Source organism: Danio rerio, chromosome 22 (genome assembly GCF_049306965.1).
Source record: "Danio rerio strain Tuebingen ecotype United States chromosome 22, GRCz12tu, whole genome shotgun sequence".
In the NCBI taxonomy this organism is placed as follows: domain Eukaryota; kingdom Metazoa; phylum Chordata; class Actinopteri; order Cypriniformes; family Danionidae; genus Danio; species Danio rerio.
Window position 1 is genome coordinate 8,155,001 of NC_133197.1, and position 70,000 is coordinate 8,225,000.

A 70,000-nucleotide genomic window follows, 5' to 3' on the forward strand; every position below is an offset into this window, starting at 1 on the left:
CGAGTGTGAAATGAGAAGCGGAGAAGAAAACAGCTGAAATAAGTGTGAACATGAGTCCTTCCTCCAGCTCCAGTTCACAGAACTCTGCTCTCAGTCTGATCTTTATCTCTGATCGTGACTATTTTTATTTTATCCTAACATGTTTTTGCTTTCGTGTTGAACCCCATAACCTACAGATGTCTGGCCTGGTCAAGAATATAGCATGTATTGTCTATTAAAATCATTCATTGCTTCAGTCAGTGTTTCCCTGTAGCCCATAAACTCAGTGTGGGGACCATACATTAACTTTTGTTTTATTTAGTTAAATTATAATATATATGCATACTTAAGGGAGGATGATGTTCATATACAGAAGTTAAGTAAATTACTTCTCATTTAATATTGAAGTTTTCAGTGTTTTGAGTGATTGTGAGTGAATTATGACCTACAGTAATCCCTGATGAGGTATACCTTTTAGTTTATTTTACATAAAATAAATTTAGTTTTACTTTACTTTTAGGTTAAATGTAGATACAAGCACCTATTTTACAAGAAAAGTGCATTTTGAAAAGTAAGCTCACTTTTTTACTTCCTTTTATTATACTTTATATTTCCTGCATAACCTGCTGTGTTCAATTGTGCAATAATATGAAATATTTAATAGATGGTTATAAATATATTAACATACTATTTATTATTATCATTAATTGCTAAGAAAGATATCAGTGCAAACTATTTTACACTATTTAAATAACTCAACAATTCTTTTTTAGATGACTATTAGAGATTGTCTGTAGGCATTTCACTGATAAGCTCAGAATATCTGCACTGTCTTCCTTAAGAGTTTTTTTTTTTTTTTTTTTTTTAACCGTTTTAGGGCTTTTCTATTCCAATGTGCTACTTTTTCATTGTAATCACATGGTTGACAGAGTGGCATGACTGTTATGCTTATATCTTTTGGAGCACTTGACATAAGAACACCATTTTAAGATGACGCTCCAAAATAAAAGAGTTTCATCTTTTACATGATGCACCGCTCATCAACTTCAGTTCTAAAGCAGTTGTCCAATCACCAAAAATTGGAAGTGGGACAAGCCTTATGAACTTCTGCTTACAGTAGTAGCAGGTTGGCATGATAACTGTTTTATTTGACTTTAACATAGCTGTTTTTATTTAAAACCATGAGCTCTCCAATAAAGATGCGTTCTGTGTAATTGGCTCCTTAGAACTTTACACTGTATTCCATTTAGTTTCCATGCCGACTCATCAGCATTCTATTAAGAACAAAGGCCGATTCTAATTTTTTTTAGTGTCTGAAAATTCGGAAATTCTGAACATTCTAAAGGGCCAGTGTTTTTCAGCCAAATAATGATCTTCCAGTGAAAGGTTTATGCCACTATTTTTAATTTCATAAGGTTTCTTTTACAGCATCGATGTAACTTAATTCAAATATAATCAGTTAAGTAACGTAGATAAGTTTAAATGCAGGCGCCGTCATTAGCAGCCGGCTAGCACAGAAACTCCATTGATACTTGGGTAACATTTATTTTTATTGTTTAAAGACATGAAAAATATAATTTAGTCCAGTGCTTCTTGTATGGTCTGATGCTCACTTTATATCGTATCTCAGCCAGGCAGTCAAAATCGCTGTTTTTTTTTTAAAGAAATCAGATCTTAAATGCAGCGATTTTGTATGGGATGACAATTCACCAGAAGCCCTGAGTTCTGGCTGACTGAAATTAAAAGTCTGTGTGCATATACCTCATTCTACATGTGAAACGAAACAGCAATAAAACTTTACAACGCAACAGTTTGTATTCTCTAGTTTATTATTATAATTTTTCATTTTCCATATCTGCAATTCCTGTATTTTGGCATTTTTTTGCAGTCCACTTAGAATCCAACATGGAAATCAATCACGGTGCATTGACAATGCTTTCCATACACAGTGTTATATTTTGGGGGGAGGCTATAACAAGCTGACTGTATAAACACACAGACACACAGCACTACACTGTCTCTCATTCACAAACATACACAAACATAGACAGCACTAAACAAACAAACACACACAAACACACACACTTAAGCCCTCTCAATATGCGTTTAGCCGGGAGAGCTCGCGCTGAGCGAAGCAAAAAAAAAAAAAAAACACAAAACGAAAAAATATGAAAAAAATAAGCACTTTTACGACGGTACCTTACTGAGAGCTTCTCTCCGTGTGAGCTCTCCCGGCTAAACGCATATTGCGAGGGCTAAAAGGGAGTAGTGGCTGTAATATCAAGCGACAAAAAAGAAAAAGACAGCTGTGAAACATAACCAGCTTTGTCTTTTTGTAGGAAACACACTTTAGATCTTTTTAGGGTAAAAGGTTTTTGAGTTATTGCCGCTATAACTGAATGTGTGTCAGGAATATTGAAAACAAAACCAACTTAACCGCGCTCATTTCTGGCGCCCCCTGGATGTACAGCGCCCTTAGCATTTGCCTATAATGCCTGTGCCACGGGCCGGCCCTGAGTTGGCTCCTGAGTGTTGTAAATACCGCCGCTCACCTCCCTCACGACAGAGCGCATAGGAGATAAATGACGTAAGTACATAATAACTGGTTATGATTATTACTGAACCGATACCTTATTGTCCACGTCTGCATCGCGGTGCACAGAAAAAACAATTTTGACACCCCTAATATATATATATATATATATATATATATATATATATATATATATATATATATATATATATATATATATATATATATATAAATATATATAGTATATAATATATATACGATATATTGCACAGAATCATCAGAAATGTTCTTGCAAAAATTTGATGTTTTACATTCTTTGAACAATATTATCTTGGTGATGGCTGAAAACCTTTTAAATAAAAGTTTTTGTACATTTTGTACTATTTTGAGTTAAATTCAATTAAATTAAGTTCATTTTGAGATCGGTGTTTGTTGTGAATATAATTGTGTTAGTAAGACTAAAGGTCAAAGGTCATTACACAAAAAGACGATCATCATAAGACATACATTCATGTATTTGTATAATCAGTTTTTTAACCAATATGCCTGTCAAAATCAGTCATTTAGAGATGTTTAATGGTGTACTGACAGTATCTTATAGCGCCAACTAGTGGCTGAACACGGAAAACCATATTACATTTATAGTCTAAAAACGAACATGAAATGATTTTGCAGCAAGTTTTTCACTATTAAATTTAATATTGTTGTCTAAAATAATAATTATGTAATCACTGCTTATTCTGTTTTTGATTGTAATTCCTGTTTACACATAAATTCATTTGTAAATCTCTGTCAGGTCAGTATATTGTAAAGCGGTCTTTAATCTTTTGTGTTTGATAAGCACACTTTATAGTTTAGAAATTCAATTTCATCACTAAACTCTTATTAAGATATTGTTTAGATATTAACTGTTTATTAGCACTTATGAAGTATGATTTTATTTACATCCATAATTCTGCCCAATACCTAATCCCAACTTCTACCATACTCACTATGAATATGCAGCTAAATGGTAGATTATTGAGCTAAAAGTCTTTATTTAAAAGACTTTAAAAGTCTATAAAAGTTTATTATCAGCATCAATTTTACATTAAGGGTGACACAATGGCTCAGTGGTTAGCACTGTCACATTATGGCAAGAAGGTTTATGGTCCCTCCTGGGTCAGTTGGCGTTTCTGTGTGTAGTTTGCATGTTTTCCCCATGTTGGTGTGGGTTTTCTCCAGGTGCTCCAGTTTCCTGCACAGTCCAAACAAATGTGCTTTACGTGGATTGAATAAACAAAATTGGCCGTAGTGTATGAGTGCGCTCAAATATATATTTTGTGCTTGTTCAAACTACTTATTTAAAATGAGCTGAAACGACACAATTCTAGAGATTTCATTGGGACTTAATTATTTTTTCATTTCTAAAAATTTGTGAAAAGTCTTAAGTTAACTTAATTTGTGTTGGGACAACATGGGTGAATTGTGTGGAACCCTGCATTTTTTTACAGTGTGCAGGGCCACACTGCTTTAATGCTAACTGCAGATGTATTTGGCTAAAAGGGAGCTGATTAAAGTGACGATCTAATTAGAAACGCTGGACTCTGCAGTTCTCATGTTATATCAGGTAAGTTCACACTATGCTAAATCATACACTTGTTTATACTTCTGGTTTATACTTCTGACGGCCACGGCGAAGGGCTATGCGTCAGCGCCGTAGCATACGCCGGCGTTTGAAGCAGAAGTACAAATCTGCCTTCCCACCTCAGTTCACGACTGACTATATTAAAATAAGGTCATTTCCAATTCAGTTTCTAATTACACTATCACGTCTTTTTTTGAGAAAACAACTGTTTTAGAACTTCAAATGTTCAACACCTTTACAGTATTATGTCTTAACAATAAATATGAAAAAGATAAGTTAGTCAAATGAGGATCAAACCCAGGTCGATGGCGTCATAACCAAACGTGCTAACCACTAGACCACAACAGCTGTACATTGACAGGTGACTCATCTGAGTTATATCATCATTAAAAAGAGCAGAGCTGCGGTAAAATAATGAATAAGAAGACTGTGGTCAAGTAAATAAATTAATTAATTTAAAAAGTGTGACTGCTGAGAGCAACAGATTCTGGAGCTAGGGACACCGGCCCTCGTGGCCAAAAAAACGGACCGGCCCACCGGGAATTCTCCCGGTCCTCCCGATTAGCCAATCCGGGCCTGACAGTGTGTGTGTGAATGAATGTGTATGGATGTTTCCCAGTACTGGATTACAACTAAAAGGCCATCCGCTGAGTAAAACATATGCTGGAATAGTTGGCGGTTTATTCCACTGTGGCAACCCTGGATGAATGAAGGGAGTAAGCTGAAGGAAAATAAATGAATGAATGAATAAAAAAATACATTAAATTAAAGTGTGACCCATTTGAATTAACATTTCTTATTCTAATGTGTGATTGTAATATTAAATAGACATATTTGATGGCTCTGTGAGAACATTTAAAACTGTTGATCAACTGTAAGTATTGGAAAAAAATTCATGCTGTGGTTTAACATGCTTTGATACAAGTAAAAAATAAAACACTGATAACAGTCGTTCACACACACTACTGAAGCTCAGAGAAGCTAAAAGTGTTAAAGAGCTGCAGCTACTTCTGCTTTTCTGCATCCAAATGTGTGGGAGGGAGATAAAGTGTGAAAACCAGAGCAGAAACTGTCCAGCCCAGTGGAAAGTTTGCTTTTAATATATGTGTTCAAATATGTACCACATTTAAAATGTCAAATAAAGAGAAGTGCATGTGATGAATCAATTTTACTCACTTCTGCATGATTTTTTATGAATTATAGTTCATTTCTATGGGTTTGTTGTGATTTTGAATGCCATTGTGTTATTAAACTTAGGGTCAAAGGTCAACTGAGATGATCATTATTAGACTATAGTAACTGTAAATAACATCTCAGACCCTTTTTATCAGTAAACAGCACATTTGAAGATATAATTCTGAGAATTGATTTCTTGGTATCTTTCTCAATATAGTTATATTACTGTAATGCTAGTTATTGCTTAATTATTATTTAGGTTTAGTTTGTGTTATGTTCACTTTATTACCTTATTTTTAAGTTTGTCATCATGGGATATAAAATAATTTTTTCCATTCATTTTTATTAATTCATTTATTCATTCATTCTTGTCGGTTTAGTCCCTTTATTAATCTGGGGTCACCACAGCGGAATGAACCGCCAACTTATCCAGCATGTTTTCCAGCCGCAACCCATCTCTGGGAAACATTCACACACTCATACACTACGGACAATTTAGCCTACCCAATTCACCTGTTCTGCATGTCTTTGGACTGTGGGGGAAACCGGAGCACCCGGAGGAAACCCACGCGAACGCAGGGAGAACATGCAAACTCCACACAGAAACACCAACTGAGCCGAGGCTCGAACCAGCGACCCAGCGACCTTCTTGCTGTGAGGCAAACGTGCTACCCACTGCACATTATTTCTTTAATTTGAAATAATTAACGTGTTAAAAAAGTTAACGCAATTAACACAGTTTATTTTTATTTTTTTTCCTGTTTTTTCCTTCCAGGGGCAGACGCCGGGCAGTTTCCCGCTGTTTCGATGTACTTTTTGGGCCGCGCTGATCATCTTCTTATGATTTGATCAGCCCATAAAACACTCAGCAGACGGTCATGTTTTTCTCCGCTGTAAGCTGTCACGCTCTGAAAGTGAGATGTTTCTTTTCCGGACAGAGCGGCCGTGCGACATAATCTGCAGCCCATTGGTTATTTTCTTTGTTGACATTGGGCTGACCCAATCACAAACTTCCATGTTGGGCTCTGTGTAATGTAGGTGTGTATTTGTCAAAATAGCCAAGAGTCCCGCCTGTTTCTTAAGCCTGATTTATACTTCTGCGTCAAGTGACCGGTGTAACCCACGCCGCATGCAACGCGCGTAGCTGTGCATTTAAGGCTGATTTAAACTTATGCTACGGCGCTGACGCATAGCCCTTCGCCGTGGCCGTCGGCGTCGCTGACGTGCACCTCTCAAAAAATGTAACTACACGTCGAAACGACGCGTAGCGCAAGCTCTGTGATTGGTCGGCTTGGTAGCGCTGACAAGTCTGGGCAGGACCGAGAGCCGCGTGAATGGTGCGAGCCTGATGGAGCGATTGTTTACAAGTGTGGAGTCCCATGAAGGAGCTCCGGATGGAAAGTTTTGTTTTGTGTTTACCACTGTCACCGACTCGGTCCCAGTCATTCCCCTCGCTGGCCAGCAGAGGCCGCCATCCCCGGACTTCTAAGCATTACATCATCCACCTAGACTGATTGAGCACACACCTGATCTGAATCCCGTTAACGACCCACGCTCCCTATATAAGCCACACTCAAACACCAGTTCATTGCGAAGTCTTGTTCAGCCACGGCCAACATTTCTGAGCGTTATTCCCTGCCTGATCTTCTGTGCATTACCCCGGACTGTTTCTGACTCTGAGTTGCCTTCTGCCTGCCTTTGACCCACGCTTGTTATACAGACTCTGAACCACACTGCCTGCCCACGACCCACACTTGTTATACGGACTCTGAACCACACTGCCTGCCTACGACCCACGCTTGTTATACGGACTCTGAACCACGCCGCCTGCCACTGATCCATGCCTGGTAAATCACTCTGTGTCTGTCAGCCGCCAGCCCCACGATCTATATTGAATGCTGTTGATGTGAGTTCGCACTTTAGTGCGTCTTGTAGGTTTGTGATTGAACTGTGTCTATTAAATACTGCAAAATGGATCCCTCCATGTCAGTCTCCTCGTTACAACCACATAGTTGAAGCTGTTGCACGTCCGCTGGTTCCTGCCTCAAAATGAGCGAGTTTGGCCACTTGTACATTCCGGAAGTGTTCTGGAAAAGCAAAACAGCAGTGAAGAAACTCGACATAGAGGAACATTTACACCTCACTGCCAACTATGTAATTCATCTAATTCAAAGGTAAATTAAGGCTATAAATAGAACATGTCACGAAATTACACCTTAACACTTGTAGATAATATGTATGTGATGAACACGTGGCACGGCCAAATACTATAGTGAATCAGTTTAGGCTATCAGTGGGCTATAAATAGCCAGCCGGATGACGAGCTAATTCAAGGCTACGCTTAGACTATGAAAATAACATATATTTTTAAAAGCCCAAACACCTTGTTAATGCGATTTACTTTACTCACTTAAAGGAATATCATACATATCTCAAAGTATTTTGCCAAAAAAGACAGGTAAGCAAATTTAAGGTTTTTTTGGGGCTAGAGATGGGTTACACATAGCCGGACTAGATTGCGTCTATACTCACCGAGAAACTGAAACTACATTTATTACTTGCAGGAACCTCATAAACCTTATTGACTTTGCTAACATGATGGAGTATCATACATATCATAAGCTTTATTAGCAAAAAAAAAAAAAAACATACAACCAAATTTAAGGTTATTCGGGCTAAAATGGGGTACATGTAGCCGGGCTAGATCTGGTCTATGCTTCACCTAGCCGGTGAAATGACGGCTATAGCTTGCTGGGCAATCAGGTGATGTGCTCCACTGGCACGATCATCTTAATATTATTTTGCTGTTTTTCATATGCGCATGTTTAAGATTTGAGGTAATAACATTGCCATGATGATCAAAAAAAAAATCAAAACAACAACGCAATTTAATAGGGCACTGAAGATGTAATTCTTATATTTGCTTTTTGAAGCCTATGGCTATACTTCTCACCATGTATCTTTTCTAAAACATACAGTATAGTGTAAGATCATGTTTATTACTAAGAAAACTAAATCAAAATTATATTTTGATTGAACACATCACATCATATAAGGTACGCATACAGAACCGTCTGTTTAGTATTGTGAAAAGGCAAAGCTGAATATCTGTGGTTAAAGTGCCACGCAGCGGTCAAAAGCTGCTGGCGCACCAATTACCGCCGTCGCCGCAGTATGAATGGCGGCAAAAGGAACACATTGAAGTAGTAACATCTGTACATGTTATGATCTGGAGGAAGAAGAAACTGGTCGATATGAACTGTAAAAGTTACTAACAAAGTCCCTGTCAAAGTCTGACAAAGTCCCATATATATATATATATATATATATATATATATATATATATATATATATATATATATATATATATATATATATATATATATATATATATATATATATATTCTTATAATCTTATAAATTATTATACAGCGCTTTTTTGGGCACTCAAAGCGCTTTACACAATGGGGGGGAATCTCCTCATCAACCACCAGTTTGCAGCATCCACCTGGATGACACGACGGCAGCCATTTTGCGCCAGACCGCACAGCACATACCAGCTGATTGGTGGAGAGGAGACAGAGTGATGAAGCCAATTATGATATGGGGAGGGTTAGGAGGCCATGATGGACAGAGGCCAGTGGGCAGATTTGGCCAGGATGCCGGGGTTAAACCGATACTCTTTTTCGAAGGATCCTGGGATTTTTAACGACCACAGAAAGTTAGGACCTTGGTTTAACGTCTCATCCGAAAGACTCACTGAGCAGTATAGCGTCCCAGTCACTATACTTGCAACTGTAAGGGCATCCACTGCACAGAACATGTGCGGTTCATTCCGCTGTGGCGACCTCGGATTAATAAATAAACTAAACTGAAAAGAAAATGAACTAATACATTTTTTAAATTAGCGGAAATTATTTTTAGTCCATTTATGCCCTCTTCCACACATTTAACTTTTTAAAAATGTATTTCAACATGAATTTATTTCCCCTTTTTTTATTTATATTTTCTTTACATTTTTTTTTATTAAACATATGTGTTCTAATATTCTACATTTATCCAGACCAACCATGTTACACAAATTTGATCAGGGTTAAAGCTGAACACAAGATTGAGCACTGTGTTCTACACCATAAGGATTCACTGTGGACTCGACTCATACCTCCGACTTCATAACACACTTATGTGAAAATAAATAAATGTCCAAATACACAGATAAGTAAATAAATATATATAATGTATAAAAGTGGATAGATGTATTTTTTAATTAATAAATGTAAAAAAAATTAAGGAATAATTTTAACAAATTATTAATTTTCATGTTTGTTTTAAATTTTTGTCATTAATTTTTTTCATTAATTTGTCTATTTAGTTATTTATTAAGCCATTTATTTATTCATAATTTAGTCAATGATTTGTCAACTAAAGACCTGCTGAGGTGACAACTAGTGAATGAACACGAGGAAAACATGTTATTTTAGGCTGTAAAAGGCTTATTAAAAACGGATGTGGAAATATCTTGAAGTATGTAACCATTTCATATTTTAGAGAAATGATAGTGTTTTTGTAACTGCTCATCATCACTAAAAGCTCCTGTGATGTCTCTTGTAATGCAGATGAAACTGTTTTATCTCCCTCTAGTGGCTGAATGTGGAATCACATCGTTTTAACAGCTTTTAACATCCACCGATGAGCCAAAACATTATGACCAACCCTATGTGAAGCAAATTTCACTGATCATCTTCTCATCATGTCAATGAGTAAACATTTTAGAGAAGCAACAGCGTTTGTCAACAACGTAAATACAAAAAAATAAAATAAAATAAAAAACAATTATAGGCGAGGCAGTGGTACAGTAGGTAGTGCTGTCGCCTCACAGCAAGGAGGTCGCTGGTTTGAACCTCGGCTCAGTTGGCGTTTCTGTGTGGAGTTTGCATGTTCTCCCTGCTTTCGCGTGGGTTTCCCCCACAGTCCAAACACATGCGGTACAGGTGAATTGGGTAGGCTAAATTGTCCGGGATGGCTCCCAGAGATGGGTTGCCGCTGGAAGGGCATCCGCTGCATGAAAACTTGCTGGATAAGTTGGCGGTTCATTCCACTGTGGCGACCCCAGATTAATAAAGGGACTAAGCCGACAAGAAAATTAATGAATGAATAACAATTATATATACACTGAATGTGCAAGTGTGTAAAAGTGTTGTTTCTTTCGCATTCAGTGCTTGTGTGAAACTCATAATCATTGGTTCAGTTTCTTGTGATATCTTTCCACCTGAAGGTAACATTTATTGTTGAGTAAATACAAAATATGCCACTTTATTTTTTTATTATTCTTTTTATTAATTTTAAACCTATTTGTTGAGTCTGAATTTAGTCGTTTTCTTGTTTTGCAGATACACACAGGAGAGTTTACATTAGTATTTTTTTTGTTCCCTGAAATAATCACATTAAATTCACCAAACTAAATGGTTAAAAACCATTTTAAAGCACAGTGTTTTATCCATAAATTATACAGAAGCACTAGACCAGGGGTGGCCAACCCTGTTCCTGGAGAGCCACGTTCCTGCAGATTTTAGTTGCTACCCATATCAAACACACCTGAACCAATTAATTAGGACCTGAACATCACGTGATAATTACAGGCAGGTGTGTTTGATATGGGTTGCAACTGAAATCTGCAGGAAGGTGGCTCTCCAGGAACAGGGTTGGCCACCCCTGCACTAGACCTTTATTTAAAAGAAAAAAAAAAATGAATGTTTTCTACACTTCTGCTGCCATCTGGTGTTCATAAAGTTGAAGTTCATCAAAATCTGTTCTTGGCAGGAAATAATTGCAGCTCTAGATTAAATATTTTTTTTTTACTAAAAATGCATCAACTGACCATTAAAATATTATAATTTACTTAAATTTCACAACAAAATTCAGTGAATAATTTAACTACTTCTAAAGTAATAGTCTCATTTCATCTTCAGATTAGTTTTGATTAAATTCAACAGAACTGGAGAATATTTTTTTTATTTTTATGCATTTTTTTTTCTTCAGTCGTTTCTGCTCAGATTGAATCTACTCTAAAACATGTTTTGTAGAAAAATTAAGTCGATTCAACACAAATTTCACACAATTCTCCTTTATTATTTTTAAGGAAGCATAACAATCAAACACACTTTCAAGCATTGTTAGAAAAAGCAAAAACTAGTAACAATATTTATCCACTAAACTTTCAGTTAGTAAGTATTTGACATGTATTCATTATGAACATGCAGTCGTCAAAATGACCAACAGATTCATCAATAAAGCAAATTCACAACAGTGTGACTTCACTTCAGTAAGTGCTCGAGTTAAACAACAGCTTTTTTGTTAAAGGTTAATTTAAGTGCTTCAGCATAAATACAAAGCCCTTTATATACTAAATTTGACATGCAGATCATATTTAGATGAAGAAGCAGATTCACTTCAGGACAACATTTTAAAGCATAATAAAATGAGAGTAAAATAATAGACCCAATAATAGTAAATAATGAAAGTATACTAAAAGCACAAACTTAAAAAAAAAACAAATTGCTGTAAATAAATGTTTAGCTGATTGACTTGTATAATAAAAGTGCCAGATAGACTGAATTCAAGTGTGACCCTGATAGTCAAAGATGTTTCTGAAATGTGAGTATCATACCTGAGACCCCAAAACAGGTCCATTATCCTGATATTGGTGTTAATTATAAAAAACAATAGTACATCACACAAAACGATTAGAGAAAGGCTGCTGTGATAAAATGTATGATAGTAGCTGCTCGCTGTCTACATTCATACAAAATTAAAGCTATGAGAGTCAAACTGCCAACAGAGTAACAGATATGATGAGTAACATTCATAAACTGACGTAAAAGTTTCCATCTTCATTTAAAATCTTTTTACACACAAATTTAAAGGCTGAACAAACACAGGTTTTTTTTTCTTTCACTGGAAGCATTCTAGAAGCTCTGAATAACAGAAAGATGATTGTTGTTGTAGCTGCAGCTTTAAATGTTGATGATGTCACAGTAATCGGCATTGGTGGGCGTGTCTTCTCTCATTAAACTGGATTTGATCTTTCATTCGCATACACGGCTTCTTCATGTAACAGTCCTGATGCTTCCGGCACTGAACTCTTTACTTGTGTTCTATCGAGATCTGAAACAAAGATGGACATAAAAAAAAAGAGAAGATCTGAGCATCGAGTCAGTAGTCATTTCTTCAGACTCTGTTTACTAAACAGCTTTATTATGACTGGAATATAAATGATTGATGTGCTTCAGCAGGAGATCTTTAATCTCACATTTACTGATAACTAAAATGATTTACAGTATAACTGAAGTCTGAACAGTTTCAGCTGAATTATGACTAACAAAAAAAAGTTTATCATTGCACCCAAAGAGACAGTAGTCAATAAAACAGATGATAAATACACCTGGAGCCGATAATGGGAGAACTGGGCTGGCACTAAATGTCAGGCATTTAACCTGTTTCATCATGTGTAGAAACTGCTAGATCTTGATTATATACAACACCAACTACTATAGTGACAGAGCTAGTCTTTACAGTCAAGAGTTTGAGATGAAAAAGCATTTGAGAAAGAGCTGTTTCATTCACTGCACTAAAAGGCTGGAGATACTCAGTGAATGTTTTAGTTGTCTTTGGTTTTGTTTCACTTTAGTTGATAATCATAAATCTATATTCTCCAGTGTGTTTAATAGTCATGTTCTTGATGGTCAGAGATTCAGTCTTCTTGTCCAGCTCCAGTCTGTCTCTGAATATTCCATCAAATGGTTTTGCGCTCCTGGTGACAGCTAATAAATTATTGTTGCCAAACCCCCACTCAAACCCATTACCTTCAAGCAGTTCAGTTGTATTCTTTATAGTGACATCCTCACCCAATGCTGTATGATAGGGATGGGAAGATTAACCGATATGTATCGATACACGGTCATGCGCGTGCACGATGCGAGTGCATCGGTAGAGCAGCAGAAGATGAATGAAATTTTGGAAGCAAATCGAGATGCATCGGTTTTTGCGAGATGCATCGGTTTTTCCAAGATACAACTTATATTTTTAATATAGAATGTATTTTTTATTTATTAGCAAGTGTTGTGCATAATTTAATCGACCTACATAAAGTATGCATTAGCAACAGACTTGCGGATGTGTACACTTACACTACAACTCAGTGTATCAGGTGTGCGGATGAAGCTAGTGGTGCGCCCTCAGAAAGCGCGAGAAGCAAAACAAACATTTTATTCCTCACTGAGTTTTAAATCTAAAGTATGGCAACATTATGGATTCTGCAAAAAGGATGGACGACTTGACAGGACAGATGCAATTTGCAAAATGTGCCGCGCATCTGTAAAATACACGGGCAGTACGAGTAATCTGATATCTCACTTGAAGCGGCGCCTCGGTGTTGTTGTGGAAGCATCTTCTAGTGTTCCTGCATCCCCGGCTTCCTGCTCTGCTTCAACTGTAGCTACCAGCTCCAAAAGTGGTGAGAAAAGCACTGAAAGTTTTCTCCATGAGCAACAGTTCTGCTCGCTCTACGCCAATAACGAATGCTATTGCATTGTTCATCTGCAAAGATATTCAGCCTAGCGTCACGGAGAACGAAGGTTTTAAACACCTCCTGTTAATTTTTATTTATTTATATTTTTATTAGCCTGTTGTTTACAGTGACAGTGATGTTTCAAAGCAGCATAACACTGCTAGTTCACGGCGTTAAGTTTTGAATATTCAGTGGCAAAATATATCTTTGTAAAACTTTTTTTCATAGTTGAAAAGTTAAATCACAATTCTTCTTGTGCAATGCTAAACCTTTATGTTGAAAGAGTGCAAATATATACATTTTTAATATATATTGCACTTATACATTCTGTTTATCTTGAAAATCCTTAAATAATATGTGCTATAGGTTCTAAAATGGCCCTCTACTGTAAACTGACACTCTGGCTCTGAGAGAAAAGTCAGTTTGTAAAAAAAAATCTTGGTTTTACTTGGTTAATAAATAATCAAACTCATTCAATGGCACAGCATCCTTTCTTACATCATCTCATAAACTTGATCTAATTAGTTAGTGCTGAATTATCGCATTGTATCGTGATATGGGTGTAAATCGTATCGTGTTGCATCGCAATGTCACAAATGTATCGCTAATATATCGGATCGTATTTTTTGTATCGAGATGCGTTCGGATCGGCATTATAGCCAAGATGCCCAACCCTACTGTATGATAAGTGTTCCCTTCAGCTGTCACAGAAGCACAAAAAAAAAAAGAGAAATTAGATTATAATTAGACAGTAAAGCTTAATTAAAAGACAAATTGTGAGTTTTGCATATTAATAATCTTCACATTGCGGATGACTTTATTAATAATCTGTAACAGTTTACAATGATGTGTGCTATTATCACAATGTAAATTAATGATAAACAAAACTGGAAATACTTTTTGGGGAGACTGCATTTGGCTCATAAGTTTAGAAAGACATTTTAATTATTGAATTGAATCAGTTACAATTTTATTTTATCTACAAGACATAAGAGGTGAACTAATTAAAACAGAACAACAAATAGTAATGCATATCATATTAATGTACATCATTTTACTAAAAGCATTTTGCGTTTATTGACTAGCCTTCAATGTCTTCTGAACTGTATCATTAAGAGTTTAATTATTCATTCATTCATTTTATTTTTAGCTTAGGCCCTTTATTAATCTGGGGTCCCCACAGAAGAATGAACCTTGGTGGTTCATTCTTCTGAATCTGTTCATCCACACCGGAATGAACTGCCAACTCATCCAGCATATGTTTTACGCAGTGGATGCCCTTCCAGCTGCAACCTAACACTGGGAAACATCCATACACTATTGCATTCACACACATACACTACAGGCAATTTAGTTCATTCAAATCACCTATAGTGCATGTCTTCGGACTGTGGGGTAAACTGGAGCACCCGGAGGAAACCCAACGAACACAAAGACAAACATAAATAAATAAATAAACAAATAAATAAATAAATATACAATAGGGAAAAAGTACATGATCCTCTGCTGATTTTGCATGTTTGCCTACTGTCTATAAATGTAATGGTAGGTTTATTTTAACTGTGAGAGACAACTCCCAGCAGACAAAAATCCTTATAAATGGTATTCAAAAAAAATGTATGAATTGATATGCATTTTAACATGTGAAATAAGTATTCACTCCATATTTAAGTATTTTCACTCAATTATGCCTCAATATTTGGCAATTCAAACTTTCAACTCCCTCCACAGATTTTCTATGGGATTAAGGTCTGGAGACTTGGACCTCTTTGATCTTGGCCATGGTGGAGAGTTTGAAATCTGACATTTTTTTTTGCACTTGTCTTTTAAACATAGAAAACTCCCTTTAGGAGGCTGCTTCTAATCTAAAAACACCTGGTAGCCAGAAATCCTGCTGACTGACAGGGGATCAAATACTTTTTTCTCTCATTAAAATGACATCACTTCAAACATATTTTAAAATGTATTTTACTTTTCTGTCTCTCGCAGTGAAAATAAACCTTCCATTACAATTATAGACCGAACACTTTGGGCCCTATCATACACCCGGCGCAATGTGGCGCAAGGCGTGACGCAGTAGTCTTTTGGTAGTTTCAGCTTGGCACAAGAGTCGTTTTGAGGCGTTGCGCTACGCTGTTTAAATAGAAAATGCATTTGCGCTCATAGGTGTTCTGGTCTAAAAAGAAAGGCGTTCTGAGGCGCACTGCTGGCGTGTTTCTATTTTAAGAAACTAAAATAGATTTTTCATTGGACCAAAACAAACCCGGCCTAAACTCCGGTGCAGAGTTGCGCCTCGCTTACACACTGCTTAATACACACAAGAGAGCAATGGGCAAATATCTTTACATATGAAAAAAATTCAAATATTAAGGATATATATATAGGATATAACAAGAATAGATATAGAATATAAATATAAAGGATTAAAATATTACAAAACATATTATTTTCTAGCCTTCATAAATATGAAAAATCCCTGCTTTTATGTCTTCTTCATCTCGGGAGGCTTTTTCAGTTCATTCATAACAATTTGCTTTTGTATAATATTATTATTATTATTATTAGCAGTATTATTTATTATATCCATATTTATATTTGTTTTATTAAAAACAAGCTTAGATTTGCCCACCTGCAGGTTTTAGACCATTTGGGGCACAGCATGTGTTTTAGGATATAACTCAGGTTTTTGAGCACATTTTGTTATTATTATTTATTTATTTGTTTGCTGGAAATTAGAACTGAATTTAGAAATAGTTTTGAAAGAATATTTGCGCTTAACAAATGCAATCATTTATTTATAGACTAATTGATGTCTGTGCGTAAAGGTTTCCCTATCCAAGAGCGAAAGTGATCCATTATCTCTCATTCTTACGCAGTAGATGCTCTGTTTAACAGTTTTCTGTTTAAAAAAACTGTTAAGTGTTTGCTGGTGAAATGCTCAGTTTTTTCACTTAGACTTACTTTGCGTCCTGTAAATAGCGAATGCGCTTATGGCGCGACGCGGCTGGCTCTTAAAGGGAATGGGAGATGAGACTCTAACTGGTTTATTCTCAAAACACACCTATAACTCATTAAGAAAACAAACTCAACCCTTTTAGATCATGCGCCACGGCGCAAAGCAGATTTTTCTGTCCTTAAAATAGCAAAAGTGGATTCTGACATGCCCTGAAAGCGTTTGCGGCCTGCGTTTTGTGCTTTGCGCAAGGACCATTAAAATAAAGTCCTAAATGTTTTTTATTGATATGAATTCCCTGGAATCACTGACAGGTGTCTATATTATCTGAAATTCCTGAAACAAAATGCATCCCCCGCCTGACACACTGATCAACTGGAGGAGCAACTGTCAATCACTACAATGATGGCACTGAAGCCCACCCGTCATTTAAATGAAACTAGCATTAGAAACGCAAGCCCAGAATGTGGTAACAAGAGCACAGGAGGAAAGACTATAAGCACACAAAACATTCAAATATGAGCGGAAAAACGGATTTAGCCTAAATGCCTTTTATTTTTGAGTCATGCTAATTATATTTCAGTGCGCAACCTCATTGTTTCTTATTCTGTGTTTAGTTTTTGTGCATTATAATGTTACACGCGATGTCAATGTTTTGATTTGGGGCCTAGGCAAAGGACAATAACCATTTTTTAAGGTATACTGTGGTTTGGGGAAAAAAAAATCTAGGTTTTTAAAACTGCAAACATTTTCTGTAATACTGCTGCTACAATATATGCAAGTTTTTTTTGTTTTTTTTTTTAACTTTTTTTTGGACAACAGTATCTCCAGCAGAAAAGACATCCAAAGATGCAAATTTACCATGTGAAGAAATCTGTTTTTGAAACTAATAAAGCAGAAGTCAATGATTCATTTGAATTGTTTAGCCTGACATGTTTACTGTTCCAAAATAATTAAAATGTTTCTTAAAATAAAACATATTGTATTAACAGGGGAAGCTTTTGTTGTTTAAACAAACATTTAAAAAGAACTTATTTTAGAGCATTAACCACAAAATCGTGAAACAATTATACTTTTATCCAAGGCTATCATACTGTCAGAATCTTATACTGGCCCATGCCTGTGTGGTTCATAGACCAGGGGCCTCATGTATCAACGCTGCGTACGCACAAAAGCTTTGCGTACGCCAGGTTTCACGCTCAGAATCGCTCACGTTTGGATTTACTAACAATGAACTGAACGTGGGAATGTGCGCTGCTTCACGGCAGCATTCTGGCAGGCGTACGCACATTTTTTGTGCGTGTCTGTTTTATTTCCATTGGCGACTCCTAGAGGCAGTTGTGTTAAATTCCTCTCTACAAAGTGTCTGATCCTTGCAATGGCAGCTGTATGAGACGGGTTCATTTAGTAGGTATATAAGGTTTCCATACCATACAGTTGACCAGCTAAACATTAAAGCACAATTTGCAGCGGTCGCCTGTTTTCCCAATGTCATCTGAGCTATCGACTGCACGCACATTGCTATAAAGGCACCATGCATCTGAAGATGAATTTGCATGCGTGAATCAGAAACATTTCCATTCAATAAATGTGCAAATAAAATATGATGCACAAACTTATTGATGATTCCTACTTGTCTTTCTCGTGATAAATAGTTGGCAAAATCTGATATGTAGCGGGGAAAAAAAGAAGAAAGAGTTCATCAGGCGCTGGATTCGAGCCAAGTTCATGCTCGAACGTGTCAAAACATGTTGACATTGCGTCTTACGAGCGCGCCACTAAGACTGTTTAGGGTAATGCAACATTTTACAGATATAAACCACACTATTTCTTTTTTTTTAATGCACTCAGTGTTCAGACCCAACTGTGTTAACCGCATCAGCTAAACTCTCCCACTCTATTTTTTCTTTTGTTGTTAATTCCGGAGGACAAACTTGCAAACAACACCAATTCTCTCCGGTCTACCTCCGAAAGCAGCACCTCCAATTCACATTCTGTTCAAAGTTTCTCTTTTTGCTTGCTTTTGCCTTTGCTTTTTTGTTGGGTTTTTCCATTAGCATAGTCATTAGCATATTCATACGGGGGAGGAGGCAGGGAGGGGTTTTGTGCTTGTGCATGTTGCGCTCAGTTTCACGTTCATTCAGATGTACAAAAGAATATGTGTGGGATTTGGCGTACGGAGTGTTTCATACATCTGAATTTTTTTCTGCATACGCACATTTACAGCTTTGTGCGTACGCAATGTTTTAGTAAGATTTCCACGCAAGTCTTCGTACATGAGGCCCCAGGATTGGGAAACTAGTGTTAAAGAAGTTTCTGTAAGTTCTATGGAAATATACATATTGTGCATATGGTATATATCAGGGGTCACCAATCTCGTTCCTGGAGGTCTGGTGCCCTGCAGGGTTTAGCTTTAACTTGCCTCAACACACCTGCCTGGGTGTTTCAATTATACCTAGTAAGACCTTGGTTAGCTTGTTCAGGTGTGTCTGATTAGGGTTGTGGCTAAAATCTGCAGGACACCGGCCCTCCAGGAACAAGTTAGGTGATCCCTGATATATACACATTTTACTTTTTAGGATCTACCCAAATGCATAAAAAGTACATTTATGTACTAGTAAATATTACACAGAAAGTCCTACCTAAAACAATGAGACAAAGCTTGCTTCATACATCTAATAGATATTATGTAATTGGATTATTATGTAATTTATGTTAGAGTAAATATTTTTAGAGTCTAAGTTTTGAGGCTAGTGATGTCTGTAAGAGACTAATTAACAAATAACAGATTCTTGATTTAACTTCAGTTTGTAGAGTTCCTCATAGTTTCTTGATCATGATCCTTTTAGGAAAACTAGATTCATCTTAACAACTGTATGCCCTGCTTACTAGCTAGCTATGTGCATATTGTATACAAGGTTTAGAACGTTCCACATAAAGAACCTTAATCCGTAACATTTAGTGCCATAAACAGTAGATAATTGTGATTTTACGTTAAAAAAAAAAAAAAAAAAAACGCTAAAGTTTGTATGTGTGTGTGTTTCACTGTTTTCTACAAAGTTATTCCGCGTAATTTTACATTGGGGGAAAAAATAGCCTCTTCAATATCGACTAAGTGAGGTCATGTCAGAGAATGAAATGATGAATGAAAATGAATGCTAAATAATACTGTGATTCTACTAATTACCTTGTCCTGGATCAGCTTGGGAAGTAGTTCTTGGGGACAAGACTGCACCTGGATTGTGGACAAGATGATGTATAAAAAATGAAAAAAAGTCTTCATTTAAAATGCAGTACATGGTTAAACATTTAATTCTTTCATGGACTTCTTGTCATAAGAACTGCTGTTATTTTTGAGCCAAATCTCAAAAATAAATAAATAAATAAAATAATGACAACTATTCAACCCCTTGACTGTCACTTGTTATGATTCTCGTTCCGTCCTGTGTGTTGGTTGTAATTTTGCTTTGTACACTCTGAACTATGCCCTGTCTTTAGCCACCAACCATATAAAAATCTGATTTATGGCCAAATATGTACACGTATATAAAATTACAGCCAATTTGTTTGAAAATATATATACTTATTTGTACTTCCAATGGTAAAATAACATACACGCGACCATTTTTGCTAAATCTTAAAATATGTTGCTGTATGTTTAATGCATTAGGTGCATTTCTGTCAGTAAATATTATGCAGAAAATTTATTTTGACAATGAGACCAAGCTAGCTTTATATATTCAAGTGTTACTCAAATATTATTACAAAAATTATATATTCAAATATTATGCAATAGCTTTGTGAGAGGATACATTCGTGGAATCTAATTTAACATGCTTTATTAACAAAACCATGTTCACATATACAACCCCAAATCAGAAAAAGTTGGGACAAAATGGAAAACACAAAAAAACAGAAAGTAGTGATTTCTAGTTTAGCTCTTGCCCGGTGGTGAGGGGGTCCGTGTATCATCCGTTCATTCGATTATTCCTTTTATTACGGAAAACGAAACATCAGAAAAACGATGAATATTTCGTTTTTCTGTTTATTCTGTAGGCAGAAAAAACGGAAACTCATCTGTTATTCTGCTTATTAACTTAAAACGAAATATTAAAACAAACACAAAACCAAAACGAAATAATGAGTCAAAATATGGTCCGTGTACGGTCCGTGTACGTTTTGTTCATTTGTTTCCCATTTTCAAACGGAATAAAGGAAATGGAGAAAACGGCCGTTTTTCCGTTTTTCTTTTGCTCACGAGAAAACGAAAAAACGAGATTTTGGCTGGATTTTCGTTTTTTTGGTTTAGGGTAGGAAAACGGATAAACGACTTTAAAATTCATTTTACACATGTAGGCGGTGCTGAAACGCCCACTTTCCTCTAATTGGTTAACCAAATCTGCGCTCGTGACGTCGCCCTCAAAATAAAAGCCTTACACGCAGGCTTTTAATTATTATTATTTAATTATATATATAAACAAAGTTTACATATTCTATCATTTGAACCACACACAGTTAGCAGGCTTACATTCATTACGTATGTATAAATTAAATAAAAACGTAAATCAGCAGTATTCTTAGACATTTGTCATTAAAAAAAGGTCATAGTTCACTGCCAAGCTTCTTGCTGCTGTGCACCTGATGCTGAGCAAAGAAAGCCATTTCCGAGCAGCACCTGGTTTACATGATTGTTTCAGAGCTATTGTAGGCCTAAATAATAGCCTACTCTGTATAAAATAATAATTTATTATTATTATTATTATTATTATTAGGCCTATTATTATTAGTATTGTTATTATTATTATTTACTTAGTTATTTAATGGTTGTAAGAACACAATGGACCCTGCATGGGGCTATAATAAATGGTACCATTTGTTTCTATTGGATTTTCTCCTATTTTAATTTAATATATGCCTTTAGCCTATTGTAAATATTTATTTGATAATTAATACTTTTTTATTGCAACATCAAAGTAGGCCTGTCTTATTATTATTATTTTTTTGTTATTATTTTGTCTATGTTGTTGTTATTATTATTGTAGCAAGAACATAGCCACAGGTGTGGCAGAGTGTGCTGGTGCCACCCAAAGTGCCATCTTGCACCTGAAAATAGATGCCTTCGCGCTCAAGCGCGCGCAAAAAACTTGCACAGGCAAAAGTAATGATGAATGCGTTGAAGGAAAAAAAAAACATTCTAATTATTTGTTAATAAAATAGTGCAACATTATTCTCAGTCAGTGTAGGCTGAAAAAATTAAGATCGCCAGCATTTCAAGGGTGGTTTTATTTTTAGTTCATTGCTGTGACGCGCTATATTTCACTAAGGCTGCATGAGACTGCGCATCTTGCTTATTTTCTCTATTTTACATACAGAACATATCATACAGTCCTACCGTTCTAGTGAGTGTGGGGCATTGCTTTACAGTGGTAAAGTGGATTATTTCTTGGCAAATTCATAATGATTCACTTTGTTTAGTAATAAATTTCATAGTTATAAAATAACTACATTTCAAGAATATGTTAACACTTCCAACTATTTAGGATTATTTATTGCATCAAAAGTAATTTCAAAGTAACATTAAATGTACGTATAACTCCTTAATTGTGTGTGTAAACACCTAAGATGCAAAAAGCTTATTTAGACCAGAATAGGCCTACTAAATGCAACGGTCAATGTATGTAAACTTATGACCTAAAATGTCTTAAATGACTAAATTTAAGTCTTTTTAAGTTTTTAAATAATTTAAGTTTAACATAAATGATTTAAACTTTAAACTTCAAATTAACAGAGTATGGCAAATAAATTGTTTATTAAATGGAGGTCAGGTGTCTATCTTAATTATAATTATTAAATATTATGACACTACAGTGGTGTATTGGAGAGTACGCACCTTTTAATTAATTAATTTTAAATAAGTGGTTTATCCTAAATAAAATGCAATGGGATCGGTGTGCAATGAATAGTTTGAAAACCCCTGGTTCAGACTAGACGAGCTAGCTGTCTGTGCGCTGTGCTAATAACTTGGCATTTGCTCTTTTCGGTGCTGCCAGATGCATTTATAATGCATAAAAAATAAAAAAGGTAATTCGGTAAAGCGCGCGATGCGCGCAGAAATAAGCGCACTATATGCATAAGTCGAATTAAGTTCTCTTTTTCTTTAATCAAGACTTTTCCATTCGAGGAATTACAGTTATTAAGAGCTTAGTCCTTATAAACGATCAGTTTATAAAATACACAATTTACGGATCAATGAAGAATAAGAAGAATATGCAACGCATTATGATCCTTGAATGATCAGAGCGCATTTATATAAACTATATATTTTATATAATCTATAAATATTAAAAAACATTATACATTTAAAGTAATGGAACATTATATGTTATAAAATCTAAACTATTATTTAGGCTACAGGCTGTTCAGCGCGTGCGTCAAAGAAAAGACATGACACAATCTCTATAAAAACTAGTTGTTTATTTACAATATCTAAAGGGATATAAAACATCTAACATGCATCTCCATTCTCAACGAGTTTCTGTGTTCTGCATCCTTCACAGACCGAGGTCTCATTCCGAGGTAATCTGTAAATATTCTCATTTGGTTCTGGCACATTCTTGATTAAAGGTGAAACTGACCGGCGCAACGGATGATTTGTCATCTAGGGTGACTACAGTTATAATACAGGTTATGGAACTATTTCACTTTAATTTCATATTATTATTTTATTAAACAAACAAACCAGTTTTTGTTTTGGCTCTGCATGCAGCGTATTGGATCTTTGAAGCATTGCACTTCAAATGTTATTCCTTCTTTTTATTTTTATTGTATTTTTAATATTTTTAATTATACAACACAAAATTGGTTCTAAACAGATACATTTTCCTATAGGCTATGATGAAGTGTATATTTTTGTTCACACAGGTCCTATACAAAACTGTGTGGATGGATGATTTGTTTCTCCTGAAAATCACTCATTTAATAAGCAAAACAGGCCAAAATGTTGTTTAGCTTGCGTCAAACTGGATGGACAATTTACAAACATATTGAATACAAAGGCTGGTTATTTTATGCAATGAGGGACAATAGGCCTATTACAAATTAAAGAAAATTATTTGCATATTAAAGCGAAAATATATAATACAACAACAGATCCTACCTCAGAAATGACTTTAGATAATGTAAATAAGCATCAAGTTTTTTTTTGAGATTGTGTGTCTAATTCAGTAGTGTAGTGCGTTCGCGTGGGTTTCCTCCGGGTGCTCCGGTTTTCCCCACAGTAAAAAGACATGCGGTACAGGTGAATTGGGTAGGCTAAATTGTCCATACTGTATAAGTGTGTGTGTATGTGTGGATGTTTCCCAGAGATGGGTTGTGGCTGGAAGGGCATCCGCTGCATAAAAACTTGCTAAATAAGTTGGCGGTTCATTCCGCTGTGGCGACCCCAGATTAATAAAGGGACCAAGAGACAAGAAAATGAATGAATAATGTGCAATACTAATTTAAAATACGTATCACTAACCTTATATGTGAAATAGCAGGGCCCGCTGTAGCACTTTCTCAAGAAGAGCAAATGTCAAATTATTAGCGCAACGCACATGTAGCGAGCTCATCTGTTTGTCGGAACTACTAGACACAATTTTTTTTATCAACTATAATGTGTTTAATTAGTTAATTTGAAATTTATTTCATTATTCCAGCAATAATTGTTGAGTGAAAGAATGCGCTAGAAATATGCATTGCGGCTCCCTTTATTGTACAGGCTTACTGCACTTAAACTTTTTTAGGTTCGGCTCTCGAATTAGTAAGGTTATGAGTAAATGTTATTTAAAATATTTAAAGCCTGCCATCTAGCCTACAATAACAGCAAATTTAATAATAAAAAAAATAATAAGACAGGCCTACTTTGGCGTTGCAATAAAATAGTATTAATTATCAAATAAATAATTACAATATATAATTAAAATAGGAAGAAATAAATGAAAACAAATGGTACCCTTTGTTTTTATAGCAGGGCCCAAAGTGTTCTTATTCTGGTTCTGGTAACAACTATTAAAAAGAAAAAAAATCACACCAAACAATAAAAACACTAGTAACTGATAATAATAATAATAATAATAATAATAATAATAATAATAATAATAATAATAATTATTATTATTACAAAGCCCTTGCTCTGAAACAATCATGCAAACCAGGTGCTGCTCGGAAATGGCTATCTTTGCTCAGCATCAGGTGCACAGCAGCAAGAAGCTTGGCAGTGAACTATATGACCTTATTTTAATGACAAATGTCTAAAAATACTGCTGATTTACGTTTTTATTTAATTTATACATACGCAATGAATGTAAGCCTGCTAACTGTGTGTGGTTCAAATGATAGAATATGTAAACTTTGTTTTATATATATAATTAAATAATAATAATTAAAAGCCTGCGTGTAAGGCTTTTATTTTGAGGGTGACGTCACGAGCGCAGATTTGGTTAACCAATTAGAGGAAAGTGGCCATTTCAGCACCGCCTACATGTGTAAAATGAATTTTAAAGTCGTTTATCCGTTTTCCTACCCTAAACCAAAAAACGAAAATCCAGCCAAAATCTCGTTTTTTCGTTTTCTCGTGAGCAAAAGAAAAACGGAAAAACGGCCGTTTTCTCCATTTCCTTTATTCCGTTTGAAAATGGGAAACAAATGAACAAAACGTACACGGACCGTACACGGACCATATTTTGACTCATTATTTCGTTTTGGTTTTGTGTTTGTTTTAATATTTCGTTTTAAGTTAATAAGCAGAATAACAGATGAGTTTCCGTTTTTTCTGCCTACAGAATAAACAGAAAAACGAAATATTCATCGTTTTTCTGATTTTTCGTTTTCCGTAATAAAAGGAATAATCAAATGAACGGATGATACACGGACCTGAGGGAAAGAAAAACCATAATACATCAGTTTCACAATGTTGAGAAAAAAAAATATTGGGTGGTGGTTAAACAGTCCTTACTCTAAACCATATTCAGGAATGGAAAATAAAGAAAAGTAAACTACAAAAGGAAAAAAGAAAAGAAAATAGTGATTTCTAAATGTACTTTGACTTGTATTTTATTGCAGACAATACAAAAAAACATTATTTCATGTGTTCCTCGTGATTTAAATATGTTTTTATATATATATATATATTTTCCCAAAATAAACATGTAATCCAATTTTGGTTCTTGCAACATATTTTAAAAAATGTTCCAGTATTTACCACTTAGTAATGTTACTTTCCTTTTTACAACACTTAAAAGAGGAACACTTAGGGACTGAAGACACCAAGTGAGGAAGTGTTTCAGGTGTAATTTTGTTCCATCTTATTTGCAAACAAGTCTTAATCTGGACAACAGTACACAATCTTCGTTGTTGCACACTCTCTATTAAATATGCCACACTCTCTATTGGAGACAGGTTGGGACTGCAGGCAGGCTAGTCAAGTACCTGTATCCTCTTCCTTCACAGCCAATACTTTGTAATGTGTCCAGAATGTGGTTTTGCATTGTCTTGTTGAGATATGCAAGGGTGTCCCTGGAAAAGGCAGCAGCATATAGTGCTCCAAAATCTCTATGTACTTTTCAGCATTAATGGTGCCATAGCAGAAATGCAAGTTACCTTTGCCAAGGGCACTGGCACAACCTCACACCATGAAAGACCCTGGCTTTTAGACTTGCTGTAAACAGACTGTATGATCCTTTACTCTTTTGGTCCAGAGCACATGGCACCCATTTTTCCCAAAAAATACCTGAAATACTGGATTTATATGACCACAGTTCACATTTCCACTGTATTGTGGCCCCTACCAGTAAAGTTTTAACTGGCATTTGTGGATGTAACTACATATTGTGGTACTTGACATACGTAGGTTTGCCAAAGTAGTCCAGAGCCCATGTAGTGACATTGCTTATAGATTAATGAGGATTCTTGATGCAGTGTTGCCTGAAGGATCGGAGATCACGGTTTTTCAGCTTAGGTTTGCGCTCTTGTTCTTTACACACTGAAATTCCTACAGATTCCTTGCATCTTTAATTATGTTATGCACTGTTGAAGGTGAAATACCCCAATGTCTTCCTATAAAAAGACTAGAGCTTTCATGGATGCTGTTTTTGCACCAGATCATACTTACAATCACCTGTCAACATCACCTGATTCAAACTATGTAATCAATTTACTTTTGTGTTGCAAAAGATGTTGTTGTTGATATGTTTATTTTGAAACAACAACAAAAATATAAAAATCATAAGGGACACATTCAATAATGTTTGCTGTATTGCCTGCTATGAAACACAAGTCAAAGTAAATAAAATAAAAAATCCCTGCTTTCTTTTTTATTTGCAATTTCCATACTGTCCCAGCTTTTTCTGATTTGGGGTTGTAATTGCAGACTACAGAAACATGATATTTTAATTTAACACATTACTTTATTGTTGCAGAATAAAGCCAGTTTGTCAACTCTTGCTGTATTAGTTGTAATACTTACTCAATTTTTTCGAGATTTCTTCATCTGTCACAGCCGCACATAGAAAAAAGAAAAAGATGTGTAAAGTTTAGTGTACTGTACGTCAGAAAGTTTTTTTTTGGAATTCAGGCCTTCATCACACCTGAAACTTTGATCACAGGTGACAAGTAAGTCTTTAAGGAGCACCTTTTTTTCATTTTTTTTTTTTCATTTTACAAGTCTCCTAGAGTTAAACACTTAAACCATTTTAAATGCATTCAGCCAATTTCTAATTCTGGCTGGGTCACTTTTAACTTAGCATAATTAATTGAATCAGATTTGACCATTAGCATTTCGTAAAAAAAAAAAAAAAAAGTTTATAATTTTCCTATTTAAAGATCAAGTCCTCTGTAGATACATTGTGTAAAAAAACCGACGGAAAAATACTATTTTCAAGGCAAATATTGCAAGGAACTTTACTCTCATTCTGGTGTAATAGTCAAGAAACTGTCCCATGGCTGCACCAGGTGAAGTGATATTATAGAGTGTGTGAGAATGTACTCTTTTCAAAGGGCGCCTTAAAACCACAGAGACATGAGAGATACAGGGTAAAAGATCAATTTTAAAGATCAAATGTTTACCATTTGTTACTTAAATAACTGACTAATTCCACCTCGGGAAGAAAGTATTGCAATAATGTAAATGACGTAAACCAAGCAAGACAGAATGTTCTAGTACACCTACAAAGAGAATTAAATAAAATCAAAAATGACAATAAACTCTTAAAAAATGCGCAACATAGCACCTCTTTAAATTTTTGCTTTAAAATTTTATTTTGTGATCACTTAGGTTATCCTTGGGTTTTGATTTCTTCTATAGAAGTTGTTAATACTTACGCAGTTGGGTTAAATGTTTAGAGACCGTCACTTCATGTCACAACAGCAAATAAAGACAGAGAAAAGGAGATTGGTGAGTGAGCGAAAAATAATTCAGAATCAGAAACACTGAAAAGAAACTGCTTGATTGTGAGCTTCAAAAAAGCACTTTATGATAAGCAAGACTTTATTAAGTAACAATTATCAGCAAAAATTGTAATTGTGTTAATTGTAATAAATTGTGTTAGAACAATAGTTAAAGCCACCTTAGTGTGGTCAACAATGAATAATACATTACATACATAAAAATGTTTTTAATTGATTATTGTTTATGTGTTAATGTCAGCGAATGACTAAGTATTAACTGCAGAAAAATTAAGTCATACATTAAAACTTTAATGCAGCAAAGTTTTAAATAAACATGTATACAGTATATTTCCTTTGTAATACTTACGCATATCTTTATCACAGGCATCGGCTTCATGTCAAGGCAGCAAACAGAAACGAGAAGAAATGTGAAGAATAAAACAACTTGAATATGATTGTTTTAAATTCTCAGTTTAAAACAGAAATAGGATCAGCCATCAGTATATTAAAATTGAGCTCAACACATACAAATACAGACTTCTTGTATTACCGAACTAATTTAATCAAGCAAAACTTGTGGTTAAAAATGTAAGCAAAGATTTTTAAAAAATAAACCTAGTTTAAACTCCAGTCTCACACATTTTGCATTTTTGTATCAGCAGTAATACTTACACACATCCTCTAGTTTTTTAGCGATCTTCACTTCATGTCACAGCAGCACAGAAACAGAATAGAGAAGATTAGCAGTGAACAACCAGATGAAGATCACAAACACCAAGAAACTGATTCTTCATGAGCATCTTCGACAATCTCTTTATCATCTGTATGGCTTTACTAATGATCTTTAACTATTTCAATGTTATGTATGATCAAATGCTAACAAATGCTTCACATTAAGAATGACTTGAGATTATTGTTATATTACCACTGTTTTACTTGATTTAAAAGAACTGACACAAATACAGCTGAGTTTTAGTCACAATACATTAATATCACATCGTTCTATACAGGACAAATACACAAATCATTAATTATTGCACCAAATCAAACTCATGTTGAAAAAAAAAAAAATCCATAAACAGACTATTAAAAACATTTAAGCACTATTAACATGTTAAATCTATTTTCTTGTTAAATTACTGTAATACTTACACAGTTCTTCTTGAGCTGTAACAGAAGAAGAGAAATTAATATTATTAGTGAATGAACAAATCAGAAATACTAAGTCACTGTGATAGTCACTTCAATATGCATAATTGTATTTGTAATAGGTATAAAGGAAAGAGACTTAAGTTCATACATTATGTAGTAATCTTAATGCTTTTATTCACCTAATTCATACTCAACTAAAGTGGCTCACATGTAATGGATTAGGAAAATCACGACTTTTAATGTGGGGCAAGTAACCTTGTGTAAGCAAGTGTCTCTTTGCTTACAGTGAAGTTTGGTTTGTGATCTTTAAACCTGTTATAGCATAAACACTGCTAACCAGCGGGGGCACTTTTGATCATTTTGGAAGGGCACTTTCTATCCAAGACTAAAAAGGGCATGTGCACTGCACAGATTGAGCCCTATGTGTGCACGTGCCTGGGTCACTTTTATCAGGCTTGTGTCTCCACTGCTAAATGGTATCAATGGTACCCTTTTGGTGGGCATGGTGTATGACAAAGACAAAGTCAATGTCATCCTTACTCGAGGAAATGTCAAAGTAAAGCTATACAGGTCGTTCACGTATCATATACAGACGCTTTTTACACATAAATGGGTCTACTTGTGTGTAAATGTGTAAATGTTGATATGTTGATAATAACCTTTTTAGGAACATGATTTGATTAATGTTATAGTTGCAGAATAATGATGATGTAAAATAGTCTACTGTAACATCTGTGATTATATAAAATACAAAACATATTGAGCCTTACAGTCTCTGAAATGTTTCCAATTACAAAAATACCCAAAACATACATTTAGGCCTTATTTGGGTTCATAAACGATACCAGCATCTTTGTGGGCATGTTTTGACAGGCAGCGATTTCACAGACATACACACACAAAGAGGATAAAATGATAAACACACACATACACTAAGAGGATAACATGATAAACACAACAAGTGTGTGCATGAGGGGGCTGGCTGCTTCCTAAATGCTTTTTAACTGATATGGAGTTTATCGGTTTTTTTCTGTTCATGGAAAACTAAATATTATTTATGATGCATCTGTCAATAAAATTCTCAATAGGCATTGTTCTTAAAAAAAGGGAGTCCTACTTAGCTCAATTTTTTAGAACTTAAAATAAGTTTTTGGTGTCTAGAAAATGTGTCTGTGAAGTTTCAGCTCAAAATACCTGTCAGATCATTTATTATGCCCTGTTGAAAATGTCAAATCAGATTTAGGGGCTGGGACACATCACGCCAACACCAAACAACTAGTGCAGATGAAAACTCACTGCATGAGAGGACGTGTCTTTCCACACCTGACAGGGGGCAGTAGTTTGCTTTCTCATTCCACAAAAAAAAACCAAAAGATGAAATGGGCACACGCAAAGTATAAACAGAGCAGCGTTCAGTACCATTAGCACAGTAACTGTCTCTTACCACAGAGGGATTTGCTCCTGCAAATATGTCTGATAATCTAATAATCCATATCATTTGGAATTATTTGAGAAATGTAGCAAAATCAGAGCCGGCCTCTTTTTGCTCCTTCTTGACTTGAATTGGTTACGTCACTTCAGTTTTTGATCTTGCACAAAAAAAATGATCTGTTGCTGAATAACCTGAATAACTCTTCAGCTGATGGCCGATTCTGTTTGCTGAATCAGGCCAAAAAAGATGCATCAAGTCAATACATTTACCAATAAAACATACAATGTTTAAAAAAGCGAAACATGAAATAATTTTCACAAAATAAAGTTTAAAACTCTGCAAGTTTTTTTACCCCAAAAAGTCACCAGAAATTCAATAATTTTGGGCCTTTAAAATCAGAAAGAAAAAAAAATTGTACTGTGAAAAGCTTCAGAGGTAGTTACATATTTTTAGTTAAATACAATACAAAACCTCATATTCAAAATATATTTTTAAACTACAGTTGCACAATTAAACCCTTTTCAAGTATCAATTGTAATACTTACAGGAATTGCTTTCACGGGCATCCACTTCATCATAGCACATGCAAAGAGAACGTTATAAGTAATTATAAGTGAGTTTGAGAACTGTATGCTTTTTTCAAAACTCAGGATTTTAGTCAAAGCATTGAGGACTTAGTTGAAAAAAAAAATCATGACAGATTGGGGCTGTGCAATATGATGATATATGTCTTTTGGACAAACTAAAAAGTCTATCTATTAATATTATGATCTTCTATCGCAGGGGTCTTCAACCCTGTTCCTGGAAATCTACTGTACCTTCCTGCAGAGTTTAGCTCTAACAGTTGGAGATAATACACAACTAAACCAACTAAGCAGGAGAAGAAGGAGCACTTGCTAATTAAAGACAGGCATGTTTGATTAAGGTTACAGTTGAGGAAGGTAGATCTCCATGAATAGAGTTGGACACCCCCGCTCTACCACAAATTTTGTGGGGTCACAAAATGCATTGTTTACAACAATACTTTATTATTTACAAGAGTGCAATAATACACGCCATTACAGACAGAAATATAAATAACAGCATCTTCTAATAAATCTGCAATCTTCAAAGGACAATGTTTACATTTTCCATTTTATTTAGCTTAAACTTAATTTTATTTTTCTATTTGATTTAAAAGAACTGACACAAATACAGCTGAGTTTTAGTCACAATACATTAATATCACACAGCCCTAAACAGGACAAATACACAAATCCTTAATTATTGCACCAAATCAAACTCATGTTGAAAAAAATACTTATACTTACACACTTCTTGAGCTGTAACAGAAGCAGAGAAATTAAGATTATTAGTGAATGAACAAATCAGAAATACTAAGTCACTGTGATAGTCACTTCAATATGCATAATTGTATTTACAATAGGTATAAAGGAAAGAGACTTAAGTTCATACATTATGTAGTAATCTTAATGCTTTTATTCACCTAATTCATACTCAACTAAAGTAGCTCACATGTAATGGATTAGGAGAATCACAACTTTTAATGTGGGGCAAGTAACCTTGTGTAAGCAAGTGTCTCTTTGCTTACAGTGAAGTTTGGTTTGTGATCTTTAAACCTGTTATAGCATAAACACTGATAAATCCAAACTGTGTGTTTGGATTTGTGACACTGACAACAGAGGTCCGGATTCATATGCAGGTTTAATAGCAAAGTCAGGTAAGCAGTGGTCAATACAGGGGCAAACAGATGTATGTAGGCAATACAAAGTATAAATGAGTAAAAATAGATACAAAGTATACATTTGCATTTAGATTTTATCGACATTCTACATGTTTAATCAAACATTTCCCCTTTAAGTTGTATATAAACCAGCTAATTCCTATCTGTATTAACTGTGACAGATCCTTTGCTTAACATCACAGCAGCACATAAAAACTGAGAAATTAAATGATACATATTAATCATTAAAAGTAAAATTATTTCTTAAACACAATAGCTGTCACAGAGTAAAGCAAATTTTCTGTTTAGGCCATAATACTTACAGAGTTGCTTCAGATCATTACAGATATTTGCTTCATGTCACAGCAGCACATAAAACAGAGAAAAGAAGACTGTCAGTAAATCAACATGAACATGACATATGTGTTTTTTATGAGCTCAGCCTTTGCACATGTATGCAATAATGAAACAATAATCATTGGCCTAAATGTAATGTAATGTATTTTTTTATTTAATGCCATGTCAGCGACCAAGGCTATTTTCATGGCAGGAATCTTTCAACAATAAATATACAATTTTAAAATCAACAAACAAAATAAAATGTAAATTAAATAAGATTTTTTGTGTTAATACATGATAAAAATTCTAAAATATTTTCTGGTTTCACTTTGTTAAAAATGTCCTTCAAAGAGTTCATTTCATAAAAAAAGGCTTCTGGAATCAGTAAAAGCAGGACAGTCCAGTAAAATGTGTTTTATAGTAAGAGGCGTTTTGCAGCTGAGTAAGGTTTTCACCTTGGAGCAAAAAACCATGTGTTATGCTCGTATGCCCAATACGACATCTGGTAAAAACTACTTGATCAAATCGATTGTTAAAATGTCTTAAAATTCTGTGTGAACTTTCAGGTTGGATTTCATGTAATTTATTGTTTTCTAATGCATCCCATTCCTTTTGCCACTTGTTTAAAATGTAAGCGTTGATAAAAAGTTTAATCTCTGATGGTCCATTGGCCTAAAATAAATAAATAAAGGTGGTGGTTGAGAACCACTGAACTATGCAAGTATTACTCAATGACTCCCAATATCCCCTGCCTGTGTTAATCCTTTCTTCTATTGCTGTAATTGGAGCATTTCTGAGTAGAGTTAGTTCACTAATGTAACACAAACGACAAATGTTATTTTCTGAAATCCAAGAAACACTTCCAAGTTATGCCTCCGCTCAAATAGAATTTAATAATGCTTACAGTATATTGCCTTATATGGCAAACTTGTTACTAATTAGCTTGACTGAAAACTTACATGCAAAATACAGTAAGCTATCTAGTAAACTGCACTAAATCAATATTATTGAGGGCGAAATAATGACCATAAAACTACTGTAGCACACTTGTTTTGTTATTTTGGTACAGCTGTAATACTTACGCAGTTCCTTTATTTGATCGGAAATATTATCTTTAGGTCACAGCAGCACATAGAAACAGAGAAAAGAGAAGATTATCAGTAAGTGAACAGATGAACATCAGTAATCCTTAAAGGAAACTGTGATTCTTTATGAGCTTATAAGTCTATCTGCTCTATAAGTCTATCTGCATGACTTCATTAATGATTCGCAATAACTGCATACATCTGTTTATGTCTTAACTAAATTAGAATCATTATTAATGCGATTCAACAAACAACAGCACAGCTTTCAGAGGTTAACATTCAGTTGTTTTAAGATTTTCAGTGATGTGGCACACCTGTCACATTTTAGATGCTACTGCTTTATCTATAACAAAAGATAAACATAAAATTACCTTCCATGTACTGTAGGTACACCGGCTTGAACATGACAGCTAAATCTCTCACTCAGCAGAATGAACCACAGAAAAACTTGAGCACAAGCTACAGTTTGAAACAAACTGCACTGCTTTGTCAATAAATTACAGCATTAGGATTACCCATACACTCTATACCCTGGCTGCTTGTGTTTTAACATTAGATGGTGTAACAAATGAGATATTTTTTGTTTTTCTTCTGTTGCGCTCAACAAACAACCAATTGAACAGAGAAGGGTCTCATGACCTTAAGGTTAACTTCACACCTTTCTCCAAATTTCATGTGGTAAAATATTGACACTTAGGCATGACCAAATAACCAGAGAAGGCTCTCCGGACCTTAAGGTCAACTTTCTCCAAATTTCAGGAGGTAGAATATTGACTCTAGATAATCATGCTGACACTACAAACCTCAAATTAGTGCTTTGCAATCAGAAATAAAGTGCAACTAGCTGAGAGAGAAGGGGGCCTGATCAACTTACACTTCTCTCTTACCTATTAGGCCGACCTTTGGCCAGCACCCAAATTTTGACTATAAAGGTGAGGGTTTCTTGCTGGAACATTGGAAGCTCAGCCGTGGAATAAGCGCGCATCGCCTGGCATTCTCGGACACACGTGTTGGTTTTCCAATGTGACTGCAACGGGCTCCCCAGTCTTTGAAGAGGAAAATGATGGCACGTCTCTGAGGTTGTATATACTTGTATCAAATTGCTTGAAGTTTTCATTATCTGTCTTTTATTCATGTAACCTCATCTTTATTTCGCATTTTAAGCCTTTTATGCAATTTTGTTGTACTTCGATTAATGATGTTCATGAGTATGATTCATGATTATTGAATATTATTGTGATAATTGATATCAGCTGTGTGTACCAGCAATAAACAGTTGTATTGCTTGATTAGTATGGTGTATGGACCATTATTGGTGCCTTCTCTTGTCGATTAGCACCACACTTGTCTCACTTGCATAAACACATACCATACTAAAACCTTTTTGTTATGCTGAAACATTTTACATACTAAAATTTGGGCCGTACTAAAACAGATGGGCATTCCGTTTCCCATACACGCTGCATGCAGTCATCCAATCAAAACAGACTGGGTTAATGAACCAGTCACTGCAGACTAACATCACAAAAAGTGGGGTTTGAAAAAATGAAATCACTGAACAAATCATATGGGAGTAATTGGGACAATAAGGTAAAAATAAATACATTGTATAAGACAAAGTGATTTTTGCCCTTGTATGCATATCAGCCTGTTGTTAGGGACTAACCCAATCCAAAATATGACCTTTTTTAAGCCAAAATAGGTGCACTTTTTGGGGCAGTTCACCTAAAATGAAAATTCAATCATCATTTATTGTTCCAAACCATTCTTTGTTATGTTGAACATAAAAGAAGATATTTTGAAGAATGTTGGAAACCTGTAACTACTGACTTCCACAGCATTTGTTTATCCAACTATGAAAGTCAATAGTTACAGATTTTGAGCTTTCTTCAAAATATCACCTTTTTAATTGTTCAACAGAAACTCTATTTGGAAATTGGAAAAAAGTAATTAGCACTTTTTTTTTATTTTTGGGTGAACTATCCCTTTCATCTATCCCTAATATTCAGCAAAACCCTAAATATGTTTTCCCTCTTTCTAAACCTGCAGGCATCATTTTAGAGCCTTCACACAGCTAATTTCAGTGTAATGACAGATGATTATGACCATCACACATTGAAAAAATGTGTAGCATTTCTGAAAAGTACATTATTATATTATTGAAAGTATATTATTGTTGAAAAGTTTATAAAGGATATGATGTTATAAGAAATCTGCTCATCAAAATTGTTCCAAAATATAGCAAAATGGTTTGATAATCAATGGTTTATTGATCACCAATAAACATTATAAATGGTTGTGTGCAAAATTTGTTTGGTTTTGTTTTAAAACATTTTGAATTGGAGAAAGTTCAAAATAACATTTGTCTGAAATAAAAAGTTTCAAGATCAATTCAAAGCATCCTGGATTACACAAATTATTGATTTCTTTAAGTGGTTATTTCTTTAAAATTGTCCTGTAACTGTCACACCATCCCTGTTTGCAATACTGCAGCTCATAATTACCTGTTATAAAATTTGTGATATTTGTGAAAAAATATAAATAAATAAATGAATACATTTACACCTTACTATTACAGAGTAAAGCTTTTTTCTGTTCCTTTGTCAGCTGCAATACTTACCTATTGGTTTTCTTGATTTGGAGATCTTGCAGCAATAGCACACAGCAACAACAACAGCAGCAGCTAAAGCAATTCCCAGCAGAACAATCACTATTATTCCACCCGGAGACCCACCTGAAGCTGGAACTGATAAAGACAGTCATTATAAACAGTCTGATCTATAACAAAGACTTTAAACATCAGTACCATTTACAACTGGAGTAAGATCTGATACTGTAATGATAAAGACAATCATTATGGACAGTCTGCTCTACAAACATTATAAACATCAGCACTATAGAAGATCATCCTTACACAGGCGGCCCTAAAGCAGGTCTGTGTCTGCTCTGAATTCAGTGTAATGCCTCATTAAAAGGTTTGTGTAACAGTTTGTGTCATTAAATATTCTTGAACATTTATGCAGCTTCAGGTTTGGTTTCTGTGCTGCAATAATGTGTAAAGATGCTTAAAACTTCTGCTACTGTAACAGAGTAAATGACTATGTTATGAAAGGTACAGTATGACATCTCTGATCACTAAATATTGTTAGGTCTGATTCTTCATGATGTAAGATTTGAACAACACATCATCTGTTATTCACAGATGGCTGATAAACAATCAAGGCTTTAAAACCCTTGAATTACTCACCAGTGACAGCAACAGTGATTATCTTGTATGTCATGTGTTCGTTGCTGTTGATCTTCACTGTATAAAGTCCAGCATCTGTGTCTTTCGTGTGGCTGATGATCAGAGATCCAGTCTGGTCATTCAGCTGCAGTCTGTCTCTGAATCTCTCATCAGTATTATAATATGGTGGACTCTTGGTCTCTTTATCTTCTTTAGCCAGGAGTTTTCCCTCATCTCCAAACCTCCACACTATCAGCTCATCTCCTTGTAGTTTAGTAATATCAGTCTGAAGAATGACTGGTTTTCCCTTCGTCACTGATACATTCTTCATTTCAATATTATAAATATCACTAGCAGATGGAACCTCTGAAAAGAGAAACATTCACAGAGGTTAAACATACTGAATAGTCCTGGTATATGAACTGCACTACACTATGATGCTTTACTGTTCATTTGTTCTGCTTGTGTTAATGGCATAAGATACATGCATATTAATAAAAAGGTAACATTTTTACATGTACAACAATATATACAATCACTTCGCCATATTTATTATGTTTATGTATGTGTGCAAGTATGTACATTAATATTTAATGCCATGTCAGACTAAATTATAATAAATATTACTTTGAGTGGGTTCAGTTTATGAAACTGTTTACTAGATACTGTAGATTAAAGGAGGACAGTATAATACAAAAAGCTTGACGGAAAGGGGAACATTAGAGAATATATACATTCTTGAGTCGGTTCTTCAGGATTAAGACGCATGAGTCTGTCTTGTGTGACATCTGCAAATACACCTTAATCAAAATTAGCTTTATAATAGATTAGGAGATAAGTGATTTTGTGTGGTTTGTTATTTGTACATGTACGGTACATTTAACACTTTTCACTGTACTACTGCAGATGCAAATGACTAATTGCACTTCTTCGAACTACAATACTATGAATTATTTATTGGTTTGTTTGAAAGTATTGTAATTGGTGAATTGAAATTGAACAAAATAACTGCTCATTGTGTGTGCGAGTGAGTGAGTGAGTGAGTGAGTGAGTGAGTGAGTGAGTGAGTGAGTGAGTGAGTGAGTGAGTGTCCACACCGCCCAGGCAGAGGTAGAGACGGAGGGACATTTCCTTACCCACTGCACAAACTATCAGCACATCAGAGAAACATTCTACCCCAAACTACAGAATATTTACAAACAATTCACCGAGTTAGACAATAAAACACAACTGCAGTGTTTACTAGGGGAAAAAACTGATTATGTCCTTCCAGCGGCCCAATACATTAATGCCTGTTGTCACAAAAAGAGAGAGCAGACCGATAAAAACATCAGTGCTGCACCTGCAAACACACGCGCACACACACGTGCGCACACACACACGGACACGCACACACACCTAGATTATTATAAATCATTCATTGTAAATATACTGATTATTATAGTTTTAATTACGGTTTTATTCTAAAAAATGTATTATATGTACTATATGTATTATATGTTTATTCTGATCTATACTTATTTTTATTTATATTTATAAATAATATGATACATTGAATATTAATGTGATGCATTGAATAATGTATGATAAATTAAATAATAATAATAATATATATTGAATAATAATTAATATGATTTTTTTACACCACTACTACTACTACTATTTACTGTGTTTTTTATTAAACATGCAAGTTATTTTATCTTTATTGGAAAATTTATAAACGCTTTGGCAATACATTTGCAATATTTGTCATGCCAATAAAGCAAATATTGAATTAAGAGAAAGAGAAATGTGTCAAAATAATATACACTTCTTTTTAGGACTGCTTTGTAAAAGCAGTATCAGTCTCAGTCACGCTGTTGTTTTAGATACAATATCAATCACGTGACCACCACTGATGATGAAACCAAGCAACTATTGTCAAAAAATATGTGATATTGTGAAAATAAAACTGCGAGACTGAATATAACTAACATTAACTGAATTTTAGGTTAATATTCTATTAATTTTGTCATTCTGATATTTTCTAAGGAATGCATAATTCCTCACCTTCGACATTAACAGTAAATCTTATATCTTTGGGCCCAGTATTGAGGTCAATCCGAAGTATGTAAATTCCTGAGTGTTTGGATCTCATGTTGTTGATAGTCAGAGATTCAGTCTGATCATTCCTCTTCAGTCTGTTTTTCAGTATCTCCACATATTGAATATTTTCAGTAGTGGTGGATCCCTTTTTTTGAAAAATCCACTTTTTCTGAATTATTCCGTGCATTTGAGTGAGGTCAGGATTTAAAGTGACAGACTCTCCCTCCATCACTGACTTCACTTTATCTTCATCAGCACTAAACACACCTGCAAAACAAACAGAAATCAGTTCACTACTGGTAATGTTAATGAACATATTTAACTTATGCAATGTACAGAAACAGCAATAGTGTGATTGTCAAGCCAAGTAATCTGGATTGCTATAGCGTTTATACCAGGGGTCACAAACTCTGTCCTGCAGAGTTCAACCTGTCTCAACACTCCTGTCTGAAAGCTTCAAGTATACCTAGTAAGTTTGATTAAGCCTAGTTCACACTACAGGATTTTAAACATCAGCAGATCGCTGTGCCGTTCACACTACATGACTTGACTTTGTGTCTTCTAATCTCTGAGGTGTTCACACTACGCAACACTCTGTGAATGATCCACAAGAGGGGGGTCACACACTACATGATCTGACAACAACTCATTCCCCATCAGCTCATTCAAGCTACCAAACCACAGCCAATGAAATTTTGAGGGAGTCGTCTTCAGAAAAAGCTGAACAGTATTGGCTGCTTGTGTGCTGATTACATCACTGACAGCGTTTCAAGCTTTGGAGAAAGCATTTAAAAACATCGTCAAATCAGCTTATTTATCAGCGGATTAATCACTCATCTGCAAGGTTCCAGTGGATAGATACACAGAGTTTTTAATTTTTGTAATTTTATAACTCTTTGAAATAAAACGAACATATCTATAACACCCTGCCGTTTTCTAACTATCAGTGTATTTCTTTCTGAAAAAAACAGTAAAGAACTGAGCATTTCTGCCTTAAATTACCATATTGGTTAAAATGACTGCATGCATGTCTGATACTTTTCACTGTGACTTTAAATATGTGTGCATTTTCTTGCCTAGCAATTTCCTGCTAACATAAACAAAACTGTCTGATGGCAAAAACATCAATTTACTTCAGATATCTTTCAAAACAGCATATTCTGTGCTGTGAAATAGCTCCTGTTTGAAAGTGAAAATGAAAGCCAAGACCTTTAAGTGTTTTAGTATCTTAACTACATATTTATAGGCTGTATTACCAAAAAAAGATTATATTTTTAGGGTAATGGTGTCATTAAATATGATGCCAGACATTCAAAGCTTAATTGTAATATCTCAATAATAGCTTTGAATGTAAATATGTTGTGACAATATGGCGTTTCATATGAGAACGATCAGAATGAGCAGTATGGTAATTCTAATAGTTACAGAATTCTAGTTCCACTGTTAATATAGCCTCCTCTCATGTCTGTGTAAACACAGAATGAAGCGAGTGCACCGATGCCCATTCTGACCAATCACAGATGTTTCTGCTGAGCTCCTGAACACACAGGCACTCAGCTCATGCTGATCTGCTCTCTCATTGGCTGCAGCTCGTCACTACATCTGACCACACGTGGGGTTGAGTCGGCCAACTGCTCTGGAATATTTAGCATGCTGAATGTTGGATTTACGTCTGCGAGGTGTCTGCGACGCGTCAGCGAGCCTCGTTGATGCGTTGTTCAGTAGTTCATACATAAAGAGCGGCGAGCGCCGTGCACCCGCAGATTTCTTCCCAATCACAGCCCGATCTGTCGGCGAGCTCGTTAACTTCCAAATCGTGCTCAAATCAGGCTTAAAATCCTTTAGTGTGAACTAGGCATTAGCTTGTTCAGGTGTGTTTGATTGTTGTTTGAGCTAAACTATGCAGGACAACAGACCTTCATGATTGACCCCTAAATAATAAAAATAATATAAATTGTCATAGCTGCTTCACAATGATAAATAGGCAAAAGAGTAGAATTATTGCATGACGTTTCATCAATTTAAAACCGAATGGAACATGTCCACTTGTTTGGAGAAAGTGACCATTGAAGAGCTGCTACCAGCTTGCAAGAATGTACCAACTTCCCCCTGTAAATGAAGTGGCAGAGAAAAGTTGTTGCTATCAAACATTGTTTACCAAGTCAGTTTAACGGTGAGTGTATTGATCAAATAGGCCTATTGATGGACTAAATACAGTATTTCATTGTGATACAGTGTTTCTCCTACCATTTTATAAGGGGCGCGCCCGCCCTCCCAATGACTGTACCCGCCCCCCTTGAAATCACATTAATTGTATGATCTATAAAGCGCCAGATCACAACTTTTTTAATAAACAAGCTAAATAGCTATATGTAACATCTTATTTACACAACAGCATGTCATTTCTGTTCCGCGCTTGCGTCATTACAGCTAAAATATATACAGATGCAGACATCTCAAGTCTCTCAAAAGATACCCGCAAACGAATTATAATCTTCCGAAATCGCGTGTCTCCCGTCCGGTCTTCAAATACGTCCCGCATCCCTCCCCGCTCTTCAGATACTCTCCCGGAAGCTCTGTGTGTCTTCTGCAAATTCATACCGGCTCCATGATCCCCCAAAATTAATTAAAATACCCGGAAATCATGGCAACGAGAGTGAATGAGCACGTGAACAGATCGCGAGAGGCACAGTGATGATCTAAATATTACATTTGATAGGTTAAATGAATAGAGCAGTAAAAATATCGCGAGTGCAAATCCCTTTGTCGCTCTCATTGAGAGATCTGCTGTCAATAGTTGGAGACGAGCAAAATAGTTGAATGGTTCAGCATGTGCTTAGGCCTTTTTGTTTGACACCTGAAAGTTCTGTGTTTTTGACAATATTACAAATTCACTAAAAAGCTGGCTGGAATTATTAGATAACTTTTTTAACATGAATATATAATAATATAACTTCTTGTAATACATGCATTGCTTTAAGAAGTAATTTATAGGCCTATTTCCTTTTAGTAAGCACGTATTTATATTTATAGATGTGCAATTTAACTCATTTTTATCGTTCATCATTTGCAATGTTTCCAAAATGTATTGTTTGTAATTTTTCTGTGGTGGTTTATTTTGCTTTGGTGACACCTGATAAAGAAAGCACTACGCTGAAGTAAAATGAATGGATGAATTATTTTCTGTAAAGCTGCTTCTGGCCATGACATGTTCACATTTAAACTGTTATAAGAGACATGTTTAATAAATGTCTCAATAAATGGGCCAGACATTTCTGACTTTCCATACCAAGAGGCTCAGGAAATGTTCTTCCAGAAGCCCATAAGGATACATTGCAGTGACAAAAGCTGCACGGTTTGTGAATAAAAAAGATGTAAAATAAATGTTAATTTATAATCTACAAACGGTTGTACAGTTCAAATAGTTGTTCAGTTATTTACTGCTGTCATTAAAAGGCCATGACTTCTTGTATCAGTGTGAGTCTAAACATCCATGCTGCGTTGGGCCCTTTAATAGACCCTTTAATTTTGACAATTAAAACAATAGTAATAACAACAACTTCTGCAACAACATCAACAACAATAATAGTAAGCTATTTTATATATATATATATATATATATATATATATATATATATATATATATATATATATATATATATATTTTTTTTTTTTTTTTTTATAAAAATAGAACTATATAAGACAGTCCTTCAATAATCCACTCATTAAAAAAATTTAAGATATTACTAAACTTAAATATATAGGCTATGGGCTCTGGTTTATTAATAAAAAGTATTTCTCCAGTTTGTTTTCATAAACCAACAAGGATAACTTGCTAATGAATGCAGCATTTTGTACATTTTTTAACTGAATAAAATGTTTCTTCATCTGTTTCTTGAATTAATGGAATGGAATTGTTTTGTCAAAAAATAAATAAATAACCGGGACAAATAAAATAATATAAACATGACACGCGCACTTGGATCTCTCCAGTCATCGTGCAGGTGCAGATGCAGGCCGCAGGAGCATTTTCAAATAGCGCTTTGTAACAGCTCCTTTCCTCCATGTCATGACGACTGTCATCTCTAACACACAGAAGGTGAGTAAATTGGCAAAATAAATATACAAATTAGATATGATTTGCACACAAATATTTACACTTACACGCATTATTATGTCGTGTAACCTGTTCTAGGAACATCTTGCGAAGAGATTGCTGTTTTATAAGAGGTGTATTATTTTGCGATAATAACAATAGGCTGGATATACATAATCACTCAAATTACACGTCTACCTTAAATGTATTAATTTATTTAGTTTTTTTTTGTCTTGCCTTACATGTACAGTGTGTAGCGAGTGTTTTGCAGGGTTCCTTATATGCAGTGCTTAATTTGTGAATCGCAAAGGCCCTGGAACAGATCGGGATAATGGCATACTACCCAAGGAGGAAGACCGGGGGAAAAGCTGGCCGTTGGATAGCGGAGGTTGGTTGTCACGGACGAAAGTGAAGAGGGTTGGGGAGTCGCGAAACAAAGTGAAAGTGAACAGCAGACAGGGGAGGAGGCCGGGTAAATAGGAGGATTGGTAAAATGAGGTGCCGGATCAGATTTCAGAGCTTCCGGATCCGGCTTGTTCAGGTGTTATACCATGACCATCAAAATCTGTGACCCTAGGGGGGCGTGGCTGCGTAATCTATGCAAACTGCATATATGCCTATTAATCCAACAATGGCAAAGTGTATAGAAAACTTTTGTTTAGAATAACACAAATTAAGCCCTGCTTATATGATTGTTTTACACGCAATGCTATCTAACATTCTTTCCTCATATTACTCAAGCAATATTACACATTTGTTATTAATTGCGTTTCTTAAACAGTTACCTGTGTGACAAATTGTGTCCAAGTAATGTACTTCAATACATTTTTATTAATTCTCACAAAAACGTACATAAAGCCTGCTTTTGTCCTTCTCAGAACATCCACATAAACCCTGACATTGTTCAGTATTCTGTCTCAAACAGCCGTTTGAGTCACCTCAAATGTAAGTATTTTTAAAGTAACTGAATTGGAAACAAATGTAAGACATACATACTTAATTTAACAAACAATACTATTTAAAATTTATTATCCAGCTGGGTAACACTAAACTAATAACAAATAATGATAATAAAAACAATACTAACTTATTTTCTCATTTGCTTATTTCAGATGTATCTATATTATGTGTAAATCATTGTGACAGATATGGACTAGAAATGTAAAAGTTTGCTGTATCAAATCCAGGTAGCAGAGGGACTTTAGGAGCCTGATTAAAACAGTCAGACACACTTCACTTGCAATGCAGATCATCATTTCTGGACAGCTTTCTACTTGCTGCTGTGGACATGAAAGGTTCAGTAGACTTTTTGCTCTGAATGAATGGCTATTAACATGGTGTGAAGTAGAGCTGCACAATTAATGGTTAAAAGATCGCGATCTCGATTCGACCCCCTAGACGATCTTAATCCAGCATTTCTATGATTCTGTCAATCATATTTTCAAGTTCAAGAGAGAAGCAAAGGCGGCTGCACGAGTCTTTTCATTGTTTCACATACTTTGCTCAGTGATATGGACACCTCCAAATGATGTTGAAAGAGTCACATTCTGTATTTGTTTGTTCCATATTTTTATTTTATTGTTTTTATTTCTTTTTCCTTTGCAGGTAAGAAAATAACTGTATATGTGCAGTTGAAGTCAGAACTATTAGCCCTCCTGAATATTAGCAACCCTTTTCCTCCCCAATTTCTGTTTAATGGAAAGAAGATTTCTGAACATAAGAGTTTTATTTACTCATTTCTAATAACTGATTTATTTTATCTTTGCTACGATGACAGCACATAATATTTGACTAGATATTTTTCAAAATACAAGCATTCAGATTCAAAGTGTGATTCAAAGGCTTAATTAGTGTAATTACGCAGTTCATTGTATAACAGTAGTTTCTTCTGCAGACAATCAAAAAATATATAGCGCAAAGGGGCTAATATTATAGACCTTAAAATGGGTTTCACAATATTTAAACCTGCTTTTATTCTAGCCAAAATAAAACAACAAATATCCCTTTCTCCAGAAGAAAAATATTAGAGGAAATACTGTTAAAATTCCTTGCTCTGTTAAACATTATTTGGGAAATATTTATTTAAAAAAAAATTCTTAGGAGCGCTAATAATTTTGACTTCAACTGATAATCGTTTTGAATAATCGTGATTACAATTATGACCAAAATAATCGTGATTATGATTTTTCCCAAAATCGAGCAGCCGTACACTGTAAAACATTTATTTTTATGCACAACACTGTGTTAGCTATGAAAGAAAAAAAAAAAACATATCAAATGCTTGTCGTTATTATAACTGTAAAATGCGTTATGATCATTTAAATGTGCACGCACTGGCTTCACTTTCACAAAAACACACACATGCAAATCATTCTTTCAACATGGCTCTCAAACAATTACTCTGTGCAACAAATGGAACAACTTTACAACTTTATAACTTGTTATTCATAGCATTTGCAGGTTCTGTTCACTAAAGTAGTCGTCAATGGCATGCTACGTGCATGCGTTCTCGGTAGCTCGTGGTCAGCTGACGTGTGATTTTGCGGCCGCAAATAAATCATTACATGAGACAGAAATTACATTTCTGGGTGAATTATACCCTATAAATACAGTATGTGACACTTTTAATGCCATTTGAAGGTGTTCAAGTTCCTGTGAAGACCTGTGCAGCCGCCTTTAAGCTTCTCACCTGACTTTGAAAATATAATTGGCTGAATCGTAGAAAAGCTGAATTAAGATCGTGTGTAGGGCCGAATCGAGATTGTGATCTTTTTTCGATTAATCGTGCAGCCCTACCGTGGAGTTCAGCACTTGTCATCTTTCCAGTATATGCTGTGTAGTGTGTATAGCGCCTTTATGCAGCACGTTGGCAATTCCTGCAAAACTGAAAGTAAAAGTATAATACGCAAGCATTTATAAGCTATTTAAAAGCAGAAAAAAAGAGAAAAAGAGGAAACCCCCACTCCCACCATGATACCAGTGTTGCCACATGTCGATTAACCGGTGGGAAAATTTCCTCATTGTCACAACCCTAATCCTCGCACCTATAGCGAATAATCACATGTTCAAATCCTCTAAATTAGATCAAGGTTTTATGTTACGGAAGACCAAAGGTCTGAGATCTATTGGGGATCTGTACATAGACAGAAAATTTGCATCTTTTAGCCAGTTGCAATCAACATTTAATTTTTCGGTTCTTGCAAATGAGACATTGGGCTCTATTTTGACGGTCCATGTGCAGAGCGCAAAACGCAGGGCGCAAACGCTTTCAGGGCGTGTCAGGATGCGTTTTTGTTAATTTAAGGACGAGAAATCTGCCTTGCACCGCGGCGCATGATCTAAAATGGTTGAGTTTATTTTCTTAATGAGTTATAGGTGTGTTTTGAGAATAAACCAATTAGAGTCTCATCTCCCATTCCCTTTAAGAGTCAGCTGTGTCGCGCTAAGAGCGCATTCGCTATTTACAGGATACAAAGTAAGTCTAAGTGAAAAAAAATGAGTATTCCACAAGCAAACAGTTAACAGAAAACTGTTAAACAGATCATCTACTGTGTGAGAATGAGAGATAATGGAACTACTTTCACATTCGCTCTTGGATAGGGAAACCTTTACGCACAGACATCAATTAGTCTATAAATAAATACTTTTGTTTGTTAAGCGCAAATATTTGTTTCAAAACGATTTCTAAATTCAGTTCTAATTTCCAGCAAACGAATAAATGAATAATAATTACAAAATGTGCTCAAAAACCTGAGTTATATCCTAAAACACATGCTGTGCCCCATATGGTCTAAAACCAGACATGTGGGCAAATCTAAGCTTGTTTTTAATAAAACAAATATAAATATGGATATAATAAATAATACTGCTAATAATAATAACATTATACAAAAGCAAATTGTTATGAATGAACTGAAAAAGCCTCCCGAGATGAAGAAGACATAAAAGCAGTTATTTTTTATATTTATATAGGCTAGAAAATAATAGGTTTTGAAATATTTTAATCCTTTATATTTATATTCTATATCTATTCTTATTATATCCTATATATATATTTTTAATATTTAAACGTTTTCATATGTGTAGATATTTGCCTATTGCTCTCTTGTGCGTATTAAGCAGTGTGTAAGCGAGGTGCAACTCTGCGCCGAAGTTTAGACCGGGTTAGTTTTGGTCTAATGAAAAATCTATTATAGTTTCTCAAAATAGCGACGCGCCAGCGGTCCGCCTCAAAACGCCTTTCTTTTTTAGACCAGAACGCCTCTGGGCGCACAAATGAGCGCTAATGCATTTGCTATTTAAACAGCGTAGTGCAACGCCTCAAAACGACTCAAGCTGCGCCAAGCTGAAACTACCAAAAGACTAATGCACCGCGCCCTGCACCACACTGCGCCGGGTGTATAATAGGGCCATAATGTTCAAACTGTAATTTTAAGCTTTATGGACAAACCAAAATCTAATACATTTGAGCGATGTTTTTTGGTAAACCAAAATTCTAGACATATGGTTTCACGCTGTGTTACTGCTTTTCAACTTCCTGTGAATACAAACTATATAAAAGAGGCCTGGACTAAGGAATTTACTGAAGAAGTGCCTTATGAAACCTGGAACAAAAGCCTCGAAAGGATTCAAGGCTGCTCGATAAACACGAGGCACATGTTGATTCAGTTTAAAGTAATTCACAGATTGTATTATTCCAAAGTAAAACTAAGTAAAATATCTAACTCCATCTAACTTGTTTTTTTTTCTTTGTGTGTGTTGTTTTGTTGGTACATTATGTAAAATTTTTAAAAATAAAAATTAAAAATTAAAATTAAAATAAATGAGATGGCCAGTTCCTTCTCCCCTCCTCATTAGGAGGGAGTGTGGGTGGAATGCAACTGGAGTGACCGGTTCCAGAGGACAAATCCAGGTCTCAGTCATAACCTGTACTGCAAGTACATTGTGTGAAGAGTAAAAAAAAAAAAAAAAAAAAAGCTTACTACTGTAGTGCCACGTGAATGTTTGTGCTCAGTGGAGTCTTCACGCAAGGAGACTGGACACTGCTGCTGGATGCTTCCACTGATGTTTCAGTGTACTATCTATTTATACAGCTAAGCTAAGAGCCTCTTCCCTAATAACCAAACAAAAGCTTCCATTTGCAAATCAAAACAAAGCCTCCTAAATAAGCCTTTACTTAAAATAAAAATAAAACAATCAAAAACACTTTACATTTTATACATGATGCTCAGCTATGTGGAAAGTCACACTTTAAAGTCAAATTTTGATTTAACACCTGATCATTGAGCACGGATGACTTTATGACAAACAAGAGCATAATATAAAGACGGAATGTGCAGCCACTGAGAGCCCCTATGCTGGATTCAGTGACCGGCACACATAGGCTCTCCTCCGTTAATCTGTAAAGGCTGTCAGATCAACGTGTGTGTGTGTGTGTGTGTGTGTGTGTGTGTGTGTGTGTGTGTGTGTGTGTGTGTGTGCGCGCGCGCATGGTGACAGCTCTCACACGCGCTCGTTATAATCAATATGAATCGGCGGCCAATAACAGTATGGCCGCCGATATATTGTGCATCCCTAGTTATTATTACATCAATCACTTGATATGTTTTTTTTATGCCAAACACAAAGTGTTGTGGATGAAAACAAAAAAGTTTACTGGGTCAGTACATCTACTTTAGCCTATAATGTTGAATATAATGCAGGAGGGAATCTGATGATGACATGTCTCATTTTACCTGTGAACAAAATGGTCTAATAATCCCTATATGTTCAAATCCATCATTCCATGTCTATACAAAATGCGGCTTTTAACCAACAGTAGATCTACATTAAAGCCTACTAATAATTAAGTTATTTTACCATATGTTTGAGAAATATTAATAATAATAGCCCACTCATGTTTACCTTTATTTTACACCTACATAACCGTGAGAAAATCGTGATCTTTATTTTAAGCAAAAAATAATAATAAATTGCGATTCTCATTTTAGCCAGAATCGTGCAGCCCTAGAAGAAAGTTAAATATAACTAAGTATTAGAAATAGTAAAAGTAAAAGTAGGTGTAAGAGTATTGTGGTGGTTATTATTATTAGTATTATTATTATTATTAACAGTATTATGATTATTAATAGTAGATAGGGGTGAGAAGTGTGTTTGTAAGTATGTGTGCGCTTGAAAAAAGGGTGGGAAGGAGGAAAGTGGGGGGGGGGGAATAATGATTAGTCTGTAAACCTAACCTCTGGTCCACACTGAGGGTGGTGGTAATGCACCAAAAACGCTGGTTGCCAACCACCGAAAATTATAAGTCGTCGTCTTGAAAACACACACACACACACGTATCCAGGGGGAGTCGTAAGTAAAAGAGGATTTGCACATTCTTATTCAGGATGAACTTGCACATTTTAAACATTCAAAAGTTTTTGTACACTCTTATACATTTGCTAATGTTGTTTTGCATTTGTGTACTGTATTTTATGAATGTGTATTTTTTATTTTGTGCACGTGAATTGTTTTGTGAATATGTATAACTGTTTAACGCACGTGAATTTGGCAACGCATGTGTACATCGTGTCTTTTGCTTGAATTTCTTTTGAGTCTACTCTGTCCCCATAAGCAAGAACTTAAGCGCAAGCCAACGTGTAAACAAGGATATCAGTAAATGTAAGATTACCAGTAATATCAAGTGAAACCGAAAGTGTTGGGAAAAAATTCAAAGAAAGCTTCACTTACCACAGACGATGACTGCAAACATAACAGTTCTCAAAACGTTCTTCATATTGTTGTAGATTTCAGAAGATTCGAACGTGTTATTTTTGGTAATAGTTAAACGTTAGTTTGAGCCACACCCAGTCAACTGACAACAACGATTTCAGATGTTTAGTTTCCAGACAAGAACCATTTAACCCAACTTTGTTATGCTCGTGTTCGGCCAAACATTTACCACGTTTCTTAAAGTTTACGCACGTTTGCAATACATTAATGATAACAGCGGAACACATAACACTTTAATGGCGGTCTCTTCTTTTTCTTCTTCTGCTTTCTTCTTCTTCTTCTTCTTCTTCTTCTTCTTCTTCATTGATGTTTAACGGCGTTTGGCATCCAACTTTAATGGTGCATTGCCGCCCCTTCTGTACTGGAGTGTGGAGTGGATTTGGACTGAAATAATTGCAGTACCCTCTCATTTTATATTCCCCTCTCCTCTTTTTACTCTTTTCTTACCTTAAATATCCATAATAAACTCTATATCCTATTTACTAAACCAGTGACCTTTAAGAAATATAATAACTTTTTCTTTTTCTTCTTCTTAGTTTTATGGCGACTTGTATTCTTTGTACATATCGCCACCTACTGTGCCAGTTGTGCAACCAGATTCTGTTATTGCTCTGCCCTCAGAATCCAGGTACCGGTTGACGTTGCGTGTTCAGCTCCTCCCCGAGAAGCCCCTGTCTGCAGCTCGCAGATCTGGGCGGGGATGAATGTGGGGCGGGGCTGCACATTCAGCCACGCCCATCTGTAATTTCATTAGTTAGTGGAAACGTAATAGCGTGAATGCCCACTACGTGGTGTCAGTAAACAGGAAATGCATGTACAATTTCTTAAATATTGTTTTTATTGTTAAAGGGGTGGTCCACTACGATATTATATTTTAAACTTCAGTTGATGTGTAATGTAGCTGTGTGAACATAAACAGCATCTCTGAATGTAAAATATTCAAAGTTTAATGCAAAGGGAGACCTTGATTTGTACAGAGTTAGCTTAGCAACGCCTACAATTAACGAATTTTGGGGACTACAAAAAATACTTCCGCCCCCTGTGAGATCACAAAAGTTCGTTATTGCGCATCCCACACTGCGCAGGTAAAGGCCGTGGCCAGAGGCGCTGTAACGTTACTGCAGAGAGAGAAATGCCATCCTGCTGTTTCCACAGAGCTGTTCTGTTTCTGTTGTTGGGCTTCCAAATGACACGACCCAAACACAGAAGTGCTTACAGTTCAATATTAATTATGTTCCAGAGAACTATAAAATACATAGCAAGCATGATTTGACAAAACACATCTTCCAGAATCTCTCCCAGTTCAGTGCTGGATTCAGTTAAAATCTCCTCAAAGATGGAGCAAGGAGACGCTGTGAACTCTGAGTCATGACCTGTAAGTGTTTTTATTTGTTAAAATTGATCATGACATGTACAGTGTCTAACTTTAACGGTGTGTTGTAGCAAAGATGTAAACAACGGGAAATTATGGTAACCGCTAACGACTTAGCTAACGTTACAAATCCATATTTATCAAACGGCTGTAAACGCACACACACACATACACATAAACGCACTCTTGGCCAGCACCTGCGTCTCTCTGTGTGAGACGGCAGAATTTCTCTCTATAGGCAGCTATGCTATGCGTTTTACAACTCGGACAATAAAGTCGCAAAAGATATGTGAACGATTCATGTTACTTACACAGGCATATTCCGCATATGCATGAAAGACGTCCTGTAACGCATTGATTTAAAAAAAATACAGCAATGATTTCCCAACTGGAGTGTAACATCAAAAACAAATCAATCCAGGCTCACAAAGGTCTCATCTCACATCTTGTGCTTTATTCTGTCACCACAGAAAATAACTTAATCCGAGCATGAGAGAAAAAGAACAATAAAAATCTCTCCCGCGCACATGCGCTTCTCGTGTTACAAATACTTCATCGTATACACGCATAAACACACTAAAAGGCACAGAAACAGTTAAAGGAGCCGCATCCCATTTTCACTCGTTACAGACACGTGTTGACTGACTGACTGACTGACTGACTGTTTACACAAAACGCGCGTGCTTGTCAGGGCGTGACGTGAAGCCGATCGGCGTATCACAGCATATTATGATGATGACCAATCAGAGTCACTTGAGGGTGGGCCTTTTAGAGGAACTAGGAAATATGACAGTCGTTTTCATGTTAGCTGAGTAGCTGTGTATAATCAAAGTGATATTTATGAAAAAATAACACGATTTCCTTCAAGTTAAACATGAGCACACATTGCTTTGCATCTTATTAACACAACCAAGCCTTAAAAATAACATTCTGGACCACCCCTTTAATAAACACAGAAATGCACAAAAGTGGACATTCTTGCTGAGCGTTTTATATGTTAAAGGGGTGGTCCAGAATGTTATTTTTAAGGCTTGGTTGTGTTAATAAGATGCAAAGCAATGTGTGCTCATGTTTAACTTGAAGGAAATCGTGTTATTTTTTCATAAATATCACTTTGATTATACACAGCTACTCAGCTAACATGAAAACGACTGTCATATTTCCTAGTTCCTCTAAAAGGCCCACCCTCAAGTGACTCTGATTGGTCATCATCATAATATGCTGTGATACGCCGATCGGCTTCACGTCACGCCCTGACAAGCACGCGCGTTTTGTGTAAACAGTCAGTCAGTCAGTCAGTCAGTCAACACGTGTCTGTAACGAGTGAAAATGGGATGCGGCTCCTTTAACTGTTTCTGTGCCTTTTAGTGTGTTTATGCGTGTATACGATGAAGTATTTGTAACACGAGAAGCGCATGTGCGCGGGAGAGATTTTTATTGTTCTTTTTCTCTCATGCTCGGATTAAGTTATTTTCTGTGGTGACAGAATAAAGCACAAGATGTGAGATGAGACCTTTGTGAGCCTGGATTGATTTGTTTTTGATGTTACACTCCAGTTGGGAAATCATTGCTGTATTTTTTTTAAATCAATGCGTTACAGGACGTCTTTCATGCATATGCGGAATATGCCTGTGTAAGTAACATGAATCGTTCACATATCTTTTGCGACTTTATTGTCCGAGTTGTAAAACGCATAGCATAGCTGCCTATAGAGAGAAATTCTGCCGTCTCACACAGAGAGACGCAGGTGCTGGCCAAGAGTGCGTTTATGTGTATGTGTGTGTGTGCGTTTACAGCCGTTTGATAAATATGGATTTGTAACGTTAGCTAAGTCGTTAGCGGTTACCATAATTTCCCGTTGTTTACATCTTTGCTACAACACACCGTTAAAGTTAGACACTGTACATGTCATGATCAATTTTAACAAATAAAAACACTTACAGGTCATGACTCAGAGTTCACAGCGTCTCCTTGCTCCATCTTTGAGGAGATTTTAACTGAATCCAGCACTGAACTGGGAGAGATTCTGGAAGATGTGTTTTGTCAAATCATGCTTGCTATGTATTTTATAGTTCTCTGGAACATAATTAATATTGAACTGTAAGCACTTCTGTGTTTGGGTCGTGTCATTTGGAAGCCCAACAACAGAAACAGAACAGCTCTGTGGAAACAGCAGGATGGCATTTCTCTCTCTGCAGTAACGTTACAGCGCCTCTGGCCACGGCCTTTACCTGCGCAGTGTGGGATGCGCAATAACGAACTTTTGTGATCTCACAGGGGGCGGAAGTATTTTTTGTAGTCCCCAAAATTCGTTAATTGTAGGCGTTGCTAAGCTAACTCTGTACAAATCAAGGTCTCCCTTTGCATTAAACTTTGAATATTTTACATTCAGAGATGCTGTTTATGTTCACACAGCTACATTACACATCAACTGAAGTTTAAAATATAATATCGTAGTGGACCACCCCTTTAATTATGTTAACAGTTATGTGAATTTCATAATGGTATTTTTCCTGCTAAAAAATATTACAAAAGACTCAAAAGACTCTTTTCACAATGGTGTCACTTCAGAAACGCAGTGATTTTAGTTCTGATATTTTAATGGTTTATTATTTTGCTTCAAAATGCAAATGCATATTGCATATTTACAGCAAATAAAGATGGAGAGAGAAAAAATAAATAAATAAATAAAAATGCAGTGTTTTTAGTTCAGTTTATTTTTTTCCCTTTGAATGGAAGAGTTCTCTGGAAAATTTACAATTGAAAATATTAAAATTATACTTTGATTTAAGTCTATTAAAAATATTGGGCATGTGTCCAATTGTTTTTCTTTCAATACTGCACTGCTTTGAGTTTTATTAAGAGCAGGAATAAGCTATTATTTATTAAGGGAAGTATACGTTTGTAACCTTTTTACTTATTAAATCAGATTATTTCATCATATAATGGATTTATTTTTACTTTGATGCTGCTATGAATATACATGTATATGATCTGTTATATGTAAATGTTCCAGCATGAGTAAAATTTTATATTAATTTTTTTCATATTACATGGTGTGTCATCTATGAATGCAATCAATTTCATTATTTATTATTTACTAATCCATTAAAGTTTTGTTCAGTTACTCCATTTGAATGAAGACAGTGCTCTGCTGCCACCTACTGGGTGGTTTTGATATCTGTTCTACAATTTAATTAATAAGTTACAAATAATTTCATAATCTAATATTACTGATTTAAAATGCAGTCTTCTTGGTTTTATTTTTGTATTATTTGTAAATGCAGGGTAAATACTTTAATACCACTTTCTAATAACCCTTCTGTGTCCATTTCTGCACTGTAGATCTTTAAAAATATTTTTTATAATGATTTTGTTTGGTTATTAAGAGTCACATACAACATTGTTATTCTATTTCATTTCATTAGAATATTAAATACACTTAATATTATATTAATAGTGTGGCACAAACGGCCAGTTTTATTTATTACTTATCTATCAGGACACAAATTAATGAAAATAAATTTGACATTAATAAGTGCAGCACTCGTGTAAACTTCTGATTTTTTTTATTTGACAAATCCTGAGAAATAAATACCAACTTCATCTTCAGTAAAACACCAACACAAAGCAATACAGTCAGTTGAAAGTCCCTCTTTCTCGGTTCGAGTAAAAATCTGGCAGATCTGTGTTTTTTAGATGTCAGATGTCTCACCTACAGAACATCTGTGTTTGCACATGCACACGTACAAAAGGAAGACTGACAATTTATAGAAAAAATAATAATAATTTAAGATACAGCAGTTTGTGATTAATATCTTTAATAAACATAAAAACAATTATATATTTTTTACAGGGAAATTCCACTACAGCATTAGTAACAATCTGCAGTAAAAAGTGCTTGGCATATTCTGTACTCTTTATCATGTGTACACACACACACACACACACAGCCTGCTTCTTGAATTTTGGATTACTGACAATGGCTCGGCGAGGCAGTGGCGCAGTAGGTAGTGCTGCCACCTCACAGCAAGAAAGTTGCTGGGTTGCTGATTCGAACCTCGGCTCAGTTGGCGTTTCTGTGTGGAGTTTGCATGTTCTCCCTGCCTTCGCGTGGGTTTCCTCCGGTTGCTCCGGTTTACCCCACAGTCCAAAGACATGCGGTAAAGGTGAATTGGGTAGGCTAAATTGTCTGTAGTGTATGAGTGTGTGTGTGTGTGGATGTTCCCCAGAGATGGGTTGCGGCTGGAAGGGCATCCGCTGCGTAAAAACCTGCTGGATAAGTTGGCAGTCCATTCCGCTGTTGTGACTCTGGATTAATAAAGGGACAAAACCGACAAGAAAATGAATGAATGAATGAATGAATGACAATTACTCAGAAGGTCCTGGATGTCAGTGAGAGTTGCAGAAATGTCCCATCACCATCCTGTGTGACAACTCTCAGTAGGATACACTACAGGATCTCAGGCGGCATCTGTACAAAATAACCAACAATCATCAACATGTCGCTTAACATACAGTATATTAAAGTTAAACTCAAAGAATTAAATTTGTTTATACTAGGCATGCCCCTCCTCACATTCCCCTTTGCATAAGTTTCATGCATGGGTTATAAAGTAAAAAAAAAAAAAGAGAGAACATGAAGTGTAAATAAATATATTAAAAATTATTAAATGCACAAATCTATTAAAACAAAAGAGAGAACGAACTGAGGTAAAATAAAATAAAACAGAGAATATGCTCCACAGGAATCATAGTGATGACTATATATCAATGCCAATGATCTGCAAACAGAATGTAGTATAGATCAGTAAGTTAAGAATCAAGTTTTATCTTGTACATATTTAGCATTAACATTACCAGAGTATATCAATTACAGAACATGCCACAAAGAAAAATATATTTTGTTATCTTTGATATTAATAAACTTCATGTGATGGACTGTTTTGCTCAAAACTCTTTAAAGTTTACATTATTCTTCTAAGTGAATAAAACCACCAACTGTACGATCAACCTGGAAAACGCCAACCCTAACACAGAAAACATTTTTTTTTAGGCTTTAAAACTTCATATCTCCTTAAAGGCCTTTAATTAAATAAATGACACATAATACGTGAGGTGTACTGCACTATAATTTGACCATTTACATGACAGAAGATGTGTACTTACCATGCAGAGATGAAAACCGGAATCGAAAGCATACATTACATCAACGTCTGTTTCCATGAACCAATGAAAGACTTGTGGGCGGAGTGACATGTTCAGTCTCGCCCATTTATGGGCGGGGCTGCACATTCAGCTCCGCCCCATATTCAGCCCCGCCCAGATCTGCGGGCTGCAGACGGGTGTACTTGTCCTCCCCTGGAATACTGAATTCCTTAGTCCCCAGAATTGTATCATAGCACCAATTTTATTTACTTACATGACTTATATTTTAGTTATATTATTATTAGATACATTACTGTTAGTTATATTTTACTATATCCTTTTATCTAACCCTGTATTATATAAAAAATCTATTAGAATCATTTATCCTAAATGGTCATAATTAAACTCATACCCCAGTAGGTATCCTATATCTTTATCTTCCTTTCCTTTCTCCTAAAGATATTCAATTAGTTCCTTTCTTTCTTCTCTGTATTTTAAACATTCATATATTACATGCTGGATTGTTTCTTTTACATTACAAGATTCACATAATCCATTCTAAAGTACACCAATTAAAAACAGTGCATCATTCAGTCTGGTATGCCCTATGCTTCTTCTTTTTCTTCTTCTTCCTTGTTGTTTTATGGCGGGTGGCATCCAACTTTAAGGTTCAGTACCCCAAATCAGCAGGAAGAGGATCACTGTCAGGGGCAAAGAGAATTTTAAAGACTGTTTTCTAAATTTCTTTTTTTTTTTTCTTTTTTGAAGACTGTTAGCTTCTAGGAAAGAAATCAATTACGTTTCTTAAATTCAAAGTGGGGGGGAAACGGTTCAATGAGTATGTCTCACAGCAAGAAGGTCGCTGGTTCGAGCCTCGGCTGGGTCAGTTGGCATTACTGTGTGGAGTTTGCGTGTTGGCTAGGGTTTTCTCCGGGTGTTCCGCCGCTCCAGTTTTCCTCACAAGCCCAAAGACATGTGGTACAGGTGAATTGTGTATGCTGAAATTGACTGTAGCATATGAGTGTGTGTATGAATGAGTGTGTATGGATGTTTCCCAGTGATGGGCTGCGGCTGGAAGGGCATCCGCTGCGTAAAACCATATGCTGGATAAGTTGGTGGTTAATTAAGATTAAAAAGGGAGATTAATAAAGGGACTAAGCCAAATAAATGAATAAATAAATTCAAAATTAGGGGTGTTGCGATGGCGCAGTGGGTAGTGCTGTCACCTCACAGCAAAAAGGTCGCTGGTTTGAGTCTCGGCTCGGCCAGTTGGCATTTCTGTGTGGAGTTTGCATGTTCTCCCCATGTTCGCGTGGGTTTCCTCAGTGTGCTCCGGTTTCCCCCCACAAATCCAAACACATGTGCTATAGGTTAATTAATTAATTAATTAATTAATAAGCTAAATTTGTCCATACCATGTGTGTGAGTGAATAAAAGTGTATGGATGTTTGCCAGGGATGGGTTGCAGCTGGAAGGGCATTCGCTGCGTAAAACATATGCTGGATAGGTTGGCGTTCATTTAGTTGTAGCGACCCCTGATTAATAAAGGGACTAAGCTGAAAAAGAAAATGAATGAATGAATTCAAATTGCTCCTAAAGGTGTACTAAATGCAAGATATCTTTTTGCTTTTCAAACATAGGGAATTGCTTTTTTTAAAATACCATAAGAAATAGGGTCTAAAATAGTTCAAAAAATGCTAAATTCCCATGATGCATACACTACACTAAAAAAAATATAGCGTCAGTCATAATTCCAGAGTTGACTTTGAGTATTTTCTTTGGCATTATAATAATTTTAAGTATCTTATTGGTTCCATTTCACACATACTGCATTCTGATATCCATTGTAATGGACACATGATATCTTTAAAATAAAATAATTTTTTCTCCAAAACAATGATTCAGTATGAACATTGTCTTTCAAGCAATTCGGGATATTAGGAAGAAAAGATAAGTATAAAATATTTATTTTTCTTGTAGCCAGGGGTTTAAAGATGTAGGTCATAAGTAAACAAGTGTCAGTCTCTAAAGTGTGATGCCCACTAGAGGGGTTTACTGTCACTGACTTCAGAGCTTCAATAAACCACCTGCAGACTAGCAGCTCGCAAGCTCTTCAGTTAGTTCCTAGGAAGACATTTATACAATTAACTGTTCAGTGAAATCCTCAAGAATATGTTGGACATGTTTATTATCTTCTATTTGTGCTCATGGACTCTGACTGGTAAGTTTTATTATTTTGATTATTAGGCTTAGTTCTGTGTACAGAATAGTATCATTTATCCACCAGCACTATTCTTCATTGTTTGCATTTATGTTTTCATTAAGCCTACAGTATTATAATTCTAATCAGATAAATATACTCATTCATTTACATAGAGATTACATAGAGAGGATGGTTAGCGGGGAGGGAAGACACGAGCCCTCCTTAACACAGGGGGGACTAAACCGTGGTTTAGTGAGCTTATGGGATCGCCCGCAGGGAATCACACATAGCAGGCACCTATGCCCAGAACGCAGGCTGACCAGTGGGCATGCCAACAACATAACGGGCTGCGGAGTCAGATGCTGGGGGCCTCGGAGGAACACTGTAGGGTTCACCGAATGGGGAACTGAACTGACAAAGCTGAAAAGGCGATCGTACCTCCGTGTTAGGGAGAATGGCGCAGCAAGCGTGTTTCAACACCCCAACCGAATTGTTTCCTCAATCACCAAGGGTTACCTAATACCCATAAGGAAACCGGCTCCACTCGCAGATTGTACAACCTAGCAAATGTATTAGGTGTTGCCGCAGCTCTGCAAATGTCTGTCAGAGAGGCGCCGCGTACTAACACCCAAGAGGATGCCTTGGGGACACGGCTCACTACCTGATCCTTAAATGGCATGGTAAGAACCTTGGGCACATAGCCGGGCCGGAGTCTCAGGACAATGTGAGAGAAGGCCTGCCCAAATTGTAGGCAGGAGTCACTGACCGAAAATGCTTCCAGGTCCCTGACCCTCTTAACCGATGCCAACGCGACCAGCAGAGCTGTCTTCAAGGACAGAAATCTCAAGGATACTGAATCCAGTGGCTCAAAGGGCTCCTCACGTAGGCTCGTAGCACTACCGCGAGGACCCAAAAGGGCATGAGAGGGGCCGGGTTGGAACCATACGCCTCGCACCTCAGAGGAACCGGATGATGAGGTTATGCCTCCCCACGGTGCCGCTGTTTACCGCATCATGATCTGGTTCCACAGATCTGGGAGATGGCGATGCTCAATGGTGCCCTGTCCCTGAGGGAGTAGGTGCTCTCTCAAAAGGACCCCCCAGGGGGCGGTTTCGCGAGGAGGGAGAGCTCTAAAACCAGGTCCAGTTGGGCCATAGAGCCGCAACTAACAAGACCTGCTCCTCGTCCTCCCTGGGATTGCACAGTAACTGCGCGAGCAGGCTCACTGGGGAAAACGCAAGTTTGCGCATGCCCCGAGGCCAGCTGTGGGGCAGAGCCCATGTCAGCTGAACAGGCTCAGGGTAGAGTCGCCATTCTCCCGGGGCAAGGAGCTGCTGTGAGAGCGCGTCAGTCGGACGGTTGAGCTCGCCCGGCATGTGAACAGCACTCATCGACTTCAGCCAAGGATGACTTCGGAGGAGCAGACGGCGAGCGAGCTGCGACATGCGGAGGGAGCGCATACCTCCCATACGGTTGATATACGCTACCGTCGCCGTGCTGTCCGTCCTGACCAGCACATGTTGCCCCCTCAGCGCCGGAAAAAAGCGGCATAGAGTGAGAAACACTGAAAACAGCTCTAGGCAGTTGATATGCCAATGCAGTTAGGTTCCCTTCGACAAGTCCGCAGCAGCATGCCCGCAACACACAGCCCCCCAACCCGTACTGGAAGCATCTGTCGACTGACAACATGCCTGGATGCCTAACCCAGGGGCACTCAGGCCAATAGGAAAGAGGGGTCCCTCCAGGGGGAGGGGGCGCGGAAACACAGTGGAGTGGAAGTCACTCGGTGTGTGCCCGCGTGCCATGCGCGTCTGGGGACCCGATTGTGAAGCCAATGCCATAGTGGTCTCATATGGAGCAACCCGAGTGGCGAGGTCGCGGCTACGGATGCCATATGCCCCAGGAGCCTCTGAAAAGATTTCAGGGGGACCACATTTTTTTCTGTCGAACTCTCAGACAGTTCAGCACTGGCTCTCGTGAGAGGCATGCTTACATGGTGATCGAGTCCAGCTCCAACCCGAGAAAGGAGGGGCTCTGCATGGGGGCGAGCCAGCTCTTTTCTCGGTTGATCTGAAACCCCAACAGGTGGAGGTGCCGGAGAACTTTGTCTCTGTGTGTTGGAGAAAAGGAATTTATTTTTATTACTTTAATTATTTTTTTATTAGAAAAATGTTTAGACTAACAACAGATTAATCAATCTTTCTCTTTTGTATTATAAAACATCTTGACCAGACACACTTCCTCTTTTTTACTGTGCTGAATACTTATTAGAAGAACTGCTGACTAGTGGAAAAAGCAGAATAAGAATAAATTTAGGTTTGTTCCGACTGCTGTCTAGACATGTCACAAGTTGTCATGATGCTTGTAGAAGTGTGAAATATATTAAAGATGCACGTAATTGTTCAGTTCTGGTATGCAGAGAAGGGTTGCAGAAAGAGGAAGTATGTCGAAGGTGCGGCCAATGGAGGACTGAACAATGACTGACAAGTGACGTTAAACCAAAACTCCACCTGTTAAGATCAGTTGTGTATATATGGTGGAGTCAGGAAATGTATGTTAGTTGCGAACCTCTTGAATGTAATTCTTGTATTGCATTGGGGTAATGTAACCCAGAGCTCTGTCATCGAATTATTCATTTGTATCCAATAAATTGGTACGATTTTTGACATTGAAGAAAAACCTCTCCTGACCTTTTCTCTTGAACACGCATGGAATTGGCTTAAAATTCCAACATGTGCATAGTCAATTGTCCCCGAGAGTGGGCTAAAATCAGCCAAATGTCGAGAGAACTGATCATGCGGACGCCCGCGGGCCGAAGGGGCGTGTGCGTCCTCCGCGTTGGTGAAACCCCGCAGATACAAAGAGAGCCTGAAGGGGAGGACCTTGTACTGTCATGCTCGATCTTCGAACGCAGACCGCAGAAACTTCCGGTAGCGTGGAATTATGGAGACATGCAGATACGTGTCCTTCAGATCTATTGCTGCAAACCAATCCCAAGGACGAACGCATCAGTTGATGCGCTTATGCGTAAGCATTTCAAAGCGCAGCCTGTGACAGCAGCGGTTCAAAATGCGCAGATCTAGGATTGGCTATAACTCATCGCTCTTTTTGAGCATGATTAAGTACGGACTGTAAAACCCGTCCTCCATCTCGGCTGGAGGGGCTGGCTCGATTGCATCCTTCGCCAGAAGGACAGCAATCTCCACTCGCAAGACAGGGGTGGACGCAGGACTGAGCCTGGTGAAATACATGCCCGTGAACTTGGGAAGCCGTTTCACGAGCTGTATCGTATAGCCGAGTCTGATCATATGGAAGAGCCATTGCGTCAATGGCGCCTGACACATGAAAGGGCCGAGCCTGCAGCCCACAACAAGGTGTAAAGTTATTGCGTATAATATTTAACAAACCGTTTACTGCTCACATGGATAATTGAATATTAATCAGATGATGTCATTATGCTGCTGTGCCATCAGCCAATCGTTGCATTGCTGATCAGGATTTCAAGGATCGATAGATCAGTCCTTCACAACACACTCAGCGATCTCAGATCAGTTTATCCAGACATTTTAATCTGATTCGCAAACTAGTTTGAAGAACCAAATCAGCGAGAGATCAGTTATCAAGATTAAATGATCCAGGATCTGCCAAATCATCTTAGATCATTTAAGCAAGGTACGAAGAAGGGACCCCAGGTGTGAAACTAGCAGTAATAGATGAACAAGACACTGTCAGAAAAAAGGGTACGGTTGGGGTACATTTGTGAACACTTGGGGTACAAATAGTGAAGTTGTACCCTCAATGGTTCAAAGTAGCACCCTAAGATACTTATATGTACCATTTAAGGGTAAAAAAGGTACAAATATGTTCCCAACTGTCAAAGGGTCCATGTTTGGGCCATTTAAGGCCCAAAGAAAGGTACAATCCCTTGTGTGAAAAAGGAGCAAGTCAACGTGTATGAAATGGTCCTTCATTTATGTCATGAGTTGTTGGTTATTTGGAAGAAATGCACAAAAAACTGTACATTATAAATTTCATTATTTAATTATATAAAACATTGCCTTATATAAATATTATAAATTAATATTTTTGATTTAAGAAAATGTTAACATAAATCCCTCTAAATGTAAAGTGAAATTATACGCTTATTATACACAGACCTTTCTTTGATTATCAGATTTAATAAACTACTAGAATGGACATACAAGTATAAAGTAGATGTATACAATAGAAATTAAAGGTAACCAGCTTGGTAAACAAAGACAGAGTACAACCTTGTAGCATTAATAAATAAATAAATTAATTAATAAAACAATTATAAAACGTAACAGAATAATACTGCCAAAATAATACAGCTGAGAACAAATAATAGATTTTAAAGACCGAAAATGGCCGTTAGATATACACAAAATGTATTAAAAATCGTGTTTTAACTACAAGAGGGAGATTGAATCCAGCGCCAGATGCGAGATTGACTGGCCGAAGTAAAAGCTGCTGTCGGCGGGGGAGAGAATCATAAAGCTCCCGCTGACAGAGTCCGCTTTCACTGAAGCACATTATCAAAGAAGCGCCGTCTTTGTATATAAACTGCCGATTCGAGTTTAAAACAACTACATTCTCGCCTGAAATACTCTTAAAACTACATTTTGCGACACATTGGATGATATTTTTTTTAAACTTGCAGGTCTGCACAGCGGGGTATTGTCCATTGACTTTCACTTAGCATTAGCAGCCAGCAAATTTGAATTCGTGTTGTCCAATAGGATTCTTGCCCGCGCCGTGCATTCATAATGCCAGCTGATTACGTGTGACGGTTAATCTCCAGCTGTTGCACTGTTCTGACGCTCTTCTCGGCGTCGATGGAGGATGGACTTGAAGGACGCAAAGAAGCTGGAATACGCTCGTGAAGACGAAGCACAGACATTTGGAGGTACGTTTAATGATAAATAACTTATTGTAAATATCCGTTGAGTCATATTCAATTCATATTTGACATTACTTTGCCTTGTGTATGTAGTTAAGATTACCGTCGAGTTACCTGCCGCGTGAGGGGACCCTTTTGTAATTTAAGGTTGACCAGAAATTAAAATGTGATTTTTCACATAACCTGGCCATGAGACAGAGCTCAAAACACTGACAAAACAGCGGTGAAACGTTCAGAGAAACAGTTCAAACACATTTTGTTTTGTTTGGATAATGTTGTTAAGCCTTTATCGCATACGTTATTTATAACCTCAGAATTTCCTTAGTGTTGGGAAGCTAACATTCATGCTAACGTTCAAGTTTACTCCGGAAAGGAGTGAAGTGAATGCCTTTATGTCTGAAACAATATAACTTTAGTTTATGCATATCTCGACCCACGTCCATTTATAGCAGTTGTATTTTGCACATATTTAAATAACGTTATAAATGCATGTCCAAGAGAGTCATAATCATCTGTCGTGTCAGATCGAGGTGCGGGTCATTTATCAAACCTTTAAGTTGCTAATTTAAAGCTTTTTTTTTTTTTTGCTGTTAACCTCAAGTTCACACCGATCATAATTTTTTTTCTTTCAGAAGATGAAGTGGACGAGGAAGCAGTAGAGTGTAATAACGTAAGTATTTAGTATTTCATCTGTTTGTTAATAATAATAATAATTATATATATATATATATATATATATATATATATATATATATATATATATATATATATATATATATATATATATGTGTGTGTGTGTGTGTGTGTGTGTGTGTATATGTGTGTGTGTGTGTATACTTTTTCCCCAGGAATTCATTGTGCAGTCTTAAATTTAATCTACCCTTTTCTATGAAACTGTTAGCTGAAGTGTTAAAGTTAAATTTGAATTTTTATGATTGTCATTATTTTGGACTTATATTTAATCCAAAAGGTGATTGCTGCAATTGGTGAGGATGCATCATCTTTTGAGAGTAATGCGAATGTCCTGCGTATCCAGTGAAATAAGGTGTGTGACCCTTTATTAAAATTACCCTTGTCAGTGAGATCCCACATTTTAAATCAGTTCTCAGTTTAAATGAAAAGTTTAATGTCAGTATAAGCCAAAGTGTAGGATCAAATGACTATTATAAATGTTATGACTATTGTAAAAATATTTTAATTTTCAAGCTTTGTGGTGAACACATATGTGCATTCAAGCTTACAACTATTTGTACAGTGATAACTAAAGGGAAATGGCAACAAAGAATATTAGATAATGTTTTTAGTTAAAGTGAATCACTAATTTCCTTTTTGTTTATTATAGTCATGGTGAACCTGACTGAATGCATTCATTAACCATCTCCAACCAAGTCAGAGCTTCAAGGGCAGCTTGTGCTAAAGGTGCCTGAGCTTGATTAAGAAAAAAAAAGCATCTCCACTGGCCAAAGTCTACAAAAAAGCAAGAGAATAGAAGTTTGCTTGATCAAACCTTTATTTCTTGGTTGTGATCATTAAGTGCCTTTTTAAGCTGCATTCAGCAAGTTCAAACTCATGGGCCTTATATACAAACCCTTTATATAGAGAACATTCCTTAATGTTTTTCTTTAAAAAGTGTAATTCATAAAAATACATCAATATCTTTTATTCAGCATTTGCTAAACGTTCCAATATTTTTTTTCTTTATTTTAAAAACAGGTCCTTTATTTTATTAAATTATTTAAGAGTACTTCATTATTTGTCTTGTTTATTTTAGGGTGTCACGGTGGCGCAGTGGGTAGCACGATCGCCTCACATCAAGAAGGTTGCTGGTTCGAGACTCGGCTGGGTCAGTTGGCATTTCTGTGTGGAGTTTGCATGTTCTCCCCATGTTGGCGTGGGTTTCCTCCGGGTGCTCCGGTTTCCTCGACAAGTCCAAAGACATGCGGTACAGGTGAATTAGGTAAGCTAATTTGGCCATAGTGTGTGAATAAGTGTGTATGGGTGTTTTCCAGTGATGGGTTGCAGCTAGAAGGGCATCCGCTGTGTAAAACGCGTGCTGGATATGTTGGCGGTTCATTCCGCGGTGGCGACCCCAGATTAATAAAGGGACTAAGCCGAAAATAAAAAAAAATGAATGGATGATTTTATTTTGCAATAGATTCAGACTTTCGTGCGGCTCTAATTCTGCTCCCCCATATTCTTAAAGAGAAAGTTAATTGCTTACAGTAATTACACTGGGAGAGGTTTGGTTTCTGTTGGTTAAACACTTTGTTATACTCTGATAGATGTTATGCAGTTCTGACAGATTTTACATTGTTTATTGATGTCCTTTTTATTTTTATTTTCACAGTGGGATGATGATGATGCTCCATACCCAACTCTACAGATGGTTGAAAGTCCTCTGCAAAGTGTAGGAGAACAGGAGTTAAAAGGCATTATTACATCCTTCGCCGTTTACTGTGTTTTCAACTTGTCTTATCCACGCTACATAAAGAATGCAAAGGATGAACATCAGCAACTCCCCAAGATGGAGCAACACTTTAAATTTGAACAACAGCAACGATCAGTGCAGCTGTCCGAGAGAACTGGTATTGCTGCGTCTGCATCAAACAGCAATGCTTGGATCTTTGCATTTACTTTGGTGCATGCGTTTCGAGTCTGTGCATCAGTGTTTTAAGACTAGCAGCTATAGACAATTCAATAACATTGCCCAAATTAACTGAGAAGCACAAGATGAAACAATGCTAAGAATTTTCTCCACCCAACATCCTTGATGAGATTGACAACATCCTTGATGAGATTGACACAGTTTTCGTGTGCATGTGAGACTGCTAATGGAGAAGAAATGACTCTTTCCTAATGAAATACATTTTAAATGTCAATACTGCACTGGTTTCTGTGTGGCAAGTTTATAATACTGCTGTTGTATGATTCATATTTCCATGCAAATACAGTAAGAGTTTGACTTTGAATGGGGTGTTATAAACCAAGACAGACGGACTTTCAGGCTCTTGAAATATACTCTGCTGATAAACTGTTTCTTAAGAATGTTTAGAAATTTTAAATCAAATTTGTAATACTGTTCGATCAAAAGTGTTTTTGAGATCTAAAATGATTAAGGGTATACAGTAAGTGACATGTTTCAATGTACTGTATGGAAAAAGATTGCGTTGAGATTCTTGATGCTTTTAGAAAATGTAGAATGCAGTGCACTAGCAAAAATGTACTTTATGAGGTCTAGTGCTGTTTTAGAAAAATTACTTTGTTACATTGGTAAAAAGGCTCAGTGAAATGGGATGTACTGATGTTAAAAAATATAATATTAAGCTTTTTTGCTGTTTCATAAAATGTTTTAAAATGTTTAAGCAGCTATTTAAGTTTATGCATCTGGTATGACATTGTGAAACTTTTCAAAAAACTTTCATCTTCTAAAAAGGTGACAATGTAATTGTTTTGAATCTTTCAATGTGTGTTTGTGATAATGTTAAAGGTATAAAATTACAATTATCGTGCAGTTTGTACTCATGTAAAAATATTGCTTTTTATTCTTTTAAAATTATGTGATGTTTAAACATTCATCCTCTAAAAATGTTGATATTTAATGTTTAATAAATGTGATAAATGAAATTTAATGTGTTGTGTATGGAGTACAAATCTGAAATGAAAGGGTACAAAATTCATCCCTTTGGAGGAGAAATTGTACCTTTTTTAAAGGTACATTATTGTACCATAGCCCAAGTAAGGTACAAATTAGTCAGCAGAGGTACATATTTGACCCATGAAGGTACATACTGCTAGGGTACAAATATGTACCCATGTGAAAGGGTACAACAGGTGTACCCTTGAGGGTACTGCCCCAGTGACAAGCCATTGTACCCCTAAAGGTACAAATTTTGCACATTTTTTCTGACAGTGGAGGGTGGGGAAAACAAATGACAAAGGAGCAAATGGTGAGCTATCAAAACAAAGCTCACTTGCTCTGACACATAACAACACGAAGACAAAAGTGGGACAGACCAGACCACACTTATGACAAACCGTGACAAATGAGGGGACAGATCCTAACTAATGGGTGGGGCTTTTTCCCCCTCTGATGACATATACAAAGGGAGAATATCAATCAAAATGTTTCTGTAGACTGTTCCAAGTGTGATTATAAAAATGAAAAATTAATACATTTTTTAGACTGCACACCACACACCTGGGGCCTCATGTACGAAGATTTGCGTGGATATCATACTAAAACATTGCGTACGCACAAAGCTGTAAATGTGCATATGCAGAAAAAAATTCAGATGTATGAAACACTGCGTACGCCGAATCTCACGCTTATGCTTTTGTACATCTGAATGAACGTGAAAACTGAGCGCAACATGCACGAGTGCAAAACCCCTCCCTGCCTCCACCCCTGTATGAATATGCTCATAACTCTTCTTTGGCAAAACCAAACAAAAAAGCAATGGCAAAATCAAGCAAAAAGAGAAACTTTGAACAGAATGTAAATTGAAAGTGCTGCTTTCAGAGGTAGAAAAACTTATTATATGCTTTTTTTTATGCAAGTTTGTCCTCTGGAATTAATAACAAAAGAAAAAATAGAGTGGGGAGAGGGGTTTTTTTATAGTGGGGAGAGTTTAGCTGATGCGGTTAACACAGTTGGGTCTAAACATCGCACTGAGTGGATCAAAAAAGAAATAGTGAGATCTGTAGGTGTAAAATTTTGCAGTGATGTGAATATTTTAAGTGGTGCAGCTCGTTAAACCCATGGCAACATGTTTTGACACGTTCAAGCATGAACTCAAATCCAGCGTCTGATGAACTTACTCTTTATTTTCCCCGCTACATATCAGATTTTGCCTATATACTCTTTATCATGAGAAAGACAAGTAGGAATCATTAATAAGTCTGTGCATCAAATTTAATTTGCACATTTATTGAATGGATTCACGCATGCCAGTTTATCCTCAGATGGTGCCTTTATAGCAATGCGTGTGCAGTAGATTACTCCAATTACATTGGGAAAACCGGCGACCGCTGCAAATTGTGCTTTAATGTTTGGATGGTCAACTGTATGGTAGGGAAACCTTATATACTAGACATGCGGATGAACCCGTCTCATACAGCTGAGAAGACACTTTGTAGAGTGCAATTTAACACACTGCCTGTGTGTATACTGAGAGATATCATATCAAATCTAACATTTATTGACTTTTTAATATAAATCTTTATTATTTAAATACTGCCCATTATCTTTCTCTTTACTAGAAAGTAGACAAAGCAGTCTATTTTTATAAAAACATACAGTCTCTGAAGGGTGACGCCCTCTAGAGAAGTATATTGTCACTGACTGCAGAGCTTCACTAAAGCGCCTGCAGACTAACAGCTCTCAGACTCTTTTGTTAGTTCATTCAAAAAGGTTGAGTGTATTTTTGCTATATTTATTTTATGCGTGGCCCTTTTACAATTAAGAACTAAAGTTCTTTGAAACCGTTCAGTGTAATCCTCAAGAAAATGTTGGACTTGTTTATGATCTTCTGTTTGGGCTCATGGAGTCTGGCTGGTAAGTTTTATTATTTTATTTTTAGGTTTAGTACAATATATTTATACAAACTTTATTGTCAGATCTATATCGGATTGTTTTTTTTTTCTTTGCATTTTACATTCTCCTTACAAAGAGACAAGACATTATATATGTTTACAGCATTTTACCATTTGTTTACATTCATTATATTCTTCCTTATTATTATACATCATTTATTTTACGTACACTAAACTCATTTATTTGTGTTCATAATGCTGTTTGAAGCATGTGAAAAGTTAAATTCGTCACAAATTTCTGTAATTTAGCCTGTTGAAATCTGCAGAGTTGAACTTACACACTGTTATATAGTGGTATTTTACAATAACAGAACATTAATAATGATGTATATGTTAATTTTCCCAGTGATGGGTTGCAGCTGGAAGGGCATCTGCTGCGTAAAACATATGCTAGATGAGTTGGCGGTTCATTCCGCTGTAGCGACCCCTGATTAATAAAGGGACTAAGCCGAAAAAAAAATTAATAAATGAAAGATATGTTATTTAAATGTTACTTTATTATGAAGTATTGATGAGTAAATGAATGTGCGAATCACAAGCTAACTTTACTACCACATAAGTCATTTCTGTGTTTAAACGTAACGGTCACACTTAACA

General features: G+C 36.2%; 2 protein-coding genes and 1 long non-coding RNA gene across 13 annotated transcripts in view; 2 read left to right on the forward strand and 1 right to left on the reverse strand.

Annotated features, from left to right (window-relative positions):
* Nucleotides 1-11,423: 11,423 nt before the first annotated feature.
* Nucleotides 11,424-50,475, reverse strand: wu:fi37e09. Of its 9 annotated transcripts, XM_002666176.7 has the most exons (15): nucleotides 50,126-50,475; nucleotides 39,265-39,567; nucleotides 37,237-37,581; nucleotides 36,610-36,735; nucleotides 33,987-34,016; nucleotides 32,889-32,918; nucleotides 32,153-32,164; nucleotides 31,388-31,411; nucleotides 29,411-29,425; nucleotides 28,931-28,960; nucleotides 28,626-28,649; nucleotides 28,193-28,222; nucleotides 27,339-27,362; nucleotides 20,022-20,069; nucleotides 11,424-12,479 (listed from the first exon to the last, which is right to left on the reverse strand). In XM_002666176.7, exons 1-15 carry the CDS (start codon nucleotides 50,169-50,171, stop codon nucleotides 12,382-12,384), a joined length of 1,185 nt encoding a protein of 394 aa, XP_002666222.3. In that variant the 5' UTR covers nucleotides 50,172-50,475; the 3' UTR covers nucleotides 11,424-12,381. The 9 variants fall into 9 exon arrangements, 5 of the variants coding, with proteins under 5 accessions (XP_002666222.3, XP_073793331.1, XP_073793332.1 ...); XM_073937230.1 differs by lacking the exons at nucleotides 29,411-29,425; nucleotides 31,388-31,411; nucleotides 32,153-32,164 and having other exon boundaries at nucleotides 32,850-32,918; XM_073937231.1 differs by lacking the exons at nucleotides 29,411-29,425; nucleotides 31,388-31,411; nucleotides 32,153-32,164; nucleotides 50,126-50,475 and adding an exon at nucleotides 41,164-41,763 and having other exon boundaries at nucleotides 32,850-32,918; nucleotides 39,265-39,785.
* A 13,221-nt stretch (nucleotides 50,476-63,696) lies between these two features.
* Nucleotides 63,697-67,435, forward strand: LOC101886451 (uncharacterized). 3 transcript variants are annotated; one of them, XR_012397724.1, is made up of 6 exons: nucleotides 63,697-63,817; nucleotides 64,444-64,481; nucleotides 64,782-64,856; nucleotides 65,154-65,230; nucleotides 65,583-65,768; nucleotides 66,159-67,435. It is a non-coding gene; the product is annotated as an uncharacterized lncRNA (long non-coding RNA). The 3 variants fall into 3 exon arrangements; XR_012397722.1 differs by lacking the exon at nucleotides 65,154-65,230; XR_012397723.1 differs by lacking the exons at nucleotides 65,583-65,768; nucleotides 66,159-67,435 and having other exon boundaries at nucleotides 65,154-65,267.
* A 1,715-nt stretch (nucleotides 67,436-69,150) lies between these two features.
* The window catches only part of LOC110438268 (uncharacterized), a 24,735-nt gene continuing 23,885 nt past the window's right edge, over nucleotides 69,151-70,000 (forward strand). Inside the window, exon 1 of the mRNA XM_073937234.1 lies at nucleotides 69,151-69,365. Within this exon, the coding sequence (XP_073793335.1) occupies nucleotides 69,317-69,365 (49 nt within the window). The 5' untranslated portion in view covers nucleotides 69,151-69,316. The remainder of the gene's footprint in view (nucleotides 69,366-70,000) is intronic.

Bases quoted from the DNA above. Each gene is read 5' to 3' on its own strand.
- wu:fi37e09 (XM_002666176.7), bottom strand. From the start codon at position 50,171: ATGAAGAACGTTTTGAGAACTGTTATGTTTGCAGTCATCGTCTGTG. The intron at 37,582-39,264 runs GTGAGGAATTAT...TTCTCTTTTCAG, and splicing joins ATTTACTGTTAATGTCGAAG to AGGTTCCATCTGCTAGTGAT. The intron at 32,919-33,986 runs GTAAGTATTACA...TGTGACATGAAG, and splicing joins CGATCAAATAAAGGAACTGC to CAAATATCTGTAATGATCTG.